Source organism: Octodon degus, unplaced genomic scaffold (genome assembly GCF_000260255.1).
Source record: "Octodon degus isolate 3935 unplaced genomic scaffold, OctDeg1.0 scaffold00035, whole genome shotgun sequence".
NCBI lineage: Eukaryota > Metazoa > Chordata > Mammalia > Rodentia > Octodontidae > Octodon > Octodon degus.
The window spans coordinates 9,538,240-9,610,328 of NW_004524611.1; positions in this window are offsets into that span (position 1 = coordinate 9,538,240).

The following is a 72,089-nucleotide window of genomic DNA, read 5'->3' on the forward strand; positions in this document are numbered from 1 at the left end:
TTGTTTCCTGAGTTTCTGCAGCAGCAGAATTGATGTCACTGGAAAATGCCTTGGGTCCCTGCTGGCTGCAGCTAACTCCCAGTGACTGATTTCCAATTGATCCAGATGAGGCCTGAGAGGCAGCTCACACAGATACACCCACGTGAGCCCAGCAGCCCAGTAATGGCTAACAGAGATGATGGGGAAACTGAACATTGCTTTCCAACAACTCATCAAGTACACTGCTCTCCTCAACAGATGTAACCGGCAGGGCCCAACATAGATGCTGGCAGAAGCAGATGGTGCCGCGGGGCAGCTCTCTGTTCCCTACTCCCTGGGTTGGACTCTGCAAGATGGGGGAGAGGGCTTGTGTGTGTGCAGGCGAGTTGGGACAGGGCTGTGTTTTCCAGCAGCAGGTAAAATCCATTTGTCACACCAGCTCCAACTGGGTTTTCAGCACAGAAGTTAATATCTGAAACCAATGAGGCATTCCATCCCACCATTGCAGGCAAGCAGGGGGAAGCCTCTCACTTGCTGCGTCTTCTGAGAGGAGGGACCGAAGGAAGGACGGAGGTGGTGGGTCAGACAGGCCGAGGGAGGCCTGCATGGGATGAAGACAGATGGAAACAGAGGCTGGGCTTGCAATGGCTTGAAAGGCTTTGCTTTTTGTATTTCTCTTTCAAAACAAGATGGCAGGATGGGGCAAGGGAAGAATATTTTCCCTTAAATGGCTTCAGGCAGGGAAATGTCCCCAGGCAACCACCACCACTACCACCACCACCACCACCACCACTAACCTCCCCTTGATCAAAAAAAAAGCTTCTGTAGAAAAACAGGTGTGTTATTTTTTCCCTCTGTTCTTAACAGAGTCTCAGCAACCTCATAAAAGCAGCTTCTACATATTCACTCAGTCTGAAATATGAATACGCACAACAGCAATAAATTTCCATTGCCTCTAACTTTGAACATTGCCAAGGTATGTGGCACAGAGAGGATTTTTATGAGCAGGCCTTCAGCTGCCAGGATCCCACCTTCATAAAGAAGAGATTCTAGTCCATTCTGTCTATTTATTTTGTGTAGAGAAATCAAGGGCAATAAACCATGAAAAAATTCACTCTACCTTATTCCATTTCACACTTTTGTCAACCACGCTTTATCGAGTATCTGAATGAATTTTTAATATCATGCCACAAAATGCTTTGGTCTTCTATCATATGCTGGGACTCTATCAATCTGATAACACTTGGGAGTTCTGAGAAATACTCAGCACCGAAGAAAACAGCTTTAAAGTTTAGTCATTCTGATGGAATGTAAAAGCTTATATCAGTGACAGGTTGACAGAAAAAGCTGTTTTCCTTTCCATTTCACAGACTTCCACGTATGAACGCCATGAAACATGTCAGGACTTTCTTCGAGTCTATGAAGACAGAGATGGCATCTGCTCCCAGTGGGAAGCCCTTCTAACCAGTAATACTATAAAATTTCATGATTCTGCATTCTGATTGACATTCAAAAGGGCAGGGAGGAGGTGTTTACTATATTTTATAGGACAACATCAATTGCTTGTCTTAGCACATAAATATAGTTTTATGGTATACAATGCCACCTCAAGCATCTTTCCTTTCTCCCTTTCTTTCTTGAAAAAAGTCACAATCCGTTTGTGTTAACCAGACAGGTCTCTAATTTCCTGTTACAGATAGAAGGGTGCTTATATTTGCATTTTCTCTTAATTATGCTTTTCCTGATTCCTTTAGAAAGCTGTGGGCATAAAGGGCAAGATATTCCACTGATGCCAAGTTTAAGCTGTAGACTTTGTTATAGCAGAAACTACGGCCCAGCTTCTAATGATGCTGCTGCCCTCTAATAACTTCTGTTGGATTTGGGTAGAGATGACAATTAGAGAAAAAGTTCATAAAACCTATGAGACTAGTTTGAGTTGTGATGGTTTCTTTTCCCTATGTATCTTTTTAGATAAAGACGATGAACTAGATTGTGTTAGCAATAAACAACAATGACAAGTAAGCATACACAGTTATTAGCAAGCAAGCCAAATGCCAGTAGGATGACCTTCTTTCTTTGGACATGGTCAAAGTCCTAGAATGACATGCTTTTGGATTAAAAATAAGTGGGTGGATACAGCTGGGCTCATACACAGCCCAGTGCTACAGCACGCACTTAGCATGTTTAGGGCTCAGGGTTTAATCCCTAGCACAACAATTGTACAACACACACATACACACACACACACACACACACACACACACACACACACACACCAGATAGCACAGTCAAGTAATTCCAAATGTTCATATAAACCCTGCCCTCTATACCTGAACACAATTTTAAAAAATCTTAAAAAGCTGGAAGTAGGTCCTGATTTGAAAGCACAACACCATACTCCTCTGAATTGGCTACTTATCTTTGAAAATATGCCCTAAATAGAGAAAGTGGCATAGACAAAGTAATCTGCACAACAAACAAAACAAAAGTGAATATTTCCCAAGAAAACATGAACATATTTTTCTGCTAGAAGCCAAAATGGTATGGACAGTAAAAGCCAGATAAAAGAGAAGTCATGAAATTTAGAAAACTAAAATACAAACCAATAGCCTCTATTGACTGTTTTATAAAGAAGAAAAAAAGAGATACAAAAGAAAGGACAGTCTCTGAGGGATCTTTTCAGTCATCCACTCTCACCGGGGCAAGACTGCTACTGGGGTAAAAATTATTTTCTTTAAGTGAAAAAAATCATAGCTTACAATGGTCATGCCCTTTAATGTTTAAGTATAGTCTACAAAGTATTATTCCTTAGTATTTACTTTCTTAGAAGAAGGGAGGATATGAGGTGTTTTTCTTTTTGAGGGTATGAGTTTTTGGAAAAAAGCATCTAAAATGGTTCCTTAGTGGATGGGCATAATGAAAAAAACCTGATAAATACTGTTTTAAGTACATTAAAAATTCAGTTCATGTGCCCACAAACCACACTTGAAAAGAACGTTTTGTGAAATGGTCATTGCTAAAGAAGAAAGGAATGGGTTATTTGTAAGCTTATACTGTGGGCTTTCACTGTGCTAGGTTATGATGTGACTGGCTTTGCCTGCACATGGAGACATACAAAGATATGTTTGTAATTTATCTCTTTTTCCTAAAAGTTTATTGAGCTAGGTTTCTTTATCTACTGCAGTTTACACATGAGAACACTAGGACTGGGAGAGCAACAGCGTTCTGTCTGAAGGCTGCACAGCTAGTAAGTAGAGAAACCAGAACTTAAACTTCAGTCCTTATTTTTCCACAACCTCAATGGATTCCTCTCTCTATAATATGCTTTATCCACTCAGAGATGAGGGTGGGAGGGCAGATGATGGATGCTGCATTTGAGTCTTAGTTTAGTGTTTTAAAATAACAGAGGCTGAGTTATGGGAGACGTGGCTATGAAGGAAAGATAAACTATGCAGAAGACATTTAAAAAAATTACTACTGCTATTCATGCCACCGAGCTCTTTGCACTTGTTCCTGCTTCTTGTTTTTGAACGTGGGTGTGAATGTTTTCAAGCCTTCTCTCAACTCAGTTCTTTTTAAGAATCAGGCCAGAAATCTGACCTTTGATCTCTTTCCAAAACCTCTCTCAAAACTCAGAAGTTGAAGTGAAAGGACCACAGTATCTACACATGTTCAAGAGGACCCAAAGTGTCCAGCACATAAACAAAGCTGTAATAAATTTTATATCAAAACATTCTGCAAAGCCTTCCTTATATATTCTTTTGTGCCTGTGCTGGTTTTCTCCATGAAAGAAGACCTCATAGGAAGGAGAGAGATGCCTCCTTCCTAGCATCTCTTCAGTAATTTCTTTTGTCAAGACAGTAGGAGAATGGATGGGAGACTCGGGATCCAAACGAGAGCATATCTTTGGATATTTTTACATTTGGGAATGCTCTCTGGAAGCAGATTCTTAGCCACAGAGGGCAGGCAGGGGCCAGGCAGACATCTGAGGAGCTGACAAGAGAAAGGGCCTGCTGTTGCCCAGTTTACATCAGCATGAAGAGCCAGGGGATGGAATCTGAATTAGCAAGCTATACTGAAAGCAGCAGTGGGCCCAAAGGGACAGGACAAGTAGGGACCCTTGACACAATTCCAAGTGCCAGTGTCGCTTGTTGGTTGTGTCCTCACCTCAGAGAGGGATGGTGAGCAATGGCAGAGGGCTGTTCCCAATGGTTCTGAAGTCCTCACATCCCATGTATATTTGTTCTGCGACTGCAGGCCCTGTCAAGGCAATGTTTCCACCAGGCTGCAGCCTCTGAGAGGGGGGCTCAACAAAAATTTACTTGTGAAGGGTTCCAAGGAACTTTCCCTTGGTTCTCAGGCCCATTTCAAAAGTCCTATTCATCTTGTGTTCTGAAGAACTAAGAACAGTACTATTTCAATCATAACGAAGCTCCCTCTAGCCATAGCATTATTTTTATGGAGAAATGTATTTAAAATCCAAACTAGAGATGCCGTAGGGAGGAAAACATTCTTTAAGTGCATTCAGGGGGCTGTCTGATTTTTCTGATGACAGGGGATAAACTCAGTAATTACTATAACAGGCACCAATTTGGGGGACCATCAATACGCCGGAAAGTCACTGTCACGAGGCCTTCACATGTAAGCTCCAAAATGACTAAAATGACTTTCACCCTCCATTTACAATAGGAAACTGAAACTCAAAAAGTTCAAAGGAATTGCCCCATGTCACGCAGCTAAGGAGTGACGGGAGAGAGTATAACACAGGCCCATTGCTGAGTGGTTCTGAAAAGGCTGCTCTTCATGTACCCCAGCCTTTCTCTCAGTACGCCCTGCACAGCAGCACAGAATTCAGTCTCCTTCACCATGACTAGAACCTTGGACGAGTTTCCCCATTACTTGATGCCTCAGTTTCCTTACTTGGCAAATGAGAGAATGTCTGAGGCTATTCTGAGACAAAATATAAAATTTTTACACACGTAAGCGCTTTTTACAGTTGACTGTGCAGCTGCACGAGCTTCCCAGAGCACCTCTGGAGACAGCTGACCCCAGTCCAGCCAAGCGGCCATGGCCACTACGGAGCCTTGCCAGTGTCGGTGGTGGCCTGCGTTCATCTTGGCCCTGTCAAGACTCAGCGCTCCATGGTGTCACACGTAGCATCTCTGTGTTATTCTTCACTTCCTAGGTTGACACAAATGTCCTTCTTGATTGTTGTTCACTCAATTTGTTTTCCTTCCGTTAAGAGGTGCCAATTGCTGGGCACCCTGGAGGTGCGCACAAAATGTAACATACTATTTTCACAGTATGACAGGATAAAATACAGGCAGAATGTCTTGAACTTGGAGAGGGACAAGGATCCCAAAGCACTATAATGATTTTTAATACCTCATATTTGGCTGTGCTGGGCCAAAAATGCGTACAGAAGGGTTATGAGTTGATCAGAAACCTGGGGGAAATGCTGTGAGAAATAAAACCCTGCCAGTCTACTGGGTACATCCAGCTCAAATACAATGGAGTTTGGAAAGGAAAAATTTAAAAGCACGTGTTGCTGAGCAGCACTAATCCCTTTAGATGAATGCGCCACTGATACTGGCTGGACAAAATCAGACATGTGGTGGGATGGCCGGAGCAGCCAAGCTCTGCCTCCCCTCCAATGCACAGGTCTTCTCAGGGGTTTGCTTCCTGCCTTGGTCACGGGGTCCAGGAGCCCCTGCCCAACCTTGCCAGCTGCGCTTCTTCACCCCTTCATCTGCATGTGACTACCACATTGATGCTTTCTGCCTGCTTCCTTCTGGGCCTTTGCCTCTCGGTGCTCCAAAATCTCCTCCATGACCTCCTTTCACATTTTCCTCCCGGCCGTTCTCCTAGCTCAGAACCCACTGGCTCCTGCTCAGTCCTTGCAAACACAGCTCACTCCCTTGCCTACTTCCTTCTGCTTTCCCCAAACCTACCTTGGTGCCGGTGGTGTCACAGCTACATGCACCAAACTGGTGGCTCTCGAACTCAATGCTCATCTCAAGAAGCTTTTCACGCTGAACTGCATGTGCACACCTCCCCAGGAGGTCCCCACTTGTCCGCTCCCTGCCCACACCTTAGGGGCTGCAGGGAAGGCCAGCATAGAAGGGGGAGCAGGTGTGTACAATTTGAATAAGTCCCCAGGGGATTCTGTTACCTCTTCCCTCATACCTTGGAGAACTGATTCTCTAAACTTTGACATTATTTGTTAAGTCCCATCTCTCCCTTGCATTCTTCATCAAATTGGTTACCCACTCCTTGCTGACTGCTTCTCAAAAATACCTCCCATATCTGATTCTTCCTTTCCATTCCCACAGCCCCCAACCTCATTATCTCCTGCTGGGATTGTTGTTGCAATTGCTTGCTAGCAGGTCTCTGAACCTCCAGGCTCTCCCGGCTCCAATCCATCTTGCACACTGCTGCCAGATTAACCTTCTAAAGCAGTGGTTTCTAAACTTTGGTGTGCGTTAGAATCACCTAGGGAGCTTGTTAAAAATACAGATGCCTTGACCCCAACCTATAGATTAGGACTGAGGGGTCTGGGCGGGGCCCACGGGATATGTATTTTTTTAACAAGCTCCCCTGTGATTCTGAAGCAGGCAAGGTTAGAGAATCTCTGGCATAGCTCTCACCAAGCATTCTCATACAGAAAACAAGTTCCTGTGGCTCTCCATGGCCTGGCAACCTCGTGCGTTCAGCCTGAGGAGACAGTGAACAGGAGCTGGCCCATCTTCACGGCTCGGCACAGCCATGCACCCGTCTGCTCTCACTTGGCCCCAACAAGAATCCTGCGCAAATTCCAGATGTTTGTGCCCTCCACGCACGCACTTCACTTCCTGGCCTTCCAAATGTTCTAGCTGTTCCCATGCCTTGGATATTCTTCCTTGACTTTCATCAGACTTTGAGACAGGCCAGAGTAGGGACACTTTGGGCAGGAGGAGTCAGGGCTGGGTGCACGGCTCTATTCAGGATGGTGGAAACAGCCTGATCTAAGAACCTAACCCACAAACAAGGAGCACCTCCAGCTGTGTGTCTGTCATACACATGCCCTATCATTTATTCCCCAAGATGGTCTTCTGTGCCAGGCATGATGACACATATCTATAAGCCCAGTACTTTGGAGGCTGAGGCAGGAATATTTCCGTGAGTTTGAGGCCAGCCTGGGCTATATTGCAAGCTCAAGGCCAGCCTGAACCTTGAACCTTTCCATAGCTAGTTCCTGTTTTAAAACAAAACAAAGCAAAACAAGGCAAAGCAAAATAAAATGAAACAAATGATCCTGAAGTACTAATTTACCCAAGGATGTTCAACAACATAGAGGCATGTATTGATATGCAGCCCAAGTTCATGTGATTCTAAGGCCAGTGTCCTTCCAATTAAAGTTGACCCTTAAACAACTCAAGGGTTAGGGGCACAGATATTTCATGCAGTTGAATATTTGTGTCAAGAAACATTTCGAGTCCATCCAAAATTAGCACTGTTAGTCTGCTGTTACCCAGGAGCCCTGCTTACAACATTGGTACTTCATTAATACATATTTTTGTGTTACATGCATCATTTATGAAAACTAATGGGAATCACAAGGTCACTTTTCTTTTTTCTTGGTGTAGAACTGGTGAGTGAATCTAATGCCTTCCCCCTGAGCTACATCCCAGTCCCATTTTGCTTTTATAAATTTTGAGACAGAGTCTAGTCAAGTTGCTGAATTGTCCAAATAAGGTTCAAATTTGAGATTTCCTGGTGTCCGCCTCCCAGAGCTCTAGGTTACAGCTTGCACTAAGGCATCCACAGCCGGCTCAAGGCATCATGTTTTAGTGCAATATGGAATTTATGAAGAGATCAGCTGCTCATGTGAAGGTGTTTAGCATCACATCTTGCTTTAAGGGGACACTTGCAACATGAGCTCAAAGGCAGCTATAAAATTATTACCAGGGAATAGTATGGGCTTCACTTAATTTTATGCAGCTATCATTTAATGCTGTGTCTTTATGTTTGTTTACATCTCTTTCATCTCTAGATGGTACCATGTACAATCTATTTGAGCAAATTTTGATAAATTTTAACCTTTTATAATAGACTTGCATATTTTTATGGTAGTAAATGATAAAACAGCATATTATCTTCATGTGTTTATGCACTTACGACATACTTAATTTTTTCAGTATTTCTAGGCTGTACATGTTGAAAGTTTTTTCGAATTGTCACAAGTCACCCCCTCAAATCTATATAAGTGGACACACACGAGTAGCAAGGTTATACAAGGATCCATACTTTGTTGTCTTTTTCAAGCTGTGAAAATGAGTCAGCACTGCCAGATTTATGTTCCTCATGCAGTAGGTTTTGTAACTACTGGACTTTTGCCCACTGGATAACAAAGATAAGGAATACTGGTCATAGGAATGAAAAAGCAAATTACAAAAGGTCTTTTAACTTCAATTGCTTTGTTTCCTGGAGTAAGCAGTTGCTTCCATTCTCTGAGAAACTGAGTGAATGATAAAGAGTGAAAAGGTATGACCTTCATTTGATATTCTTTAGTTTGTGTGCACACTTTGGAACACCCTGACTGAGTGGTAGGCTTACCAGATACAACTGCTGCCCTGACTCAAGGTCCTTGTGTCAGTTGTGTAGGGTATTATAGCAATATAATTTAATTAACCATTTGCCTTCACTGATGAACTAGGAGTATGTACAGAGAATTGTTGCTTTTATAAAATAAAACAACAAAAAAGAGTATTTTAAATACTAAATGTGATAGACTTAGAAAGGACTGTTATCTATTCAGACAAAGAAAAAGCAAATGTGAAAGACTGGCAAAACAATAAAATCTTACAATTAAAGATGGGACAAGTACCTCATATCTGTCTGCTTGAACTGAGCAAGCAGAGGATGCACTAGGGATGAGAATCATACAAGACATGTGGTCCACAGGTCTAATAGGCAAAACAAATAGAAGACCTTGGCCATGTACACAAAATGTACATAGAATGGTATACTATGGAGACTCAATGAAAGTAACTACAAAAGAAACTCAAAAGAGAGCAGGGACCTAAATGTAAAAGCTTCAGCTAGGCAACACTGATAGGAAACATGGAGGACAATCTTTGAACCTCGGGCTAAGAAATGATGCCAGAAGTACACTCTAGAAGGGACTGTGAGCTGGGCTCTATTTCAATTAAAACCTTATTTCTGAAAGATGCTAGAAAATGAATAGAAAAAGCTGAAAATTAGAATGAAAACCTTTGAAAAGTATGTGTATCAAGGATTATATATATGTCATATTATTTTCTTTATTAGATTATATATACTTTAAATCTCTGTATGACTAAAACTCAACAAGTAGACACAAAAACTCAATTTAAAAATGAGCTAATTACATATACAGAACCTTTACCAACACAGATGTGCATACAGAAAAAATGAAAATATGTTCAAAATCATTAGTCATTAGGAAAGTTTAAGTTCAGTATCAGTGCATGCCTAGTAGAGTGGCCAAACTGAAAAGACATACAAATGCCAAAGAAGAGGTGGAGGCATTAGGACTCTTGTATGCTGCTGGTGCAAGTGCAAATGGCGTGGCCACACAGGAAAGCAACTTGAAATTATTGGAAAACATTAACCACACACTTGCCACATGATCTAGCCATATTGCTTCTGGATCCTTGCACATGCACGATCACAGCTACTTTATACTAGCCAAGAACATTAAGGAACACAACCATCCTCCGACAGGTAGAAAGGTGAATCAATTACAACATATACAAATGGAAGCAGTGAATTCTCGAAGCACACCACAATCTGGATGAATCTCACACTAATTACACAGAATGATAAGCTTTTATTTTGTCTATTTTGAGACAGAGTTTCACTATGCAGTTCTAAGTAGCCTTGAACTCATTTTGTATCCCACGCTGGCATCAAACTTTCAGGGATCCTCCTGCCTCTGTCTCCTGAGTGCTGGGCTTACAGGTGGGCACCACCACACCCAGCCCTAGAATATTTTTTTTTTTTTTTTTTTTACCGCAGAGATTGAACTCAGGCCCTTGTGCTTGCCAGGCAAGCACTTATTCCACTGAGCCATCTCCCCGGCCCCCTAGAATAATAATTTTTTTTAAAAAGAATAGATATGAAATGATTATACTGATATAATACTCTAAATATATCAAGTCATCTAAGGCTGAGAGCATCGCTCAGTGAGGATGTGCTTAATGGGAGCAAAGCTTTGGGTTCAATCCCCAACATCAAAATGTTAAATAATTTTACAATTTCTCTCTCTCTCTCTCTCTCTCTCTCTCTCTCTCTCTCTCTCTCTCTCTCTCTCTCCCCCGTCCCCCCTTTCTCCTGTGTATGTGTGCCTGCGTGTGCACATGCGTGTGCTAGGGAGCAGAGTGGTGAAACTGCAAAAGCAACACCAAAGAGGTATGAGACAACTTTGGAATGAGATAGATATTGTCCTTAACTTTTTTCTTTTTGGTAGTGCTGGAGATTAAATCCACAGCTTTGATACTGAACTCTATAGCCAGCCCTTTTTTACTTTGTGACAGTATCAGGAAGTTGCCCAGTTTTCCATCCTCTTCGCTGTGGTGAGGTTATTATGGCTGGATGTAAATGTCAAAACTTAAAAAAAAAAACCCAAAAAACAAAAATCTGTACACTTTATTTTTTGGCAGAACTGGGGCTTGAACTCAGGCCTTATGCTTGCCAGGCAAGTGCTTATTCTACTGAGCCATCTCCCTGGCCCCTGTACACTTCAAATATAGCATCTAACTGAATGTCAGTTAAACCTTAATAAAGCTACTTTAAAAAATTAAATGTAGATAAGATAATCTTTTACTTCTTTTAGTCTTCTGAATATGTTCACTGGATAATATCCACTACCTGTCTGTCTATCTGTCTGTCTGTCTGTCTATCTATCTATCTATCTATCTATCTATCTATCTGTCTGTCTAACACAGGAAACCCATCATCACTTCGAGCTAAAACAAACCTTACAATTCCCTACATGTTTCTATGAAAAGGCTGAGATGGACGAGAGCCAAGTGAAGTTCCCAGCACCATACAGCTACAGGGCAGTGCTCAAGGATAAATCCCCAGGACTTCTGGCCCCTCTAAGGTCTCTGAACCTGTAATCTGCATTCACCTACAAAGTTCTTAAGCAGTCATAATTCTGAAAATAGTCCTCACTTAAGTGACAATGTCACTTCATGCTTCACCGACTCTAAAGACAGAGCAACCTAGGTTCATTTTGAAATATAAATCTAGGAGACCAGCGGAGTAAGTCTGCATACTCAGCTCTGTCACGCTGTCACATCCTCTGCTCTACTGATATCTAATCCATCTATAGCCTGCTTTTCTCAGAAGGGAGATGTACTAATGAGGATAATGATCCTGATTGAACTCACAATAGGCACAGAGAAGGTGACAAGTAGGAAAAAACAGTGTGCAAGCTTGGGAGATATATTTTGATTTAAATCTCAGGTTTAATTTTACTTCAGATTGGAGCAAATCTATTTCAAGATAACCTCCATAAACTTACTTTCTCTATACAATGAGAGAATACTTTCTCTATACGGTAACAGCAATGTTTACATGAGAACATACATAACTGTTAGGTCATTGCCAGACACGGTATTCTCTTAGTACTAACTTTCATGATTAGGGAAACAATGCATAGTTTTGGACAGTGGTTATTAATTTAGTGACTGCCACAATCCCTCTGTCACCATGGGCTAGGTCACAGCTTGGGCTCCGGTCCTGTCTCCTATGGGCCTTGCTACACTTTTCCTACCACACAGGTCAATTTTCCCCACACCGCTAGGAATCACCAGTCTAATGGGGCCTATGTGTTGGTGGGAGTATTCTTTTTTCTAGTATATGTATGTACGTACGTATGTATGTATGTATGTATTTGGTACAGGGCCTTGCTAGGCAGCTCAGACTTGTAGTGATCCTCCTCTCTCAGCCCCACAGTGCTGGGATTACAGGCCTGCACCACCATGACCAGTTTTGGTTGTCCACAGGGGACACCTGGAGTTTTGGGGCCAGTGAGTCATGCAGTACCAGGGAATGAGCCCAGGTCCTTGCGCTTGCCAGGCAGATACTTAGACTACAAAGCTATCTCCCCAGTCCGCTGGGAGTATGTCTTACCCTTTAAAACTTTAGAACACATTTCTGTCCCACTCATCTATATTGCTGATATCTAATGCTTCTAAGGACAAAGACAGTGAGCGCATTTAGGACTATGGTTGTGAAGTCTGAAGTGAATGGCTATTGTACACTGGTATTTTGGTCATGAATTTAATTCTTTCCACACTGTGATCCTCAACTAAGTTGGACGAGCACCCCACCAAATTCAGTGGTTAGGTTCACTCTTGACTTTATGAGGATATTTGATTTGGTTCTGGTACTGTCTAGTTTGAGACCAGAATCATAGAGAGAATTGCGTTCATGAACTGAGGTGCCACTGTACATCAGAGTTGGGAAGTAAGCTTATTTTGTTTTCATCTGTATTTTAGGGAAGGGTCTACTGGGTGTTCAGGGTCTCACAACTGGATTGGACTCATAGTCCTGTTTACAGCCTTCCAAGTGCTGGGACTACAGGTGCATGCCACCATGCCCAGTCTCAATTGCTGTCTCAGTGTGCCCCAGGGACGGGGCTGGCAAGGCAGGCCCGGGTATCAAACCCCCAGCCCCTGTGCGTGCTTGCAGGTGCTTTAATGCGCTGAGCTATTTGGCTGGCCCTAGGTAAGCTTATTTGTGAAGAGCCTGGATTCTCACGTTGAGTCCTTGGGTTCGAGGACTCGTTCTCCCACGTTATGTGTCTTCTCATGTATCGGTCTCTCCAGACTTTAAGACACTGTGGTAGGAATAACTTAAAACAGTGGTACACAGACCAGTCAAGCTGTGGTAATTGTCATTAATATTGAGAATTATAAAATAAAAGCAAGTAAGAAACTGGCCTGGTATTTCATTCCTGATAGCATACCAACAAGCCCCCCCCTCCACCTGTGTACACGCCTATGTATGGAGAATTCTCAAGGGGATAGGAAAGAGCCATCCTTTCAAAACAACTAGTAAAACCTCAGGGAAACAGGTAGCAAGCAATAATAACCAACAGGGCTATTTGTGAAGCAGCTTTAAGAGAGGTAGCCACAGAAGACAAAATGAATAGAACAGGTTCCCAACCCTTATTTTTTCATTGCTGAAAACCTGTCAAGGTGAATGAAAAAAAAAATGCTTCAAGCTGCTCCTTGCCATGAGGTGTCACTGGCTCGCCCTGTCTGTTTTTGATAAAAGACAGTCTGAGTACAAGGAACGAGGGGAAAGTAAAGAAGAGAAGAGACAAATTGGATGCTCAACAAGCTGGCTTTCAAAACAGACAGGTATTAAAGGTTGAACGTGGGTGGCCAGCTCCATGTTACAGAAACCAAATCATTTCACAAGCAGAACATATCAGTTGCATGTGCAGGCATGGGAGGCTGCCTGGGAGCCGAGAAGCACACGGTGCACACACAGAGCATCCCTTTTACAATGAACCTGTGTTCTGCTCTCCATGAGGACAGCAACCAAGATGAATGAAGGAGTGCTTGTGTGCCCCAGCCTGCCCAGGGCAATGAGGAGCCACAGGAAATTGTGCACACAGGCTCTCTCTTTGGTTCAGCAAACCCACTCCTAAGCCAGGCTACTTCCTGTGACCCTAGAAAGTTGCAGCAAAATTCTGCGTTTATACATCAGGGTAAACCAGCCTGTGGGACAGATGAACATGAAGGGCATGACTCAAAAGTTGGCACTCTAGTGAGGACTGCTAGTTAACAAAAACACTATTCCTCTCTTCCAAGCCAGCACACATGTGCTGGGAATCTCCTGAAAACAAGTTCCCGAAGAAGACATATGGTGCTTACTTGCTAAGAAAGAGTGCTAACAAGACAAACTGAGAAGGAGCGAGGGAAAAAGCTGACTGAGTTTTTCAGTCCCACGAGGAGGTGAGATTCTGGCTGGAGGACAGCAATGGTTGCTGTGCACACCCATGCTCCTATCAGAGGGGCCCTGAGCACTCCTCTGGGGCCCGTTTCCCTACCGGCAGACCCGCAGAACCAACATGACCCTTCTTGGCAGGAGTGGTGAGCTGCCTTTCCTGGGAAAGAAGAAATGAGCTTGCATCAATGGCTGATGTCCTGGAGGGTGGGGACAGCCCAATGGAAAGCACCTCTTTAAACTTAACTCCTTGAAAAACACATTCTCAATGGCTCTAAGTCAGCTTGGAATGGGGCTCCTTTCTAATTCCACTAGAAAACAGGAGCATGCAAACTCAATGTTGTGGAACATTTTTAGGGGGGCAAAACACTTCTAAAGAGTCAGAAAATGGTCACTAAACAGTGGTATGTCAAAGCAAGAGCTGTACCAATGGTAAACTGAATTTTATCTTAAGAACCTGCTATAGTTAGCAGGCGGAGGCAGGCCGAGTATGCATCAGTTGGTTTTTAAAATATGTTATTTACAATACGCAGCAGATGTTCTTTGAATTCTAATGTGAAAATACAGGCTTTTTATTTTTTACTGACAGACTAAAAAGTACACTTAATATAATAATCTTGCAAAGTCCAAAGATTACCTCACAGTTTGGAAAATACTATGTTGAGTCATTAGTCCCATTACTCAGTATTTTCAAAACTCACCAGATAAATATGGTACGCCGAGACTTCCTGGTAGCGACCTTCTATTTTTTTGCAAGGAGGAGCACAGTAAGGCTTCCCAGAAGCCTCAATTAAATCTGGAAAATGTTTCTAAGATATTCTGAAGCACGATACATGCACACATGCTGAAATGTTGCAGGAGCTCTTTGCCCATGGATGATTTTTGCTTCACATTTACAGAATGGAACATTTCCAACAGGCTAGGGAGTACCCTGGACTGGAGGAAAATATGGAGGGGCAAGAACTAATTCTTGCCCCTCCATGATCCTTTTATTCTGCAGAAGAACAGGCAAGCAAACAAACAATTACACAGCTCAGGGGCATGAACTTTATAACACGGCTAATATAGGGTGCTATGAGGGCACCTGGCCAGTTTTGAAATCACCAGGCAACTAATCGAGCCATGGGCCAGTGAAAACTTCAACAGAAAAGGCTTCACTAGGGGACCTGGAAGCTCCCTGTGCAGCTGCATGGCTGGGAGGGCAGCATCCGTGGGCCATGCTGGGGCAAATGAGGGAGAGAGCTGCATGACTAGGCCAACGCCGAGTGGCAGCAAAATAAATTCTACAACTCAGGCTCTGGAGTAAAACAAGCTCTCTCAGGCTACCCCACTGCAGGCAACCTACTTTCCTCAAGAAAAAACAAAGCCAATAACAGCAATAACACTATCACTAGGAAAAATCCAAGTTTGCTGTGAAAACTTAGAGCATGTGAAGATGCGCGGCACGGAGTGGGTCACACGCTCATCCGCTCCCTTCACTGGCATCCTTGAAGCTCTGGAAGGCAAATGATTCCATTTCTGACCTCACCTGGAAGAGTGAATTACCTGGAGGGGCCTACAGTTCTGCAGATACCCTGTGATTGTGAGTCTGCAAATTATTCATAAGTGTCCTTTCATGAGGGCCTGAACTCCAACAAGGGTGGTGTTCATATGACAAAACACAGTGTATGGATATTGGTGGGTGAATTTTACTATGTTTCCTTTGTCTGTGAGACAGCTGTTCATTCATTCCAACTTCAAGTATTTGGAAACATTCAAATAACCAACAGGTGTCAAATAGTAAAAGCCCAGCACGAGGCACTCAGTGATTCCCTCAACACTCTCACCACACGCTGCAGGAAGGAGAGGAGCTCACGGACACGGCTAGTGCATCTGTAGATGGGACGATCCAGGCTCCGATTCAACTGGACTGGTGGGGGCCTGTGCAGGCAGGCTCTGAACGCTGTGCATGAGACTCTAATGTGCAGAGAAGGCTGAGAGCACCATGTAAGGCACTGTTTTCCTGTAAGCTGTTGTGAGATGGTTTCAAAGTAATAAACACATATACAGGATTCTCAAGGTTGGGTGTGTATCAGAATCAACAAAAGGGCTGGGGTCCTTGAAACACGACAGGGCCTGGCCTCTTTCTACTGACCAAGTGTCCTACGTAATTGTGAATCGCAGGGGAGTTTGAGAAACTGCTCAATAGCCTGGCTACATGATACAGAGCATGAAAAGAGCAGAGGATTTGATCATAGGTCACAGAAGGAGAAATTACCTCAGTTCTCCCATCTCTGCTGGACCCTTCCTAGCACAACAGCAGGATATTGGCCTCTATGTCTGGGTTTGATCAAAGGCCTGTGTTTTGAAATTTCACCATGTGCTTTTCCTTTACTTCTTCTCACTGTAGTCACTGTAACACACAGCCACAAGGGCTGAGTGTTCTCCTCCTCATCCGAGGATCATATACTCCTAGCAGCAAGAGGTCACATAGAGCAGGGGTTTGTGCTTTTGTTCACAAGTTAGGAAACCAGGGCCAGGGAACCTGTCCAGAGACCCATGGTGCATAGAGATTCAGGACTCAAAACAAGGTTTCTTGACTGTCATGTTTCTTTCACATGAAGAGTGGTCTAGGGCCAAGCCTGGGAATTTGTTAAAAAGGCAAGTTCTTGGGCAAAATGCAGTTATGTGTCTCTTCCTAAGGATGCTGGAGATTTCTTAGCAAACTGGAGAAAACTGTGGGCTGGTGTGGACTCTAGGATGAATCCACAAAACAGTGAACAAGCACATGTCCTCTTTCGCCCTGGTCCTAACCTGAGAAAGGTTAGGTGGAAATGAAGCACCATCTAAAATATGCAAGTCTGTATCCTCCTTGATAGGTTTCAGAAAAATTCTCTTCATTCGCAGGCATTGAAGACTTGATGAATAATTCTAGTCTTTCAACATTGCACCCATAATTTTTTTCCACTGAAAACTTACTGTGAAATAGAAAATGAAGTCTTTCACTGGTACCAGCCAAACCTACAAAGTGGCTCCTTTATGATGAATTCATGAAAAATTTAATGTTGTGAGAGAAGAGAAGGGTATTTACAGTATCTGAGCTTAGCAAAGGGGAACAGAGAGCCAAAGTATGATTTCTTTTTGGCTCTCCAGGCTCATGGCACACAAAATGTTTCTATAAAGAAAGAAAAAGGCAGAATTGGTTCTGAGTGCAATGAAATATTGTAATTTCCATTTGGCTGTTTGAAGGCACTTGCCTCTTTAGGCAACTCCCCGTCTCATGGGTAAGTTTGGAGCTCGTCAGAAGGCTGGACTGGCCCACCAGCTCCCCAATACCTGGCCCACCAGCTCCCCAATACCAGGGCAAGAGAAGGCTGGACTGGCCCACCAGCTCCCCAATACCAGGCGGGCTCCTGGACCTGCCAGACTGGGCCGGCTACACATGATAATGGCTTCTGTGAAGCATTCTCAAAACGACATTTTTTTTCTAGGCTGGCAGCTTAAGACACTGAAGGATTCAGTGAAAATATGTTGTTGTTGTTTTTTTTTTTTTTATTCCCACCTGTCAGTGGTCCAGTGATAACTACAAAGAGTAGCTAAGGACAAGGCAGAGTGTCTATTTTGTGAAAAATTTAGAAACTGAACCATACTGTGGCTACATTTGCTTAAGGGTAAGTTTTAAAGAAGGACAGAAATTGTGGGGTAAGTAGCACAGTAGTGACATGAAAAGGATCACAAAATTGCAAAATTAGAAGGGGCCTTGATCAGCCTACATTTTTGGAGGGGCTCTTTTCACTCCAATGTTCTTGGCATGCTGCTCTACCTGGGCTCCACTTGAAGTGAGGCAGTCAGCCCCCATGTAGGAATGGGTCTGATATTTTAAAGTTTTATTTCCTAAGTTTGCATTTGCTTGTATATGTTCTGCCCTCTGAAGAAATACAAATAAAATTTAATCTTCTTTTCTATGACAGTTCTTTATATACCTAAAGACAGCCAACCTGTCTCTTTGTCCAGGTTCTGCCACCACCCAGTAACTTAACAGTTGTTAAGCCATTATATTCTTCAGAATATATTTTCCTCATTATGAATGTGATATTCAAAATACTATTACTTTCCAAATTTACATTACCATAGAGAAGATTAGATGATGTACTTGGTAATGATGTCAAACTTCATGCGAATACAAGGTACTGCAGTGAGATGGGGGCTCACTGTAACTCGTTCATGCTTCATTCATCCAACCCTCAGACCTCGACTTACTGCAAATGAGAACTGTCTAGAAACTACTGAGAAGCATCTTGACACTAACTTAAAGCCTGTCATCCACAAGTTTAGATTTTTTTTACATCTTCCGTATTTTATAGGTTAAAAAATTCATTCACTCAAGAAATATTTATTCAGAATCTATTACATTTAAGATACACTATCAGCTGTTATAGGTGTGAAAGTGCAAGACTCATATCTTTGGGTGACTGTGTAAGACAAGCACATAAATAACTGTAATACAGGACGAAGTCCTTTCCTACATCTTGCGCAAACATGAAATTCTGGAAATCCAAAGGAGAGAGACATAGATGCTACTTAAGATTTTCTAGAAGTGAAGAAATTTGAAGGATGAGAAGAATTCAATACATTTGATCATGTTTGCAGAAATAAAAGACATCATTTTAGATAAAAGATACAGGATGAGCTACAGCTTGAAACTTAGGAAATTATGGAGGTAAAAGAAAGATTGGTCAGTATTTTGCTTAGGCCCAGAAAATAAAAAAGAATGGAAAATGAAGTTGAAAAGATTCAAGTTATAGAGGATCTTCTATTTCAAGTTAAAGAGTTTACAGTGGCTTAAGGAATGTGAATGATTGTTGCCTAGAGAAAGGATATAACCAGATGTGTTGAAGGAGGATTGCTACCTGGCAGTAATATCTAAGATGGAATAGAATAGAGAAAGAATTGTGTCTGGTGATAGTCCAGATAAAAGCTAATAAAGATTTGGACCTGGAAAGGGCACTGAGGAGTAGAGACAATGGATAGAGAAATACAGCTTCCAAAGGATAAAAGAGCTGTCACATACATAATAGCTGTCATCTTTGGCAACTGTGGAGGTGATAGAAAAAGAAAGCCGTCAAATTTTCAACCTTGGGTCACACTATGGCAAAAACTTGGGATGACAGAAAGCCTTCCAGGGTATAAATTCTGTTTTAAGCAATGGATAAAAGGAACTGGCAGGACATCCAAGTGGTGAAGACGGTATTGGAAGTGATCCACAGCGTTCTCAGCCATATGGTGTCATGAGACGAGAAAGGGAGAAAACGAGATGAGAACCGGGCACCCATATAGGAAGGCACTGAACACTAGAGTCAAAGATACAGGGAGAATGTGAGTGGCTCTGAAGCCAAAGGAGAAGAGGACAGAATTAGGGAAGGTGACTGGGCCTCGCAAATAAAATGATGCCATAAACAAAGAATAGAGAAATTTCAGTAACAGTAGTGAAGGCAGAATCACAAGCCCAAGAACTGGGCGAGTGGGCACAAAGGAACAGCAGTGAGAGCAAACTGCTTTCTACAGGCCTGAGGGTGAGGAGCGTGAGAAACAGAGCGGAGTTCGAGGGGCAGCAGGATGGAAGGTGCTTTCAGAACTGTGAATATGGAGTCTCAACTGTAGGCTGAGGAAAGAAAATGGATATACAGCCAACAGCTAGCTCTGAAAGAGCAGAGAGGGACTGGAATGGAGGGCCCAAAAGAAAGTGTTCACCTTAGAGAAAAGGGTACATATATACTGTTTTGAATTATTTGTGGGAGAAATGAGAAAATAATGGGAAATCTGAGTAAAGAAACAGTATGTTGAGAACACTCATCTTGTGGGCAAGTTGGGTGTGACTTACCATAATGATGTTTGAGTCTGAAAAATTTGAAGATTGATAAAAGTAAAAAAAAAAAAAAGACAAAAAAGGGAATATGAGTTAATGCTGTAGAAGAACAAATGATATTTATTTTTCTGACCATAAAACCCAACAAATTCAGGAATGCTCATTAAAAAAAAAAAGTCTTTAGAGTTACAGATATATCTAGCCTCAGGTTCAGTCAGCTCAGAATATTTCAGAGGAGAAATGTCCATAAATAGGTAAATCCACAGCGACAGATAGTACAAAAGTAGTTACCAGGGGCTGAATGTGGTTAATAGCCTAAGTTAATTCATCTGAAAAAAGAAACAAAAACATGAGCTCGTTTGCTTGAATTAAATAACAGTGATAGTAGTCCAATTTACTAAATGTTATGAATATACAAAAAAATCACTGAGCAGTATTTTTGAAGAGGATTAAGGTTATGGTATACCTTAGAGCTATTTTTTAAACAAATATATTAAGAGGTAAAAATCTATGGACATGGAATTGAACTTAATAATGCTTCTCTTCCATATACAAAGGCTATTGGTTCTGTATTTTGCAAGGAGCTTTGAGTTTCTCTGGAGCAACCAGCTAAGACAAGATTTTGCAGAACAACAGGCCAGGAAGGACAAAGAGATCAGCATTTCCCCACACAGCAGGAAAATGGGTAATGCTGAGCTTCTCAGTACTGTGCTCTAGTATTCTTCTAATCAGGACTTCCCAAACCAGAGTCTACAGACAGGCAATATGCAAGCCACCCCGAGAACATTTGAGAAGAAAAAATCCCCAGACTGTAATGTGGGCCTCACAACCTATAATATCCAAGAAAGGAAAACTAACGCTTATGCTGCTGTGAAAACTTCCAGGATGGCAAAGCACCGTTTTCTATTCAGCGACACCAGTGCACAGAAACACAAGAAAGTGGTGGCTGGGAGACCGGCTGCTGGCTGTCGCTAGGCCATGGTGAGGCCCACGTCTCACACGAGTCTTGCTCTCTGACAGGCTGTCACAAAGAGAAGCTTTCTAAGTACTGACTGCTTTGGTTTACATTCCTTTACATTCCCAACAGCCTTCTCCTCGGCCCTTGAAATCAAGAAAATCCTTGGTCTCATGACATTTTCTGTTTTGCTTTTTAAAAACTTCTTTTGCAGTAAGACAGGATGCAGATGTTGTGGCACACAGAATGAGCCATGTTGACATTGGTTTACTTTTTGGTAGAATGAGAATGCAATAATGTACCACTGCCAATCACCTGCAATTTAAATGCCAAGATACACTAAAATGTCAGTGTTAGGATTTCTGAGGTATATTTCTTTATTTAAAGACAATAGCAGAAGATACACCCTGACCTCAGGAGAAAACTAATCTCCTGGTGACTTGTCTGAAATGCTCTCTCATCTGCCTACTCTAGTAACTCAGAGACAAAGCTTTCTCTGTAATCTTTGCCATGCCAGTCTTTACCTCCTGTATGTCCAAGGTGCCACAGGTCACATATCTTCCTTTCTTACAGGGATCTAGTCAGGCTGGTGGCACCAACCTCTTCAGACTTGTTCAGGGAGTTCACTAGTATCACATTCTACTACAGAATCCAAGGGAAAATGAAAAACACTTTCTCTTCATGATGAAGAGCTGAGTCTCTTTTCTGAGGTCAGCCTGCCCATTACCCAACATCCAAATAAGCTCTAGAGTTTTTCAAGATCATATTATAGTAGCTGAAAAGAGGAGGTCTGAAAGTCTCCACTGACAGTCCCAGGTGTTCCTTCCTAGTAGTCCAGAGTACCAATGCATAAAGAAAAGACTTCCAAGCCGAGGGCTGCTTTCCATGTGCAGACAAGCTCTTGGCACCAGCAACAACGAACACAGCTGCCTGGAGCTGAGCTGGAATGACAATCATCTTTGTGCTGCATGACAGGAGTGGTATTTTGCTGTAGGCCCAGCTTCTGTTAAGATGGCAGAAGGAGTGGCCTGTCATCCAGAATTACTTCTCAGATCCCAATTATATGTTTCAAAAATATCACCTATTAAGACCCAAACACTTTGTTTGCTGGTTGCAGCCCTTTGAACAGGTTACCATGGATTTATGCTGGCATAATGGGCCTGCATGATGTATGTTCCCTGTCACTGCTGAAACAACAGTCAGTGCGTCTGAGTAGGCCCACCTGCCAAGCAATATGTTCTCAATCCCTCAGGCAGAGCGGTGTACTGCTCGGCTAAGAAAATGTTCCCCCACTGAGCAAATGGCAGAGCCATGGAACGTGGGCAACCACAAGCACATGCGCACAGAAGATCACAGGCACAACAGGAGGGGCGGGAGCACGGGCAGTGAGGATGTACTCGTCAAGCTTCACTTCATTCTGACAAGCAAACAATCTCATGGTTTTTCTTCTTATTTTTTCTTTCTTTTTCTTGACTAACTAGCATAGGCTGCTAATCATATTCATCATTAATTCAAGCGGCTTAAAGTTGGCTAGGAGTTACTGGTAGATTGGCTTCGGCACCCAACCATGGAGAACAGGGGATAACATTCGAAAAGTGCAGAAATGGCTTGCCTTGAGGTGGCTAGGTACTCTGTTAGGGTACAAAGGCACAGTCCAATGGAAGTCTCACCTCCCAGGGGCAAGGAGGTGGCAAACAGGAAGTCATTTAAGAGGCCATAGCAAGATTCCGTGCACTGGCTGACCTGAGAGTTCACTATCACCCTGCTTTTGCTTGTTTAATGGAGATATCCTTAGATGGAGAGGCACGCTTTGCCTCTACCTTGGAAAAAACAGAATTTTGTCAAGCACAGGCCCTGTGATTTTTGGCAGGGAGTGCTCTGGCTAATTAGTGATAGCATGAGGTCTAGGCTGTGAAGAATGCCTCAGAGATGCAGAACAGATTCTGCTTTTAGCTACTCATAAGAGAGAAACGATGATGAATGTATTGCTTTCTAAGTGAACAGGTCTCTGCAGAGTGTAAAAGGAACAATGAACAGCTTTCTTACAGGCAATGGAGGAAAGAGCTGTTCAAAACATTTTTTAAAAAACTACTACTTTACTGTAAGATCTTAGGTCAACACACTTCAACCTCTTCTCAAAAATATTCTCCAAATATTTTTCAATGTTCCAAACCCACATGGAGTGGTGGATCACAAACTGTTCCTGTCAAGCACCATGACAGACGGTTACTTGTACTTTATAGGGTTTTGCTAAGCACAGGGGAACAGAGCATATTAGAAAAAGCTCCTCCCTACATTTTCTATTGGAAGGAGGAAAGGCTTTATGAAAAAACAAAATAGAAAGGAACAGCAATAACAAAAACAAAGTATTAATTACCTTACAGCCACTGCTAATTGTGGTTTAGTTATTAACTGATTAACAATGAAAGAGCACCAGAACATTTCAATAAAACTCAGGTTGGAATTTGATCTTATTCGTAGAACAAAGGGTGGACTTCCTGTTTTTAGACACACAAGATAATATACTGGGATGTTTAAGAATAGAGGTTTCTGGGTGATGTGGCTTCTTGGGGCTTTCTTTCATTTTTCTTCTATAGACTTTAATTTTTCAGTAATGATGTGTCAGTTTTGAAAAATCTATCTAGCTTTTTTATTAAAAAAAGTAAAAGGATAATCATAACACAATGCAGCATGAGGTAAGTGCACTCAAATGTAGAAGAAGCAGGGTGATCAGAATTAGAGAGGCCTCTGAGGCATGTGCTTCTGGGGATCCACACAAAGGGTCTAGGAAGAAAACTCAGAAACAGCAAAGGCAGACAGGCAGAGAACTGGAGTAGCTTACGAAGCAGCCAAGAAGCCATGTTAGCTGAAATAAGTGCAGATACTTGAGAGTAAAATTTGAAAGGGGTGTGGGAACCACGCTGTTGATAGTCTCTATTGGCAGACACATAAATTTTACCTTGAAGACAAATGATCTGTGTGCCCATGTGCAGTGCTTGGGAAGGAGTTAGTACTGGACAGTGGTGGCAAACCTGTGGCATGTGTGCTGTAGCAGGCTGTTTGTTATTGAAAACTGCAAAAGGTTTGTCATCAGTGATAGCAGAAGTGCCTTTTAGGAACTGCATCAGGTAGCACTGGCCAGTGTACATCACAGTTGGAGTTACAAAGCATGATGCAGTTAGCAAGGAAGTAGTGAGAAAACAAGGAGATTCTAAACAGATGTAAGAATTCAATTTGAGAGAGCTTAGAGATTTTGGAATTGGGGGACCTCAAACTTCTGCAAAAGCTGATCTCTGGGCATAGGAATGGGAGGAGAAGGAGAGTTAGATGATGAGATTCCAGATGTGAGTCTCAACTACTGCTGCTAGGGTACACAAGAGAAGCCGGAGGGCAGCAGAGCCTGCATGGGGCCAAGCTCTTGTCCCAGAAAACACTGGTTTCATAGGCACTGGCCCCAGCTGAAAGTAGGTGCCAGGAAAGAAGACTTCAGTTTGTATAGTATAGCTCCCAATCACCGACCCCCGAAATAGTGGTTGGTATAGATAGTAATAAAAAATGATTTCTTGATAGAAGAAATACTGATGTTGAATTTAATGAATCAGTGAGAGTGTAGCATGCAGTTAAAGCCAAAGAGAGCAGAAAACAGACCATTGGGGATTCTCAGCAGGTGGATGAGGAGGATTCCAATGACAAAGAAGAGAAGCTTTAACTTTATATAATCCTGCCAGGGGCTCAAGTTCTCATGGGCAATTTCTTAAAATGGTTTTGTTTTTTTTTCAGTATGTAAAACATGACTGCTGATAGATTTAAAGTCTCCATCTATGTCCTCAACACTGTGAGTCCCCCATCATTGATTCATACTTGTCTATTTTTATTATGGAGAATTCCTTACATTTGTGTCTAGGGTCCAGTGATTGGCAAGTTTCTCAAAGACTTGGAAATTTCTCTAATATCACAATTTTCATATAAATTATAGCTCAATATATTTATTTTGTTTTTTCCTTGTTTATAATGAGGTACATTTTGTACACAATGAAATATACATACAGTTTGTTTTGATAAATGTGTGCATTGTTATCTGCTGCAATATCAAATTACATTTCTGTGTTGATTTGATTTTATCGCTATTGTATAATTGGTAACCCCCTGGGACCGTCTTTACTTTTCATCTCTATCTTCTACATAGCTAGCAATTTTCAAATATATAATTACAACTTTTCTGTTAGCATTTTTCTCTGATGTCAGGGATTTTTCCCATGTAATAATAAATTCAACTAAGAGTCATGGACTAGTATCACTGCCAGGTTTTTTACTTAAAAAAGAAATCATGAATCTGACTATCTCTAAAAGAGACATTTATCATTTCTTCTTCTGCTCCTTCTCCTTCTCCTTCTTCTTCCTTCTTTGAGCAGAATATATTTTGGCGGAGGGGAAGCTTCTGTCTGAGAGAGGGGCAGGAGGGGATGAGTGGGTTAAACCAATATATTCTTCTTATAAATGAATATTTGGTTATTTTAAGAGAAAATACTTAAATCATTTCAAGCCAAAGATAAATGTACTTGATAGTGTATTTTGAAAAACATGCTGTTATAGTTCAGGCTGGTTTTGAATACTTCTCTGATTAGGTCATGAGACTGTGGCTTTTGAATTGTCTGGCCCCAAACCCTTTCAGCTGACTTTGGCTCCTCTGTGTAGGTAAGGAGAGCTCTACTTCTTCCTGTTTTTAATCAGAGGCCATTTGATATTTACCCATTTCTGACACCTGGCTCTGAAAAAGTACACAGGTGCCAGTCCAGGCTGTGCTGTGTGCTGTGTCCCCAACCTCAATGGGTCCTTTGGCTTTCCCAGTTCTCTCAAGGTCAAATCTCATGTAGTCACTTTGGCTCTATTCTCACCACCTTGCAAGAGGCAGTCTTCCCAGTCAAAAGCCCAAAGCTGTGGATTGGAGCCCTCCCCTGAGATCACAGCCAGGGATGCCAACCTGGCCCTGCCAGTGGAAAGGGGGACTGCATTTGCGGTTTCTGTCAGACGTCAATGCTGGAGGCTTCCTTCCAGGCCAAGTCTCCAATCCTCAATTTCTACCCAAATGAAATAAGAAAGAACCAACACATGCAACTGAAATTACCAAAGTCTGTCCTCCCGATACTTAAATAAACAACTCTACCTGCACTGAATTTTAAGTACTTTTGGTGTCTGTATCAGCAAATATTCCAGTATTTGAATTAACTTTGGTTGATTCTGGAGCCACATTAATAAAAAAAGAAAAAGAATATCACTAGTGCCAAATACCTAAGTCCTTGCAAAAGTCAAATCTTTTACTGAGACAGTGTACATTTTCTAGTGTTGGATGTTTGAAAACCTCCAAGAAGATGACAGAAAAGTAAGTCAAAAAAATCAATGTGTAATTATTTAACCTCTTCAGTCAAGGCATTTTCCCTAGTGTCAGTTCAGTTTCATGCATTATTTGTCCATACTTGGGAGAATCTGATCTACAATGTTGACCCCACTGTCTCCTCCACCATGATCTGGACTAAATGTTTTTTTCATCTAAGCCACTTCTACTCAGCATGATTATTTGCTCCAGCACAACAAATGAACCAGGAAAAAACTTCTTAGCCCTTGCCCCGTGTTGAACACCTCACTACCCAAAGCTGTAGAAAATGAAGCACTTAGAATACGGAAAGTGAACACCATGATACACAAACACTTCAGGTGAAGACATCCCGTCTCCTCGCACGGGAGTTCTTTCTACCTCATCGCTGAGGACAGATTTCCCGGGCTGTGTCTGAGTACTCCCAAATGTCAGAGAGCTTTCAAGGGAGCCATTCTGCCTTGTGTGACATGCAGCTACGTATTTTATTCTGACCTAAAATCTTATCTCTCTGAACCTAGGCACAGAGTTGGCTCAGTCTGTCCTCTGAAATAACAGTTCGGCAGTTCTTTAGCTACCTAGCCTAAGGGTTAGAAGACTTCTAATAAGGTTTTAAGGTAGTAAAGAATACTAAGTAAAAATCTGGCTTATTCCTAGAAACTTAACTCAAACAGTCATAAAATTTACAACAGCAATTTAAAAGACAGTGTCAATCTTAAGCAGTATTGGAAGTGACAGGAATAAAATGGTATATGAAATCCTGTCCTACCAAAATGACAAAGGCAGGTTCTAGTGACTTTACCTAGTACACAGACCCCAGCTTAAAACCCCAGATACATTGTGTTCCAAATACTTATAGCTTTAACATTTGTGCATCAGTAGATTTAAACTTAGTGCTTTACATCTGTATAGAACTTTCAAGTTTTGAAGAATTTTAAGTTATTAAAACATATAATTTAAAAATTATTTATTTAGGTTTCTTTTGAACAGGGCTTTTCTATTATTTTACGATGGCCTTGAATTCACCATGTAGCTCAGGGTGGCCTTGGACTTGTGGAAATCCTCCTGCCTCAGCCTCCTGAGTGCTGGGATTATAGGCAGGCACCACCAAACCTGACTCCATGTGCCACCTGACCCAGCTCTGATTGTGAAATTTAAATGTGATTTTGTGCTATAGACAATGACATGTAATCTACTCTGTTGAATGGCTTCACGATTTTTCTACAAATATGATCTATGAAGCAGAACCCTATCTGCTACGTTCTAGCTGTGTGACCTCAGGTTAATTTCTCAGCCTCTTTGAACCTATTTCTTTTTCTGTAACACATGGATAGCATATTGTATGCCTTAAGTCAATAAATTCATATAAATTACTAAGCCCAGTGCATTTGTTTGATGGATCTGGAGTTTCAGAAAATGCAAAAAGTTTCGGAGATGGATAATGATGGTGACTGCTCAACAGTGGGAGTGGATTTAATGCCTCTAAATTGTGTGTGTACTTAAAAATGTTCAGAAGTGCAAATCTTAGGGTACATGTCTGTGCATGTATGACTATAGCAAAAAATTCAATGAAAACTGTGATAGTTATGATGAAGGCTTTATGCTTCAAGACATATGATGTACACTTTCAGTATTAGAGATATTTAACATCTAACTGGAAAGATGGAAAGCATACTAAAAACACAAATATCAGTCCAAAGTACTATAATTAAGGTGACAAGCAAATAGATACACAAGCACCAGTGATGCCTCACTTGCCCACGACATTATCCAGTTGGTGGACATCAGCCATAAATTACACAGGCCAGATGTCTTGGGTCAGATGGTAAACAAGGACTGTGACCCAGGGTTTCACTCAACAACACTCAACAACAGAGCTTGATTATTAAATGCTAAAAATCAAGAGGCTCCCAAAGATGCATAGTGACTGACAGCTTCATCTCCTGGGCTTTTTGTACTTCATCATGCAAACACAGACAATGTGAAACAGTTACTATAATTAAGCACTTTCCTTATCCTCTCTGAGCAGAACTGCCTCCAAGATAAAGGATAATGGCACTAAATGAACAGGTTAATTAGAGATGCATTTACCCCTGCAGCCTCCACTGGAAACACCATTTCACACCATTACATCACACTGGAGAGCTCGGCTCCAGGGACCAGCTTCTGTCTGTGACCAGGAAAGAACAAAGCAAGTGCTGGCAAGAGAGAAATAGCGAGACCTCTCAGACATGTGTGCCCACCCTGGACTGCCCCCTGCTTCTCTTCTCTAGGGAATGGCTAGCAAGCTATAGCCTGAAGTTAGCTCTTCTATAGTCTATAAGGTTAGTTTTTATTTTTTTAATACATACTTTTAAAATAGAATAGAAAACAAAACAAAGAAGGCTATATGATGGAGACCTATCTGGCTGCAAAGGCAAAAATATTTACCATTTGGCCAGTCACAGAAAAAGTTTGTCAATCCATGCTCCAAAAGAAAGGAATAATTAACTAGTACATTTATTTAAAAATAAAAAGGGAGAGAAGGAGAATTGCAAAAGCTTCAAATGTAAACATTTAAAAACTCCATCTCTATAACCAATTATCATGTAAGAAAGATGGTATCTTAATTTGATGCACGGGTATCTTTAATTCATCCCTTTCATGAGCAACAATGATCTCTCCCTTTGGTCATCTAGGAAAAGAAAACTGGAGGAATCTGAGCATCTTATTCATTCCATCTTTTTTTTCTAACAAGAAAACACAAACTTATCTGTTCTCACTTCCCCTTTCTCAAACATGATCATTAGTTCAAGATTGAACATGTTCTTAGGAAAATATTATGATTTAAGATGGTACTCGCTGCAATTCTGTTGGTTTGGGGTGTTTAGAGCTAAGGTTTAAAATGGGTTACCCGTTGAAACTTGGCAGGAAGAGAGAAATCAGGGTAGGCACACCAATTATTGCATGTCATTTGAAAATAGCTGGTTTAGAATTTGCTAACTCATAAAAACTCAGGAAAAAAAGCGAGCCCCAACAACCTCACCTAATTTAGCATGCTGTATTCTGAATACAACCTAGTGCCCAGCAGAGGCTGCCACAAATTCAGTTGATGTTTTCCTTCCCAGAATAATAAATACTTTCTCTACCTGTAATGTGGGATCATTACAACAAAAATATTGTTATTGACTGGCTGTAAGTGGATTACATATTTACTTTGCTTTACTACAAAGCCCAAGAGGGGAATAGCTACAATTTATGCCTTCTCTTGCTTTCCGTCTTGCCTATATGGGCACAAAATTGACATTAAAAAATAAATTTTTGTTGGTGAGATAATGAATAGCAAGTACAAAAAATGAAAACCAGTAACTGAAATTAGTTCACCCTTGTCAGGTAAACACATTTTAATGTGGTTACTGGCAAAAGCTGTAGTTTCTTGGCTCCAGAATAAGGCTTCCAAGTTCAGTGACATTCAAAGGAATCTCAAAGTAAAATCAATTATGCTTTTATAATAGCTCTAGGCTTTCAAATTCATGTGATTTTGCAAAAGAAAAAAATCTGCACTGTACCATACACATGCTTTGTTTCACAAATACTTCAAAACTTAAAATATTGAACCAGTATGGTGGATTTGGATAGGTTCTACCACTGATATTCCTGGGCACATCAGGGACCTCTGCCTACAGGCTCACTTGTCCAGAAGGTGTCTATGTCCACCCGAGATTATCTAGAATTGAACACAGCAGCGGAGTGCATGGGGCCTTCTCAGAGAGGGGCAGTTTACAGGCCTGGGGACCAAATGGTAGAGCTGTCCCACTAGATCTATGCAGGGCAACTGTCATGGGCAGAGCACATCCCTGGGCTGTCAGGGGTTCCTGCTTATCGACGTACATCCCCTTTGCAAATGTATGTACATACATGCAGCCAGGCGTCATGACCTAGGAGCCAGGCCTCATTTGGGGAAAACGGCATCTTTTAAGTTTGTATGAAAGTAAGGAGTTAAGATTCCACATGGACTGGAGATGAATGGCTTTATATCTTTCATATCTATCTATATAAATGCAACTTCTAATATATGATTTTTTTTTTAAAAAAGGAAAACCTCATACCAATTGACAGGTCACTCATCTCAACATGAATAAAATTACTCTATCTTTGTTTTAAAAAGCCGGTCTTGCCTGAACACTGATTTTCTTGCCCTTTGACTACACATCAAACTAAATGTTACTTACAAGCAATTGACTACAAGTTTGTTTAACAGCAAGACATCCCTTTAATTAACTGCCCTCTTTTTTATTGGAGTTGACAGGCAATACATTTATAGCATCTCAACTGATTACATGAAGTCTTGGGTAGTTATATACCAACTGGTGAAGAAAACACAGCCCACATTAATTCTAACAGATAGGTTTTGTAATTATGAAGTCCCTTGAGAAAAAAAAAATTCAAAGAATCTCAGATTGAAGGTCATCATCATTATTAATAGGAAGAAATGCTTTGCATCACTAATTTTTAAAAAATTGTTTTACCCTACACTTCAAGACAAAATTATTCTTTTCCTCAGACTTATTTTGTGTCATGCAAAAATTCTACTTCTCAGGGATTCCCTAAAGAAATAATAAAAAAAGTACAACAAGATTTAAATTCAAATATATTTATTATTTACCTTTCCAAAATGGATAAAAATTATGAACAATACTTAATTTAACCAGCAAGAGACATGTTAGTGTATATATAATTCATAGAAAACACATTCTTAAATACTTCAGTCATTAAAAATGACACTATGTATACAGACTATATGAGAAAATGTTCATTATGTAACATTTAAGTGAAAAAAGGTTTCTACACAGTGTACAGAATTCTAATTATTTTCACTATACGTGAACAGAAAAAAAATATAAGTATATAAACAAAAATCCTAGCAATCTTATCCACAAAGGGAGGAGTTATGGGTGATTCTTATTTTATTCTTTGTACTCTAGTCATTTGATATAATTTAATCATTTTGTAACAAGACAAAGCAAGTTTTAGAGGAGGAAGAACACTCTCCCACAGGTCTTAATTAGATGCTATTCTAGACTTTGAGCTGTCCAGCAATCCACTCCCAGCGCAGTCACACTCCTTGTGAGGAAGACTGCCCGCTGGCACCAGTTCCATCTTCACTAGATCACTCCATGAGCAGAAAATAGAAAGATAGTTGTGTAAAGTGCCTACTCCTACGTTTATAAACAAGCAAATTCTCAGCAGCAGTAGCAATCATTAAAACCAAGAAAAAAAAAAAGCACCCTTGTTATCCAATACTCACATAGAAGAGATTTTATATCCACACATTTTAAGAAACCAAGAGGGAGTCATAAACTCAATTCAATTTAATTGGGTGCTCTCTTGACAGAATCATTATTAATAAGATTGTATTGTACAAACCTCCCTGAAATCCCAAATGCTACTAACTACACCAGCAGAAACCCTCAACATTTAGCACAACACTCACTACATGCAGTGGTGTCTGCTCCTCTGTCCTTGCTTCTCCTGTACACCCTTTTTTTATGCCTGCTTCTCCCCCTTTCCCTTAGATTCTCAAATCAAAGAAAAACTTGTCTTGAGCAACCTCCATAAATTATTCACATGATATTACAGTGTATGTCAGCAATCTCGCAGTGTTTAAAAAACTTAACTACAAGCCAATTAAAATGTAAACTGAGAAAGACGGATGGAGCTGGGTGCTCTGGTGTGAACTTGAACAGCTCATAACAATATGCACTACAACTTCCAGACCTGCTAATTTGACAGCTTCTTTCATCAGCAGAGCCTTGCCCTCCCCCATGACTTTTCCTCTTCTTTTTAATGTAGTGCTTCTCCCAGGACAATTGGTTCCATATCCTTCCACATTCAGCAGATTAGTCCCCTGGGCCTTACAAGCAGCCCAAGCTCTACAAGAGGAAGCTATTAACAGAGTTAGTTTGCTTCCTCTTTGTTTTTAAGGATGTGTAATATACCCCTCATTTTCATTCCAGATTGCAGGTTATAAATAACATCATTTTATTTTTCTTTAAGAAAAGAAAAAGTAAAAGGAAGCAAAGATGAAACACACAATGAAAAAAGGCCAATACATCTGCAAGCTAGCAAAATGGAGATGATTTAAAACACATCTTCCCTCACTGCTTCCATTTAAATTTCTTCCTTGATACATTTCATAGCAATGATCTATATGTTATGATTCCACCTAATCTAGTGTAATGCAATGTGGCACTAATACAAAGGGAGCTACTGTCTTTTGTTTTGGTTTTGGTGCTATTTTGAGGAGCTAGGGGCCAAACCCAAGGTTTCCCATATATTAGACACAAATTGAACACTGACCTAAGCTCCCAGCTCCCTAGTTTGCTTCTGAGAGGAAGAGAAGTCTTGAATTGCACAGTTTTGAGAAGTCATACTCAGAGAAAAAAATATAAATCCTTAAAGCAAAACATTTTTCCTTCTTATTTTGACCTCTTTTCTTTTTACACTTACCTAAGACATCTCAATCAGCAATGAAATCAAAACTCTTTTAGGCCAGCGCAGCATTAGAACATCAGTCAAAAATTTGCTAATCTCTTCTTTCAGGAATATAAGTTTCTATTTTTCTCAAATCATTTAGCTCATATTTAAGTTAGGGATATTTGATCCTTCTGAAAAAAGAGGGGTCTGGAGAATGAAAATGCATACTTTCACCACTGCAAACTTGATGTCCTCTAACAGGATAATATTCCATTTTCAGTTCTCATCTTTCTAGTTTTGTGGCTGACCCTACAATTTAAACACAAGTTGCAATTCCTATAGAAAATAAGACCTAACTTAGTCCTCAGGAACTCACTAATCTTACAGCATCATAAGATCATATCATAATTTCACCTGGATTGATTTACTTTCTGTCGTCTATCAGCATATATATCTTGTCAGTCACAAAGGTTAAAGTTCACAAAGAAATGGCCCCTGTCCAGATCAACAGCACTGCCAGAAATGCTTGCATCTATGAGTTAACTACAAGGCACCCATCAGTGAGTCATTATATACAATAGCTATACTAATCAATAAAATATTTCATAACCTTGAAAATTTTCATTGTATGTTAAACTCAGAGGTAGAAATAAATTCCCCATAGATAGTCAAAATAAATGAAAAATAAATTCTTCAATTTTTGAACAAACTTTTAAATTGAGGGCTTCTTGGGGGAGAAAAAGCTGACCTTTTTAAATCCGACACTATGGCTTTCTCTACATTAGCCAGGCAAGAATATGTACACTCCAATTACGCTGCACATTGGTAGGGTCAAATTCAGTTAGCAAGTGTCTGAGAAGAGTCTATGGATCAAAATAAAGGCAGGTGGTTTTCGGAGTAGTATGATACGATCAATACATTCATTCTACTATTTAATCCTACTAAGTTGTTTACAACAGTAGCTTTCAATTCTTACTGTGCATAAGAATCATGGAGAGACTTTTTAAAGGACAGACACCTTGGCTATATCCCAACATACTCTAGTTCAACTTGCCTGAGGTAGGTCCTGAGAACTAGTATACTTAAACATTTTTGTCAAATGATACTGATTTAGGGTTGCTAAGGATTGAAAAGTCAGCTGAGTAATTAGTTACTTGGTTACTCAGAGTAGTGGTTATGAAGATGACAACACTGAGCTCCAGGATGTCTTCTAACCCCTCTGAGCTCTGTTAGCCTGCAACTGCCTGAAGTCCTATTTGTTCCAGTCTCCTAACATTTCTTTCTCATTCATCTGTCAAAGTACTCTAACAGATTTTTTATTTTATGCCTTAGTTTTGAAAATTGAGTTCCTGCTCAGAATAATGCAGATTGAAATTACAGTAAGGGCTGGAGTGGTAGGATGCTTGTTTAACAAGTAATGCAAACCAAGAACAAATAGAAAAAAAAAAATCAAAGAAAGACAACAGGATACTACCTTACACCCATACGAATGGCTATAATCAAAAAGACAAACAACAACAGGACTTCATATTATTCACAGTAGTCAAAAAGTACAAACAATATAAATGTCAGTCAACTGACAAATGGATAAATTAGGGGTTGTGTATCCACTAATGGAATATTATATATACAGTGGTATAACTGAAATGTTGATTGATACATACTATAACATGAATGATCCTTAAAAATAAGTCAAAAAATTGAAAGGAGTAAGCTATAAAGGGTCCCATTCCATATGAATCTATTTAAACAAAATGACTTGAATAGGCAGATCTGTAGGCAGTACAGTAGTGGATGCCTAGGTGGGGAGTTGGGCAGTGGGAGGTAATGAGGAAGGAAATGAGGAAAGAGTCAATGATTGTTAATGAAAATGCTGTAAAATTGAGAGTGGTGATGAACGTACAGCTCTGACAGTATACTAAAAGACACTGAAGTGTACACCCTAAAGGAGTGAACTATGTGACACGTGCATGGTAACTCAATAAAGCTGTAAAGAAAGGAAGACTTCTTTTTTAGTATCTGTCTTGGAAGCCCACCTAGCCTCCAGTTTCCTATAAGCGCTGGGGTCATGTTGGGCTTGGCAACAACCTTCTAGGTGCAAAGCTGTAGTCCTAAACCTATCCTGTTGATAAGACCTTTTGATTCTAGCTGTACCAGGTGGGTCTGGCTCTTGTTTCCAATACATTCTAGTCTTCTAATATCCTGTGAGTAATCAGCTTTCCTTTCAAACTGCTATGTACAAGCAAGACTAAAGATACACATTATTTTGAATAAAGCAATTAAAGTTGTGTAGGGAGTGGAAGAAAGGAAGGTAGTTAGATTATTATAAAGCTTTTAAATTGATTTCTCTCATTATAGGTTCTCCCCAACAGACCATTGTCTCATGCAGCAACTTTAAATAATTCTTTCTTTCTTCCCACACTGTACCAACTCCTTATAATTATAGAACCCATCCTGTCAGTTCAACCTGCTATCCCACAATTCCCTTACAAAATCCTCTGCTTTTCTTTCTGGCCATTCTCCTTCCTGTTTCCCATGGAAACCATGTTCACGCTCACCATCAGACCTTCAATTATATCGTCACTCTTGTACTTCTCCTCCCTCCTACCATCTACACCCTGAAGATTAACCTATTGTTCAAGGTCTTGGTTTCTTCCTATCTGTTCCATAAAATGATTTATATAAAACTAACCTCAGACTTACAGCATGAATTTTGTCCCTCTTACTCAACTATACATTCTTTGAGAACAAAGATAAAGTCTTGAACTTATCAAATGCCAAAGTGCTAGGCTACAAGCAGGTGTACCTATAAGCTGGCTGATAAAAGGGGACTCACGTTTATTTTCAGGGAGAGATGTACAATCAATTTCTCTCACATACTGTCTCTCCACAGTGGTTTCTCTTCTCATTCCAACGAGGCCTGCTCTTTGTGCATTTCTGTTTTTCTCTGCTATGTGCTGTTATAGTAGAAATCACTCCCTTGGGAAAATTATTGATGGGCAGCTTCTAATTTTAATCTGCAGCTGAACTAAGAAACTAGATCGCAGCTGCATTACCATTTCATTCTGCATGGAGCCCTAATGATAAATATTTAACCAGAACAACTTCCTTTTCCTTTGCTTCTATGTTCCCGTTTAATTATTTTAACAAACGGCTGTTTCAAGCATTTACCACTTGTGTCAACTCTCTAACTCTCCTCCTGTTGGATTGTATTTTCACTGAATCCTTTGTAAGGAAAATAAATGCCACACATAGCCCTTCCATACTTAACTGTACTTATGGCTTGAGCCACGGCTCTGGTCATTAGTACCTTTACCTGATATTTCTCATTCTCCTCTAGTGCTGGGCACTTTTTTGGTCTCTTGAGATTAGATGCAGCCATATGGCTTCCTCTGTGACAACTATGGAAGAAACACTAAGATGTAGATTCTGAAATGGTGTCTTTATAAGCCTGGCTCCTCGGGAGACAGAGATAAGAGAGTCTTTCTCAGGCTTCATGTTGGACATAAAGAATGAGCAAGGAAAAAAAAGAAAGAAAGAAAGAAAGAAAGAAAGAAAGAAAGAAAGAAAGAAAGAAAGAAAGAAAGAAAGAAAGAAATGGGATAGGGAGATAGCTCCATAGACTAGGCCTGAGTTCAGTCCCTGGTTCCACCAAAAAAAAAAAAAAAAAAAAAAAAAGAATGAGCAAGGAGCTCCTGCTGCATTACCAGACTTCGATCTGAGGCCTCCTTGTTGCCTATGCCTTGTGTCTCCTCTTACCATTGTCTTTCCTTCTCTTACCAAAGGAAACTTCCCTCCTTACTCCTCTCTTCAGATCCTGTTTCTACCTGTTCATTTTCTCTGAAGTCACATTTCACCCCTTCTATCCTTTCAAGATACCTCTTCCTTATAGGATCAAACATGAAACAAAAATCCATTGTCACTCACTGAGTACCTTCTGAATTGTAGGTGTTTTGCATGTCATAAGTTCATTAAAACCTTAGAAAATTCTAAGAGGTGGATAGAGTTAATTTCATTTTATAATGAGAAAGCTCAGGTTCACAGGGTTTGATCAAAGTCAGAGACTGGTAAAAACAGACCTGAGATTCAATCCTCAGTCAGATCCAAATCCCTAACAAGTCCAGGGCACAGAGGTGTCCTAGCCCACAAGCACATTCCATGTGCTGTCCTATATACATCTACTTCCCCACTCTGCTTTCTATTCAACTGCAGCTCTTCTCCATTTCCCATCACCCTAAGCACCCAGCACACATTCATCATTCCCATTTCTTTACCAGATGTTTTATTCTCTTTTTGAATAATTCTAACCTGACTGCCACCTACATCTTTCTTCTGAAACAGTTTTTGGGGCCGGGGAGATGGCTCAGTGGAATAAACACTTCCCTAGCAAGTGCAAGGGTCTGAATTCAATCCCTGGTTCCACCAAAAAAAAAGGAGTTGAAACAGTTTTTGCCAAAGGCTAGAAGAATTACCTCTTCCTATCTCATCTAGGATATCACATACTATTGCGTTCACTTACTGAAAACTCTCTTTGTGCAAAGCCAGTCTTTCCTAGATAGCAAATAGTACCTCTGATGGTTTCCTTTGCTGAACATTCATCTTTCTGACATAATTAGCAGGCGACTCCAAACCTTCATAAGTTCCCAAGTTTCCATAAGAGATTGCCTTCTTTCTCCAAAGATGGAGTAATGAGGATTGATGTCCATCTCTCTTCCTAAGTGATTTTGTTTGTTTTGAGACAAGGTCTTGCTCTGTAGCCTGCGATGTTCTTGGTATCACTCTGTAGCTCAGGTTGACTTCAACCTTGTGGTGACCCCTCCTGCCTTAGCAGCTCGTATAAACTTTAGTTTTAGAGCTATGACATATAAGACAAGGTTGGAAATATTTCATCAGAACAGAAGTTCCTGCAGGTCAGCATCTTACTAAACTTAGAAGCCCTATACTATATAATGATGGCTGGTACATGATTAATGCCCAAAAGATGTCTCCCAAATGAATGGATGACTCCTTGGGTAGTGTGCTTGAAACTAATTCTTTCCACTTGAGCTTTCATTCTAAGTGAGGGGAGTTCAACAGCTCTCAGAAATAAATCTGGTCATTAACACTATGATAGTTATCCTCAAAACAGCAGTGCTTTAAAGCACCTGGAATAGAAAGTTTCTTAGAAACTTTGGTTCATTACCAAAGTAGACATTATCTTAAACCTTATCTTATCTGAAGGTTAAACACACTTAGTTGCTTGTCGGAACACTTAACTCTCCAATATGGTCGATTACCAGCTAATAGTGTCCACTTTCTCATGTCTTACTTCTTAAATGGTCTGATCAATAAATAAGCACACACTGCACTATTTAGAGCATGACGATGTGAGACACAAATGAAAGGAGTCTATGAAGTTCTAGGTTTAAAAAAACACCATCTAGGTTGTCTGTCAATTGTAGGCTCTTTGTAAGTCTCCACTTTGTTGCACTGAAATATAACTTTCACACCTCTAATCTCTAGTACACATGTTTCATGCAAAGCTACAGATGATTTTCTTTTCAGTTTGCTCTGCACTCTGGCTCTATTTCTCTTGCTAGAAAGCACCCAGACATGCACAACCAAGAACCCAATCATCTAATGGAATGAAAGAGGCTGGGGAGACAGCTCAGTGACTTAAGTGCCTGCCTGGTAAGTGCAAGGTCCTGAGTTCAATCCCAGGACAAAAAATAAAAATAAAATAATGGAATGAGGGAATATCTGCATACTGCTGCCTGGCAATGAAACTGACCCTTCATTCTGAAGAGTAAAGTGTCAGAACCCATCAGGGAGACCCTGGAGAAAAATCTGAGCCAGTTATTCCTCAGGGATGGTATTTTAGAAAGAAAAAAAAAAAACAGTAATAGTTAATTTTTAAAATTTCTACTAATTGTTTTAGTAGGTTTCCCCAGCACTTTTCTATATTTATATAGGATATCTAAACTTAGTGATAGCAACTGAGGAAAAACAAGTAAAAATTCAACTTTATCAATGATAGCAGCAGTGCTAGAGATAAACCACATCATACTGAGCTGACTAAAACTTTTAGCAGCAAGACATCTCCACACCCATCTGAGGGCACTTTATTCACTTATAGCTATGCTAAATTCTTTAGCTATACAACCAGTTCTGCTTCTGTCTCTCATGCTTATGACCAAACAGATTTAACTTGTCTCAATTCACAGAGTCTACTGTGAATAAATCTTACTGACTTTTCACAGACAAAGAAAGGGAGAAAAACAGAATTTAATACCTGGTGTCACTTACTAAGAAACAGCTATCAGGTTTGAATCTTTTTTTTTTTTTTAAGGGACTCCATTTACTGAATATCTACTAGGTGCCTCACAGTTTAAAAACTAAATACATTTCTTTCCTAATATAGATACCTGTAATGTTTCCTTAATGAAAGCAAAATCCCTTCCCTTCCACATAAAGTGAGAAAGATACAGTCAAGTTTACATTTGATAGCACATGACTATCATAACCTTGGCCATAACTTCCATGGACCCTGCTGAGATAATCAAACAGATTGATTACTCATTAAATAATTATTCAAATATATGGCATTCGTATGGTGTGTACAGTGCTTTGCTAGTTGCATATAGAAAATAACCCAACTCATGGTCTCGGCATCTGAGTACTTCATAACCTTCTAAAAGAAACAGGATCCCACTCAAAAACAAAGAAACGGCCTGATACTTGGCAAGTGAAATGAACAGGCTAACGTGGGACTATCAGTACAAACAGTCTAGACTTGGAAAGTTTTCAGAAAACATTGTGATTTGAACTGAGTTGTCTGGGTTTCTGTTGTTTTGATTTTTAAAAAGCAGCACAGAATTCAGAGAAGCGGAGAAGACTATTATCAATAGATCTCAATTGTCCCCAGAGGTTCCAGTGCAAAGGCACAGTCCCCAGTGAGGGTGCTAGCAGGAGGTAGCAGGGCATTCAGGAGGGGGGGCTGCTGGAGGAAGGTGGGTCCTTGGGCTAGTGCCTTTGAAAGGGACCCTGGGACAGGTGTCCTCCCCTCTCTCCTTGCTTCCTGGTGGCTGTGCGTGGCTGCTCTACCGCGTTGCATGAGGAATTGCATTGCTTCAGCCCCAAAGCAGCAGGGCCCAGCGACCATGGACTGAACGCAGGGGCCAAGGCACTCTCCCTCCTTCTAAGTTGACTTTCTCAGGTATTTTATCACAGCAATAGGAAAAGGACTAACATGAGTATGAAGTATACGTGTACTTCAATATACATGGAACATTGGTGAAAAGGTCTGCAGAGCACAATTAAGTATATAAATATCTGCTGAGGCATACTGGAGAACAAGAGTCAATTATAACACAGGACTATTTTATCTGCATATATACAATATTATATATATATATATATATATATATATATATATATATCCCAGTATCAAACTCACAACCTTGTGCTTGCCAGGCAGGTGCTTATATGCCATTGAGCTATCTCCCCAGCCCTATATAAAAATTTTCATTAAAATAATTTTAAGAAAAATATGAATCTTATTTTGGAACAGGCACAAAGACACACAATAGCTGAAGAATTCTTAATGTTTTTGATACAAGCAATTACATTTCTAAAAATATTTTCTAAGTAAGTCTAAAAATCATTTAATGAACACTTAGATGATAAACTGACTGGTTATCTACATTTCTGGGAGTGGGGAGAATAGATAAAAACAGATGTAGAACAACAAGTTAATAGTATGAAAAGATACACTGTTCATGAAAACCTCAGAGGGGGAACATTATGTCATATTAGATTACTATCTGTGTATTCATAAAATATTGTACATACAGAGAGAAAAAGATTAAGAGGGCATATTTCAAAAAGATTCTGTTACTTTAATCTTAAATGGGGCCAATGTCACCTCAGTGTTCCTGAGATCATTTATCTTTCTTTCAGCACCTTTGCTGCTAACAGTGAGTACCTGCGTCTCTCCCACCTAATGGCGGATACTTTCCTGTTCACTAAGACAGCACACGATCTCTGTGTTTAAGCCCTTTATACAGCACCTGGAAAACATTTTATAGGTGTCTGCTAAAAAAAAAAAAAAAAGTTTAAATGAATAAAACCAGGAACTAAATAAAAGATTTAGGATATTTTGGGATGTATTTTCTTCTCCTTTAATTTTTTTTTTTTCTGAATAAAAATGAAGAATAAAGAAAAGAAGTTCAAATGAACTACTAACCGTTCACATGTAAAAATAAATACTCCAACTTCTTTATATTTCTTCTGGCTTGGAATATCAGTGAACATACTTATTTGTAGTAAGATTGCAATGAATGTTCCCTTTTCTTCAGGAAGAAACGTTTAAAAATTAGACCACACTACAGTGTTTCAGGACTTAAATGCCTTTTCCTGCAAGATTCTCACTATATTGTGTTCAATGTCTGCCCGCCTTCCCTGCTATGGGAGTGAAGGGAGAGACCCAGTAGGAGAAGGAAGGGAAGAGAAGGAAGGTGAGGCTAGAAAGGCAGGTATCTGGAGCCTGATGTGCTTTGTTCCCCATGCTGATCTGGTTCCTATTTTACTGGAACTATTTCACCATACTTAATTGTCATCAGGCTAAACACCCAATCTGACTTTAAAAGGAACCATGCCTGAGATGGAAATAATAAATGACAATGCCCTAGCAATGGAATCCTGAGGTCTGAATAAATGAGCATTCATCATCTTTTCAAATTCTAAGAAATGTTTGTGGTTTCGGTATTTCCAGGAAAGGATCAGCTAGGTTTCCATAATAATCACTTCATAGACTCTAACTTTTCCCTTTGAAATGTCAAAAAGTGAAGTCTACCCAAAAGTAGAATCTTTCAGTGTGCATGTGTGTGTAGATTAGGGTGTGTATGCATGTACAAACACACATGTATATATATATATATATATATATATATATACAAATTTATATTATATTTGTGTGTGTGTGTACAAATTTCTTGAAATTTTCTGAGTTTTGAAATAATTTTTCTATTTTGTAGCTTGGAGAACTGAAACAGTCTCAGGCAGAAGCCAGTGAATCCAGCCACGTTCCAGCAGGAAGCGTACAGACTCTGCCCAGCTGGTTTTCTCGTGCATCTTTCCCCTGCTCTACTTTTCCTGTCCTTGGTTCTTTGGTGGGTGACTGATCACCTTGGACTCTATGATTTAGCAGTTGTGAGTGGCTGCTACAGATTCAAAGGGTGCCAGCTTCCTTTAAGGGAGGAACACATCTTAAGAACGTAGTCATTACTCAGATTGGAGTTTCAAAATGTAAACAGTCTGGCAATGTTCTGGAAAATGGTCATGAGCAAAGAGCTGAAGGCTACAGATCACAAGGGTTGTAAAAGAGGCTGAGACATAAAGAAAATACTGGGTCAAAAACACAAGCAAAATACTTTCCTCTATTACGACTGCTTGTTTCAATTTCAAAGAACCTGTCCTTGCATGAGAGCATGGGTGTAGCTAAGGATCCTTTTCAACCAAGCTGCCACACACTTTTTTTACCCAACTGGAGATGAGAAGAAACAAACAGATTGGCACTGGTCAATGTAGGTAAGGCCAAGACTAGTTTTATAGGGAAATGATGACTTTTTTGTGTGAAATCATTTTGGAGAACAAATTCACGGCACATCTGAAAATGAGGCTGCACTATCAGAAAAGAGCATTGCACGGGCCTCTTGGTAGAATACTAACCATGTACCCGTCACAAACATAGCTCAAGGCCAGCCTTTGGGAGAAGTAATGCACACGGCAACTCACATGTCCAGGGTCAAGTCTTTCTTTCCTTTCACTGGCAAGGGTTCTAGGGAAAGAAGTCCAGGGTACAGGGAGAAGAAAGTGGAAATCCACTTCTAAGATTCAAAATTTGTCAAAATCAGTTCCTGTGTCCAATTTTCTTTAAGTCATCTGTGTGAAGAAATCAATCGATGTTGGCCCGACATGGGATGTGGGCCTGGTGCTGCTTGGATATCTACTCGCTACTTCTTAACAACCAGATACAGGTTTTGTTGTCATTTTGTAAGTGGGAAAAATAAGTTTAAAGTATATTCTAACACTCTTATTTGTTGAGCTAATAAGAATGGCAGATTAATAAGAACCAATTTCAAGACACTTGTTTAATTTTCCTGTTTTCCCCTTTGAATGCCAACGTTGGCATGCTTCTGAATAACTTTGCTCCTGGTGGGCAGCATGTCTTATTTACACAATAGCAACATCAGTCACTGCTTATCAGATGAAGATGACAGAATCATTCAACTTTTGCTTTCTTACATTAAGATCTGTAAAAGTATAAGTTCCTTCACTCTTAGGCTAAACAACTGACAAGGAATTTCATATACTTTAGGGACTATCACTTCCACACTGAAGTCAGAATTCTCACAGTTAAAAATCTGGGTAACATTAACACTAGAGAAAAACCTACTACATTGACTTCTTGGTGGAATTCAGGTCAGGTTATGCTCATTTTTGAAGCTCATAAACCATATGTGGAGTAGAGAGAATTTTAGAACTTTTTGGACACTAAAACACTATTGACAAAAATGCAATTATTTTCAGTGTTTAAAAAGGCAGAACAAAGGTGTGTTTAAAAATGTTAGTGAGCTTCAAACTACATTCTTGTATTTGAACTTAGTCAATATAATGCTTTGTTTCTTCTCTAGACTCCTGAAATTGAAAACATTCCTAGTTCGGTCCCTCAGCCACAATTTTCCTTACATGGTCCTTGTATGGTAAGTTATTCCTTGTGCCTGGATAGCAGTATGCTATACTTTTAATGCTAATGGAAAAAGCAGACTTTTATATAAAATGTGTCATAAAACATTCTTTGCACAAAACTCCAGCTGATGTTCTAGTTCTAAATATGAATATTAAGCCTTCACATCTTGTGTCCATAGACATTAATACATTAATAGTAATTCATTTGTTTTACTTTTTTGGTATAACAGTTGGATCCATATTTCTTTTTATTTTGTTTTTGCAAGGCATGAAGAAGAAAGTCAAAATGCAAAGGTGGAGGCCATGTTGACTTGATCCCCATGCATAAGAAGGTGCTTCTCATAGGCCTACCTCCTGCTGCAGGGCAAGCATCCATGGAGTCACAGAGACTGACCCAAAAACTTTGCACACCCCATCTTTGAGCAGAGTGCTGCATGTTAGGACCTTAGGACTCTACTTTCTGGGCATGATCTAAATTTCCTACAGGGCCCAATTAAGTAGGCTTTCATCTGAGACAACATTTCCTTGAATACAGACCCCACTCTTGGGGCATACACCTGTAGGCCTGAGGGTGACTAGGTGACAGATGTTTGCCGGAGTGGGAAGGACACAAGGTATACATGGAGCTCCTGTTTTTGTGAGATCAAAGCTCCTTACTGTACAGAAAAGAGCTAAAGTAAACAAGAGAGAAGTATGGTGTGTCTCCATGTGTACTCTTGCTGTTATTGCAAAGTATGCCTAGCATGAGATTCTGAGATGTGTTTTTAATGGTACTTCTTTTAATAGAGAATGTCAGAATGTCAAAAATACCTTCCTGCCACTTGACTTTTCCTCTATATCAACAAGTGGAAAGTTATGAGGATGAGAACTGATCAGAGAATCTAAATGATGGAACCTGTGATTTATAAACTCTACAAGAGTCAACTCTAGGAGAGAAAAGTCAATAGAGGTAACTTTGTCCAAAACTGAAACAGAGCCCACATACCCATAGCAAGTTGGCCTTATGATAATCAATGTTAGAGATACTCCAGTTCATTGCCAGCTGCCATGCTAGCCTTGTCCTAAAGGATCTACTCTTTCCAAATCAACTCTAAAACCAGTGTGTGGCTCCATGTTCCAATTTCAATACACAACTTTTAAATTCACTTCTGCTCGCCAGTACCTTTTGCTCTAGAAAATTTGATGATAACGAATAACACACACCATCCATATAACACACCAAAGCTCAAAACTGGCTTTGGTCCCTCCTTTAACACATTTATTACAGGTTTCAAACTATATTAATTCCCAAGGCGAACACATAAGAAACACAACTATGTACAACAAGCTTACTTCATACTGGTTTTCTAAATAATCAAGCCTAGACATTACCTTTCGAAATGGAAAAGACCCCAGATTTACTGGTAGACCTGTCCTCACTGTGGTTCTGGAAGCTTTAAAGGAGGGGTCAAGAGAGTCTACCTCAGCAGGAGGAAAAGGAATGCAGCTGTCAAGGAAAACACCAGCCAGAAAGAAGACCTGGCACTCTATACAATTAGATCTCAAAATTCTACTGAAAGACAAAATAGTAATTACAAAGTAAGGGAAGTAGACAGAATCCAGAAAACTTGTAAAGATGGACCATCACTATCAGTTTTAAATGACCCTCTTATGTCTGAACATAAGATAGACTGTCGGATGTGAAACAGAGCCAAGACTGAGTAAACTGGGAGAGCTGAACACTTGGAGAGGGCAGAGGGGCTCTGCATGACATCACTAGGCTCTAGCACACAAAGCCAGGGAGAAGCTTCCTTCCCTGGTGCAGTCTGTTCCCACCTACTTCAGCACTACCAAAATGTTTCTTCTCAAAGCACTTGCAAAATCTGCCTCTTGTTGCCAAAGCTGGCTAACACATCCCACTTAGAGCCGATATACTTGAACTCCCCTCTGTTCTATACAGTGAACTAATCCTGCCATCAAATTATCCCACACACAATGTGTCTCCTTCATTTTTTAATTTGCCCCAGAAATCACTAGGGGCAATTTTCTGGAATTTATGCAACATTCCTTAAGGGGTCATTTTGAAGCAAAAGGAAAGCCTTGGTGAAATTCTACTAAGGAACTGGGACTGGTCCAATTTTCCTACACAAATTTTTACTAGATGGAAATCCAGAAGGTTTGGCCACTTCTATCCATCATAAAAACGCCCTTTGTTTAAACAAAATCTCCACTGATGCATTTTCCAGCACATAAGGTAATTTTCAGTGTGGTACAAAACTCACTAGGGTCTTTTAAAACCAGGGGTGGGGGTGAGGGTAAGGAGAAGGAAAAAAGTACCTACACAGCAGAAGCCTTTATGATCTATAACTGAGCACATACTGAATTTGCAATAATGCCACATTTAACTGCCTAGGCTGTAATACAGTAACTCCCTCCCCTCTCAACAGTGACCAGCCCACAAACAGAACCAAGAAACCTGGCAAGGAAATCTAGCAGCAATAACAAATTCGACTTGCAATAAAAGCCATCTGTACAAGTGCCAATTATCCTTTTCCTCAAATGATTAGGTTCCATCTAGTTTTGCTGACAAGCAAGTTATGCCACATTTTAATAGGCAATAGAATGTATTATTAAATAATTAGTAGCTAAGAAACAGAAATTAGAGGCTACTTCCTTCCACATGCATCCAGTACTTCAGTCTATTGATGTAAAGCAACTTGATCCTCCAAAGAGAACAGACTGAAACCTGATACAGCAGTTTACTGTGAGACAATTATGAGGCTAATGAGTGCTCACAGAGACTGAAGCAGGAAAGAAATCTAGAAAATTCCACCCAACCCCTGTTATGTCTGATCCATAGCAGGGTCCCGGAGGAGCAGAAATTTCTTCAAACTGCTCCTTGTTCTGAGCACATTAATTAAACTGTTAAAGGTAAAGGAGTATTGATGTCTTTCCCATCCCTTCACTTCTCCCTGCAGGTAGTGTCTGGTACTTGTTCAGCCCTAAAGGTACAGTTGCACTAACTGAAAAAAGCCCCACTAAGACCAATTAAGGTCTTTACTAAGAGGCTGAAAAGAAGACAAATGAAGGCAGAAAGCCCGATTACAAGGAACCTTTGTACAGATGTAAAGCAATTAGAGTGGTCCCGGGGGGAAGGCAGCATGGTTCCAGAAGCACATGATTTTACAGCCTGTCTAAACTTGGAACAATCTATCTTTTTTTAGGTTGAGAATAAAAGTGAACCCTATATTAGTGTCATATATCAGCTGCTAGTGCCTGCGATTGGCTCCCCTATGCCTGCTAGAGTCATAAAGCTTCTCAAAGATCCTCGGTGGAGGGCAACACCATTATATGTTCTGCTCTCACTGGCAGGGAAAAAGAACTGCCCAGTGTCAGAACTGCTTAGCTGAAGCGCCACCCCAGCTGTAGGGACACCCAGAGAGAGAGGGCACACCCAGGAGACAGGGGTGAACAGAAAGAGGCAGACAGTGACTGGAAGGAAAGGCAAAGGTGAACCTCAGGAGACACAACAGAGAGCCACTCTGGAAGATATTTGAGGGGGCTACAGCCTTCAGAAGAACAAAGTCTGCCCGGATTATCCTCTGGAGGACAATTTAACAGCAGCCACATTTCTGTCATTAGCTCTCCTTTTGATCTCTTTAATGTATAACACGCTAGTGTTTTATTTCTCCACATTTGGTAGGGCAGCAGATGGACTCTTGGTAGAAACTCAGATGTAAAGGTGAGTACTTTGTCCTCGATTTTTGGAAGAGGATGGGGGGAAGTCATTAATTTTTGCTTATCCCTTCAGTGACTTAAGATCAGAGGCTCATAAGGACAGAAACCACACAGTGTGCACTTTGTAAAAGCCCTTTCTTATAGAAGTATAAGGCAAGCAGCACAGGAAATTTAAAATTTTCGGGCCAGGTGTATGAGTCATAATTGCAGCACTCGGGGAGGCTGAGGCTGGAGGATGGGAAGTTCAAGCCTAGCCTGGGCAACTTGGCAACTGACTGAGACCACACCTCAGAATAAAAAAGTGGGGGCTCGGGATGCAGGTCACTATAAAGACTCTGGTTTTGACCCCAGATGTTTGGAAATAAAATATTCTATTGGCCATATTAAAGAAGTTACATATGCAGCTGAAATTGATTTTAACCTATGTTCTGTAACCTAGTATTTCTCAAATATTATTATTCCCATATGATATGAGTACATTATAAATGAGATACTTCATAAAAATACTGTTTACACTACAGTTTAGGAATTAGGTGCATCTTTCATACTCTGAGGGCATCTGTGTTAGATTCACCCCATTTCGAGTTCATGCACTTGGTAGCCACGTGTGTGTCGGTCACTGACTTAGCATATCCCTGTTTAGACTGCCAGCTTGGCGTCCTGGCCCACTACGAATCAGCTACATGATGACCAGCTGACACTTCAGAGCTCAGCCCCTCAACCTGGTCATCAGTAAATCCAGAGCAAGTCGTTATTTAGAGGGCTGTGGAGAGGATTAGGTAAGAACATTCATGAGGAAGGCAAGCCACAAAGCTTAGCACACAGGAAGCACTCAATACATGTTAGTTTGAAATTTTATTATTTTGTTAAGCAATCTCAAGAGCTGCGATTGCCCACCAAGACATATGTTTCATGCAGCTAGTAGGGAATCATTCTATTTCAGGTCTCACTACCACCTACCTACCTACTACGGTTGCCCAATAGGTTTGAACGGTGATTTGAGATTCAAACAAAATAAATTTGGAAGACTTGGGCTTGTCAGCAATTGCTTCTATTAGATGATGCACCAGAATTTGGTATCTATTCCATACATAGGAAGTGAGGCAAGGACAGGAATGGAGGGAGACAGAAATCAACATCTGCTGGAAAGACCATGTTGCCAGACATCAGCAAAATGCTATCACACTTCAGAAGAATGATTAGCAAGAACATGACTTTAGGTAAAGACCTGATAACTGCTTGGATCATTTTGATTTTTGATAACTAATAATTCACACTGAGTAACAGCATTAAAAGTGGTGGCATTTAACATTCAACAGAGAAATAATTAACTTTTAAAGTTAGCCAGTAAAAGAAAATGCCAAGGCAGGATGGTGAGGCAGAGCTGACACCAAGAGAGGATACAAAGGGACATTAATTAGGTACAAGCAAACATCTTCCCTAATAGCTCATGTTCTCTTTCCCAAAATGTCAACAATAGATATTAACACCAGATGCTGGCATTACATCTCCCCTGACAATGAGTCTGGGCCATGTGTATGTGCTCAGAGAAAACACTCATGTGACTGAGGGGAAAAATCCGATGGGATAAAGGCTGTTTTTTGTCTCTTAAATAATTTACAGGCCCTTTATGAAGGGTGGGAAGAGGGAGCTTCCAAGGGACTTGTCTGAAACAGATCAAGGTAGGCACTGTTCATGTGGAAGCGGTGTGGCACCTTTCCATCAGCCTGGATGGGCCCTGGATCCCAAAATGCTCCCCACTCTTCTGCAGACTATAAATGCATCCCTCTGATGTGATATTTATAAGCAGTCTTGAGTACAGCATAGTGCAATCATAATTCTTGGGAATAGAAACACATAACCAGAGGATTTAGAAAATTTTAGGAAAAATAATTTCTGATAACCTAAAAATATCCTTTTTTAAATTTTTTTTTTAGAATATCTTTTTGAATAAATTCAATTGCTGGTGATTTACCATAGTGACACAAGCACCTGCCTAGCAAGTGCAAGGTCCTGAGTTCAATTCCCAGTTCCAAAAATAAATAAATTAAAAAAAAATTGTTTTTATGCTTTGTGTCAGTGAATACAGAGATCTGACAAATGCAAAGTATTTGACACACTGCTTTGCCAACCCCTATACATATAAGGATTAAGACACAAATGGGGATATAAATGAACAATTACCACAGGGTAGAAGTGCTTCTTCCTCTTGATCTGTTCTATTTCTACAGTAAGTAGTCAACACCTCTAAAATTTTCAATTTTCTTTGAAAATCTGGTATTTTATGAAATGAATTTCTGTTTTAGTTAATTTTCTGATTGCTGAGACAAAATACCTGATACCTAAATTTAAAGGGGGAAAGGTTTATTGTAGCTCACAATTTCCAGAGGTTTTAGTTCACAATCAGCTGGCTCCAGCGCTGGCTGGCATGGCAGAGGGACACTGCGGGCAGAAACAGTCCACAGCAAAGTAGGCAGGCAGAAGGCAGTGTCCCCATTCTGTCCCTCATATTCTGTTCAGGACTGTAAGGCAGGTGGCACTCACACCCAAGGTGGTGCACCTTACTGCTAGGATCACATATTCTAGATCCAACCACCACTAAAAGGCCCCAACTCTGATTGTCTGAGGTCTTAGTGAGACATCGAAAACACAAGCCACAACAATTTGGAACCACCAATGGGAGATATGTTGGGAAACAAAGCTTTGTCAGAATGTGTAAGAGAGAATTTTCTCATCATAATGAGTTTTACTGAATTCCACTAATAAAGCCCTGTCAACCTCAGGATCTTTGCATATACTCTTTTCTTTTGTCTGCAAGCTGCTTCCTTTGCAGTCTTCTCATTTTCACCTTAATTATTCTTATTCAGATTCCAAACATCACTTCCTTAAGAAGGAGTTTTCCATATCTATACATCTAAAGTAACTTCTGTTCATCCCACCTTTAGGCCCTATCTCAAACGCTGAGTTGCTTTTTTTTTTTTTTTTTGCAGCAATTACCACACTTGTGCTCATCTAAATGTTTCTCGGCTATTCCTAAGCCCCAGATAGCATAATGATATCCACTTTGTACACTTTTGTTGAATGTGGTTGAGATCTTTGCCACTCCTTGTTACTGCTGACTCAAGGATCAGGGATACCAGTGATGAGCCAGAGGATGATGGAATACCCAATGTCTAGAAGTATCTCCTTAAAGCTCCGAGAGGCTTCCTGTGAACATGGCTTGTAATGACCACAAACTCTTTACCTTTGGGAAGTTTTGTAATCTAGGAAGGTAAACTGACAGATAGTCTGACAGTCAGATTCTGGCAAAGAAAATTACTGTACTAGCAGAGGTTGATAAAGTATGCGGTCAGTGTGGGTCTAGAGCTGACTGTCAGAGTAAGCTTCTCAGCAATAGAAAAAACTTGATGACCAAGCCAAATACCTCCAAAGACTGGTTAATGTATTGGAGGACTTAAGTGCATGAGTAGCTCATGAATTACTAAGTATGATAATTTGGGCAAACTCCTTAAACTCCCCATGCCTGTTTTATAATCTATAACATGGGAATAACAGTAATGTTTTAGGTATGTATTGTTATAAGCAGGTAATATTTATAAGGTGTTTGGAATCATGCCTTACACATAGCAAACATGCAATGAATGTTGGTTATTAATACTAATGGTCAACATTCGTTATATGGTGAGGGTGTGGAGAAGAGGGAATCCTTGTGCTTACTGGTGAGAATATAACTTAATACAATTATTATGAATGGTATGAAGATGCCACAAAAATTTTTTTAAAAAAATGGAAGTACCATGTAAGTTCAGCAAACCCATAATATATAACCATCCAAAGGAAATGAATTCAGTATCTTTTTAAAAATCTTATTTATTTATTTATTTATTGGACACAGGGTCTTGCTACGCAGCTCAGACTCATAGTGATCTTCCTGTCTCAGTCTCCCCAGAGCTGGGATTAAAAGTGTGCACCACCACTCCTGGTTTCAGTGCCTGGGCAGGCACGGCATGCGGCACAGGGTACTGAGCCCAGGTCCTGTGCTTGCAAGGCAGGCGCTTAGACTACAGGGCTTTCTCTCCAGCCCCAAATTCGGCATCTTAAAGAACTGTCTGTACCACTGTGTTCACTGTAACATCATTCACAGTAACTACACTCTGAAACCCACCGCATTGATCATTGGTAGATAAAAGGATGAAGGAAATGTTGAGATATGGCCTTAAAAAAGAAAGAAATTCTGTCATTTGTGAGAACGTGGATGAATCTGAAGGATATTATGCTAAATGAAATCAGAAAAAAAAATACTGCATAATCTCTCTTATCTACAGACTCTGAAGAGTCTGATGACAAATTAAGAGTAGAATGCTTGTTGAAATGTAGGTTAAAGGGTACAAATTGTAATAATGTGAGATAAATAAATTAAAAAATCTAATGTACAGCAAAATGACTATGGTTAATATTTTCCACTAACAGCTTGCTAAGAGTCTGAGTTTTAGGTTCCCTTACCACGGAAAAAGAAAAGTAACCATGGAAGATGATGAGTAAGTTAAACTGCTGCCTTGTAGAAATCATCTTACTACATAAAATATCAATCAAATTACTTTTAATATCTATAAGTATATCAAAACATTACATGCAGTTTAAATCTGTATAATTTTAAATATCAGTCTCTTAAAGGACCCTAAAATTGCTTATTAGTTAACACCATTTGCCCCATCTATCTGGCCCTGAATTCTAGGTTTGGGGCACAGCCCATCCATACTGTTAAATCTCAGTTCCTGCTGCTGTACTGTCCACCATAGCCCTGGCTATGAGCTGACCTCTGCAGCTTGCCTCAAATACCTACTTCCAAACACAAACCCTGCCCCAGTACTTCCTGAGGTCTAATCTGTAGTAGTGGCCAGCACAGGACACTCACTCCAGTCTGGCTCCGTGTTCTGCTGCCTGCTATTTCATACTGGGTTTCCCTTCCCCAAAAGCATTAATTTACAGAGGCATAGTGTGCCACTGGACTGGGACCTGGGTATCGACATCTAACAGTAAAGAAAAAAAAAAAAAAGGAGAGAGAAATTTTCCTGCATAACTAATCCATGGTAATATACTTTTAACCCCAAAAATCAACCCTTTCTTGAATTCAGAGCCCCTAACCAATATAAAGTGGCTTCTGTCTTCCCATCCATCTCAAAGTATCTATTATGTACAAAGGCACTGCAGAGAAGGGGAAAACATAAAACAAGATCTCAGTCTTCAAAGGATGATTATGTTACAGTGTAGCCAGGCTCAGAAAGAGCTTGCCAAAGAAGGCACTAACCTCTGATTTTCCAAGGATCAATTACATTCTGGTTTTGAGCACAGAGATTTGAAGCTTGGAGTGCCAATGACTTAAGCCACAAAAAAGTCCTTAAAGTACCACTGCTAAATAATCATCTTTGTGATGGTTTTTGAATTTCACTTTAATCAAATCCAGTAAGACGTTCCAAATATCACTTATCCCTTAACAATCAACCCTCAATCTCTAAATCCTGGCTTTTACTTTAATCACTCATGAAAATTCTATTATTCATGTGCTGGTTATGGTCTGTCTTGCTGTGTACCAGGCAGCAGAATCACTAAGCCCACAGGCTGCTCGAAGTCCCCCACGTCACAACCCTGGAAGTGAAGCCAGTGAAAAGAGCATCTGCAGAGCAGAGGTCTCTGAGCCCAACTGCCTGGGGATGAGTCTGAGATCTGCTCTGGCAACTCCGCTGCTCTGAGCCTCAGTTGGTTCATTTGCAAAACCGAGGAGGACAGTGGCTGCATCTGCATCAAAGGGCGCTGGAAGGATCACAGGAGAGGAGTACAAAATGCCTCCATAGTTCCTGACCTTGTAACAGCCATGCTTGAGATGAACCAAGTTTTTAACTAAGAACTGATTTTGTTCTTGAAATGCCTAATTTCTTCGGCCTTGTTTAATAGGGATAAGGGTCTTTCTAAGACCCTAGGAAAGGGATCGAATCACCAAGCCCTCAGCTAGCTGGAGAGTCTTAGTAGCAACTTCCTGAGGACAGCTGTGAGAAGTTGCTAGTGCTGGGGGACAGAGTTGCTAGAAAAAACATCCTCAAGAGTTTATCTCAAGCAGTTTAGAAGGCACTTTGAAAAGATGCGTATCAGATCACCTTTTTAGTGGTTTTAGTGAATTTATTTTATTTTTAATTGACAAGTAATACTTATATTCAGTGTTTTTGTTTAACTGAGGAAAAACTGAAATGACTGAATCTGTAATCCTGTTTTGACATTTACTGGCTGTGCATGGTAATACAAAGTTATTTTCGATGCTGGGCTTCAGTTCCCTTATGTGCAAACATGCAGTCACACCTACTTTCATCCTGTGATGGTGACTCAGTGAGGAGAACACAGAATTCTTTAGTCTCTGCAGCAGACTGTAAGGTAAGGAAGTGGGAGCAAAACTCTCCCTCCGAGGCTTTCATTTTCATTCTCCTGAAGAGGAGTTAATGAGTGATTATTCCGGGAAGCCTAGGACTGGGGGTAACTTGTGGACAGGAAGCTAACTTTTACCTGGTGGGGCAGCAAGGGGACAAGGAGCCAGCACAGAAGAGTGTGGTTACTGGGTATGGGTCCCTGGGCTGACTCAGCTCCAGGATAAAAGGAAGTATCACAGATAAAAGATAGTATCACAAAGGGCGGCAAGAGCTGTGCCCTAGGAGCCTCTGTCAAGTACAGAGAGAAGGAATCTGATGAGACAGAGGAGAACCTGTAGAAGACACCCCATGCATGTTTTTCTGAAAGGCTAGCACAAGTCTGGGTAGATATCAGCACACACCAAAGGGGAAAGTCATCCAAGCTTCTGAGAACCCATCTTTGTTGTTGGGCATTCAACACAGGGAAGCAGTGCTAGGGACCAGGATTCTCTTCTGCTTCTTGGCTCTTATTATTTCATCTATTCTTGTTCCAGGTGAGGAGATAAGAAGAAAGCCCGAGAAGAATAACCCAGACACATAGTAGGAATACTCATTCATACATGCCCATATTTATTAAATACCATTATTATGTGGCTTGTCATTGTGGCCACCAAAGATGGGTAAAAAACAGGACAAAACCTCAAAAAATTACAGTTCAATGGAAGAAAGAGACATACACAGAGGTCATTTCAGCACAGTGTATGGAGGGTCCCAAGGGTATGCTTTGGCATTATGCACAGACCTAGAATCAAGAAGGGGAAAGCAAAAAGGTGTCCGGGAAGTGAAGCTGTCAATGAGCAGCAACATTCTGAAAGGCTCATCGAATTGCCAAGGGCAAGAGAAACCAAGTAAGGAAGAGCAGCGGGTGAAACTTCGTACAGGAAGAAATGGAGAGAGAAGCCAACCTGAAAATGACCTTCACACAAGGACTTAGTATCCTGCATTTGGGGACAATGGGACTGGGGTAGATTTGGATGCTTAGCTTATGCTCTAATGCTTCATTCTAAAAAACAAAAGTCAAGGATTTTAAAAATAAACTGAACGATTAGGCGTAGAGATGGTACCAATTTATGTGAATCACACTTTTAGGCTGTGTTTACAATACCAAAGTAATGCAGACTTTTTCTGTGATAGCGCATGAAGACATGAAGAGATGTCTTGCTTCCCTGGAGAGGTGAGCTGACCCAATTAAGAGGATTTTACACTGAATTTAGAGAGAAATAAAGTAAAGAAAAAAAAATTGTAACATCCATCTTTGATCCTCTCCCAGTGAAAAATTAGACACAACATAGATAATAGGCATAGTATATGAAGCCACTAGCCTATACTTGTAATTCTTTAAGATAGTGTCAGAATTCAGACCTGTAACCTCAGATCAAAGCAGCATGAAAGCTACTCTTGTGGCCAACCCCATGCATGGTGCCATAATCTCTTCAGCTGTCTACAAATTATCAATAAGTAGAAATTTTTAAAAGAAATGATAAAAATAATCTCCTGGTTATCACCCAGGCTTATACCACTGTGATCTAAGGACATGGAGGAAGAACAGGAAGCATCACATCAAAAACCACAAACTTCCATTGTTTACCACTGTTACTCTACTACCTACCACAGTACTAAACATATAAAAATGCTTACTAAACAATTCTTGGAAAGGCAAATCAATTTGCATAGAGATCCATGAAAAAAGAGATTACACACACTAAGGACAACGTGGAAGACAAGAAAAGTGATATTCTTATGATTACATACCAGATGCCAACCAGGTGAAGAAAATGGATGATGGATTTCCCAGCATAGTAGATCACGAACTACCCTAAAGCAGGACACAGGGACCTTCACTATCCTGATATTTACTGAGGGTGTCATGTCCTAACATCATGGCATCTGACCAATGGATTATCACTGTGCTTAAAGGAGATGTCAACTCTAAAACAGTAGAATATGTGTGTCAGTTAGGCTTAATTATCAAATTGGTTAATTAATGCATTTATTGAGTCAACTCGATTAGTCCACTACTGCCCAGCTGGGCGGTGGCTCACTGGGGCCATGCCTTTGGAGGGTGGATCTCCCTTTGCCTCTCTTCAGTTGTGCCCACCATGCTGCTCCTGCATTGGAGCCAGCCCACTATGGACTGTACCTCTGGGGAACAGGAACCAGACTAAATCTTTTCCCCTTTCAGTAGTGGGTGTTGGTAATTCTGTTTCAGCAACAGGAAAGCTAATCAAAATTGTGTGTAATTAGGCCTTCTTTATCTTGGATGACAGAATGGTTTCTTGGAAAACTGGATACTAGCGAAAAGTCATAAAATCTTAGGAAGTAATGAAAGTCATGGTAACTACTGAGGGAAATATAAAGGATCTCAAAATGTGTGGAGCAAATTTTATTGAAAGACAGATTTAACAATTCTTAGAAAAAATGTAGTCTTCCTTTTATGGCATAAAGTTCTCTCCCACCCCAGGGATATGTTCTAAGAACCCAGTGAATGCCTAAAATTACCAACAGTATTGACCCAGATATATGCTATGTTTTTTCAGGTTAATATAATATATAATATATTTATTTACCTACTACAAAATTTAACTTATACATTAGGTACATTAACAGATTAACAATAAAGTAATAAAACAGAAGAATCATAATATACTGTAATAAAAGTTATATGAGTGTGATCTCTCTCAAAGTATTCACTGTGGGCCAGGGGTATAGCTCAGGGACATAGCATCTGCCTGCCTGGCAGGAATGAGGCCCTGAATTTGGTTCCTGATACCAAAAATATATATATTGACCTTTCTTATTGTGATGATGCAAGATGACACCACGATTATTATACAATGAAGTGAGGTAAAGATCATATGCATTTGACATGGCTTTAGGTTACTGATGTACCAAAGTAACTAAAATGGTTACTGGGTGGGCAGCCTATACAGCTTGGATACGCTGGAAAAAGAAATGATTAACATTTGGGTCAGAAAGAAATACGTAAAATTTCACCACATTACTGAAAACAAGGTGCACTTTAAAAATAAACTGTTTCTCTTTAGACTTTTCCACCTAGTATTTCTGGAGCACAGCTGATTGCAGATGACTAGAACTATGGAGAGTGAAACCATAGAGAAGAGGAGGCTACTAGGAAAGGTTTTAGCAAAGACATGGCTCATGGGGGTTCAGGAGCTTCAAAATGGTGAAAATGCAACTTACCCCCATGGGGAAAAACGAAGGGCATTGTGGGGAGGAGCTACGTAAATCAGGAAATAAACAGAAATTCTTCTTGATAAGCTGATTCTAAGAGGCCACATATAAAAGTGAGAAGGAGGACAAATCATCAAAGAAATTCATACTAAGGAGAAGAATGCCGAGGAGATGTGTTAACTCTAGAACACCACTGAGGTCTGAGGCATACATGGACAGAAGAGGCAGGGAGCACTTTGTCAGAGGAGGTTATGCCAAAGGGTCATTTTGGGAAGACACCATAGGAGATTTTCTTGATGGAAGCTGGACTAGATGACTGTCAGAAAGTCACCCAACCCTGAAGTCTTGTGATTCGAGGCCCAGAAAATGCTGGGTGAGTTGAGGTTATCATACAGCGACTTTCTGCAGAATCCACATACACCCCACACATTCCTTCAGACTGCAGGTAATGAGAAATAGGCAAGCTTAGAAGACATCAGAGAAAAACTGAGAGGCTTATTGTGCAGAGAGCTTTGTTTCCAAACTTTTCTGAGTCAAAGGCACAATAGACCTTGCTTTGCAAACAGCCACCTGTCTACTTATCTGAGACAAGTAATACCATATGTGAAAGAGCGCAACGAGGCGCCTGAAGAGCCAAGATGTCTTTTCTTGCATGTTTTTGCAATTAACTATATTCTTGGATGCCTTTTTTAGAAAAAGAGTCCCTCCTGAAAACATCCCAGAGTTTATAGAAAGGAAAGAGTTTCAGGCAGTATTGGTAATTCTAAACTTGTCAAACGGCAAAGTTTCATTCCAAAACAAATGGTTTTGGAGAGAGAAACATACTGCTAGCCAAATGTCATCTTTGCTTATTCTTGATAAACTTGCTAAAATGTCTCCTAATCCTCAAAAGGTTCTAAGTCATGTTGATTATCTTTTAAAAGAAGGTCACTGAATTTAGAGTGCCAAGAAGACTGCAAAGCTCTGAGTATGTAAGACCATCCAGTAAGGCAGATCTATCTGGAGTCTTGACTGTTTTCCACAACTTCAGCTTTCACTGTCTTCTCTCAAAATAAGGTCAAGTACATGGGGACTTACTAGGTAAGTAAGATTTGAATCTGAATTGGGCATGACCCTAAGGAGATAGCATGATCCAAGAAATACAAGAAAGTAGGGGAAACCCAGTGTCAAGTGATAGGAAAGTTTCCCAGAATTCAGGAGCATGGCAACTAGGCTCCTTTCTCTTATATCTCATTATTTTTTTCTGCCCCAGGTTTTTTTGACTGTAGCTTATAAATATATCTTCTTCATTTCTAATCTGCCATGTCTACCATACTGACCTGGTTCAGATTCTCATATACTTCCCGTTTAAGCCCATTATCTTCATGAAAACCAGTCATGTGTCAGAGGTGGGATGAAGATAAGGTAACACAATTCTAAGGGGCTGTATTCTCAAGGTCATGTCACTACTGACCCTGAACCTTCACCACCCATGGAGTGAGTTCTTCCCTGAATTTTGTGCTTTAGGCTCCTTTCTTACTGCACCTTAACTTTGGTCCTGTTACATCTCTCAAACTTAGCATGCAACTCCAATGCTATATAGCAACCACAGCGTACCTGCTCCTCTAGGACACAGGAGACAGCATGGGGGCTACCTTCCCATATTCACCTCTGCACGCTGATAATTTTATACATAATAAAAACATTCCTTCCCTAAAAGCAGTTCTTGAAATGCACACTGCAGCTGTACATATCTGAACTATGCCACAATCACAGACCTTTACACATGGCATTTTAGAGAAGCTGCCACTTAATACTTCTTCTACATTCCACCAAACACTTTGTAGACCATAATATTGATCACAAAGTATCATCTTTAAGTATGAATGTATCCATTCCTTGAGGTTACAGGCAAGCATAGAATGTCTTTCCATGTATACATTCCCAGAGACTACCGTGGTCCTATAACATAACAGATGTTCAACAAATGTTTGTTTAATAAAAGAATGTATCTCGTGTGAAATATACAGTCTTAGTGCTGCTCCTATTCTCCTTAAACAGAACTAATTTTAGGATCCAAAAGAACAAAATGAGCCTCCTCGCTATAGGAGAACTGGCCATAATATAGCTAATTTTACCCTTCAGCATGTACAGTACACAAGCATTCTAAAACAGTATAACTGACTACCATGAGCAAAGTTAAAACACATGTTAAACTATCATTGATAAAGATAATTAAATATCCCATTTTTTGTCTAACTATAAATAAAACATCACAGGGAGTTTGTAGAATCATATGCATAAACTTCACCTAGCTATTTGGAGAGTTATTCAATGCCATTCTATGTTTGAGACTTAGAAGGATCCATACAGGAGTTGATTCTCCAACTTCTCTTTTTAGAAGCAAGTCAGCATTTCCGTTCCTTGTAAAAGTGCAAAATCTTCAACCTTAGAGCAAAACATATAGATGATGGAATATGGAATGATCCACAGATAGCACAAGCCTTGTGTGGAACTCACAGTACTAGAAAAGTCTGCAGGACAAGGCTGTAGACCATGGATGGCAGGATGGAACAGATGGAAATGGACTCAGTGAGCCTTCAGCTGTAAGCACAGACAGAGTGGTCAGGAGGCAGAAGAGAGCTGTGCCTGCCCTGTTCAGTATAGTAGTCACTAGCCTACTATATTGGATCTAATTAAGTTTAAGCTAGATAAAGTTAAATATAATTTAGAAATTTAGTTTGTTAGTCTCACTAGTCACATTTCAAGTGCTGGAAAGCCAAGTGTACCAATGCTCATTACTCTGGACGCTGCAGAAGTTTCCTCATTAGAGGGAGTTCTACCAGGCAGAGCTGGTATGGACAACAGACACCTAACTTTCTGAGCCTGACAGTCTAGTCTAGTGTTTTTCTCCTTGTTGATAATCAGTGCACTTGGCATGCTCGGATCTGTCTTCTTGCAAGCAAGTCACTTCCTCCCAAAGAGGAAACATTTTATGTGCTAAAGGAATAGACTCTGTCATCACAGTGTCCTTTTTAGTTAAGAATGAACATTAACAACTAAGAAAGCCAGAGTTGGCACAGTTAAGAAGTGAGAAGTGATGGAAGGACACTAAGAATCTGAGGACAGTTCAAGCGTAAATGTGGTGCCCACAGTGACTCCGAGGCAGAGGAAGGGGAAACAAAGCACTGGATGAACAGATAAGTGAAGGATGGACAATCTGGGCATTGCAGGGGGCTGAAAAATCAAGCCCCTGAGCTCCAGTCCCAAACCCATTTTGCATCTCATGTTCAGTATGTTCCTGTCCTCAGGAGGGGCAACCATGCTAAAAATGCAGCCTTCCATGCTGAAGTCTCCTAATAAAAGGGAAAGAAATCAAGGAAAACAGGCTCTTTACTTCAAGTAATACACTAGTTACTGCCAATTAGCTGAATATTTCTAAGCACTTTGTTCAGCTATACTTGAACGGCAACTTAAGAAACTGTCCATTTCTTGCCCTTTCTATAGGTCTGTGCTCATGTTTTAAATAAACACTAGCTAACAGATTTTACAAAGAGTCACACAAAAATCCTACAATCCAATCTGAAAGAGAAGCCAAGGGCATTCTTTTCCAAGCATTAGATTGGTTTCACATGAGGTGATTAGAATCTTTCGTGCTAATTGCACTAGAAAGAACTAATTAGAAAAATCTACCATTCAGCTAATGAGAGCTGGGCCCTAACTATCTCAGCGCTTAACTTCTCAGGTTGTAAAATGTCTCATTTTTTTTCATGCCCCCTCTGAGAAAGTTGTCACTATGTTAAATTCCAGCAGTCAGACTGGGCATTAACTAAGTAAGGCAGCATTCACAAAATGCATATGCGAGCTACAGTTCACAGCAGCCCCACCCATGCTTTCTCACGATTTTTGAAAGGTAGATATCATAGATTAAAGGCTGCTAACTAGCAGTACATTGAACTGGTAATGAATTCTGCCCCATTTTCAGTGCAACCTTCTTGGTGTCTTTCATTTGATGGCCCATTAATAATGCAGAATAAGGGATTTCACATGCAATGCTGTTACTTGGGGAGGAAGAGTTCATTAACAAGCAATGCTCTCACCTGATTGAGACCATGTCCCTGCCAAGGGTGGTAGCATTTATTGGAATGCTGATAAAACAAGAACAGTGAAGAGCTAATAAATCAGAGCCCCCTTATTATACAATAAACTCATTATCCAGTCAGCATCATATGGAACAAGTAAACACAGGAAAAGAAGAAACTGTTCTTATTATTAGGAAGAAATTTATAAGGCTTTCTTAGGAGGTTAAGTTCAGAGTTCTAAGTTTAATATAACACACATAATAAGGCCACATTTAAAGGATATTTTTAAAACGCTATCAAAGAATGTGTCTATAAGTAAAAACCTCTTCCTACGGAACAAGAAAAAAGAATTTTTTTTTTTTTTTTTTTTTTTTTTGCAGAACCAGGGATTGAACTCAGATACTTGCGATTGCCAGGCAAGCGCTTATTCTACTGAGCCATCTCCCCGGCCCCTGAAAAAAGCATTTTAAAAAAAAAAAATTTACATCCCTTTTGGCAGGCACCAAGAGCCTATCCTTCTGCAGTGAAGTCTGCAGAAATCTAAATGTCAAAACTTCTGGCTTTTGGATCAAACACTAGAGATTCCCTTTGCAGATTCTTTGTTCCTTATCCCAAGGTATAATGTTGTCAAGAAGATAAGGATTCACATGTTCAGTACACGGAGGACGAAAGGCTGAACTCCTGATCAAGACTGAGACCCGAATGCTCCTTCCCAGGCAACTCTGGGAGGAGGGGATACAGCCACCGACAGGAAGGCTTCACAAGGCCTGTGTTTCCACAACCTGACCCTTTGGCTTCCAGACTGAGGACCACTTAGGGAGTTCTTTTGCTTCTCATTATTACTTCGAAGCAGAAAGGGTGAAATAAGCATAATATACAAATTCTTCAATTATGTCCTTTGTTAACAGTTTCAGAAAAATATTGTTATGGCAGAAGAGTAAAACATGGTTATAATAATGTTTTCGAAAAATTTGGAACTCACACTAAGTATACCTCACTCCTTCCACATATTTCTCTTGACAACTACAACGAATTGTTTAACAGTATTTTGTACTGGCATCTGTGTTCAAATCATTTATCACTTCAAGGACTCTAAGATACTGTAGAGTTTATGTGATACCTCCTACATACATGGATACCGATTTTAGGTAACAAGAGAGAAAACTCAATAGCATGGTGACTAATGTGCTTGTTATTATTCCCATTTTGTAGAAAGTCATCTGAGGCTCAGGGTGTGGGGAAAAGCTACATGACAGAACTACAATTTCAGTCCTGCCTAGCTTTGTCCTCCACTTCAAATTACATCTGTTTTTCCTTTCAAAATGTCTCTAGCACTCTCAAACTTCTTTAGTGTAGTAAATCAGTAGCATTTTTGCTTTGAACAGCTCCATATCAGGTTTGTATTTTCTCAGTATGACTGCATATTTTAAATCCAGCCATCATAAATCAACCAGAATTCCACCAACTAAGTGGCAGTACCAAGAATTTTCCCCCCCAGAAGTTAAATTCTCACTACTGTACCACAGAATTGAGTCTGGCTTTGAACTCACACTGATCCTCCTCTTGCCACAGTATGAAGCCCAGTAATTATTTTATGCCAAGATTTGTCATCTTGACTTTTTCATAAACACAAAGCCAAGCCAGGCCCATTCCTTGTCCTCCCTCTAACAATGTGACCCTGAAGGAAGTGAAACATTTTACTTCCTATGCCACAAACTACTAACTGAAACATTAAAAAAAAAACAAACCAAAAACAATTTATAGTTCATAACCCCATATATCATTTTTAACAATCTAGTAGCTTCACTCTTTTCACAGGAATAAGAAGCAAAATTTAACGTTAGTATTCAACAGTATTATTGCTACAGTAACTCCATTTTCTTTAATGCATAGTTTTTATTTATGTAATAGGCAGCCCAGAGTGAAGAGAGATACAAATTCTAAGGAATACGTGAAAGAAGCTATTGGAAAAGAAAAATCATACTCTAGCTACTCTATAGTAGTAGAGTGAAGTGTAAAGTGATACATTGCTTTGAAAAACAAATTTGATGGCAATCCCTATGTAGTTTAGGCTGGCTTTCAACTTGTCAAGTGCCCAGGACAGACTCAAACTCAGGGCGATCCTCTTGCCTCAGCCTCCCGAGTACTGGGATTATAAGCATGTGTCACCATTCCCAGCAGCTTGCACATCAAATTTTTATAGAGGAAGAATCAAACTTTTATGCTATTACAACTAGTAAGAATAAGTATTTATAAATGTCTTAAAACAAAAAAAGATTTAATTTTCATAACATTATGTCTGTTTTTGAAATGCACAAAATAAATAGATGAGATTCAAGAAATGGGTTAGCTGGAACAACTTGGTAGAGGAAGAGGTAAAACAAAAAAGACAAGGAAGAAAAGGGCTGAACTTACTCGCAACTGATGTGCAAGTTCCTGGAAGCACAGGACATCTCCAGAACCGTGCCAGACACAAGAAGACACAGCAATGAGGAGAGACAATGCAGAAGCGGTAACAGCAGCCACCTTCCCCTCTGTTGATCACTGAATCTCCTCAGGACTTTAATTGAAAAGACTAAAGTAATCATCTTGCTTTGGAGGGTTTTGGGATTTCAAGTGGAAGACACAACAGCAACCATGCATTTCATGAAATCTTCTCGCTAATTTGTCCAACAATCTAATGAACTATAAAAAGATAACTTTATCCCCTTTGTCAAATTTTCCTAAGAGACGGTCTATACTATCTATAGTACAGGTTGTGTCTAAACATCAAGCACGACCATGATACCCTTTAATAGTTAATCCTCCAACATGTAATTAGGCATTCACATGACAATCAAAACCATGACTATATTTCATGTTTGCCTTCCCTTTCAAGCCCTCTACTAGAGGGGCACTTACTCTGTCAAATCTGCTATAGTAATCAAAACATTGAAATTACTTCTTTCCACACTAAATATACTGGAACTGGTTGTTTGATTAAATGTAGAGCAGAGAGTGCAATTTGCTAAATTACAAGTATTCTGAACATGTAAATATAGTTTAATTACTGCAATTAAAGAAGATTACTGGAGATTGGCAGATGGGAATGTAATGCTGTTTTAATTAGAGTTTTTAATGCACTGTAACATAAGCATAATATTAACCCTTTATCTAAAAGAGGTAGCTGGTCTTTTAAAAATTGGTATATAAAAATGTATTAGAGCTAGTGTTTTATAACAAGGCTTAGATTGGGTCACACTATACGGGAAGCCTATTGTGCAGGAGAATCATAGCACCCAAGAATAGTAAACTGAGGTAGACAGCAAGCACTACAATGATAGAAACACTGCTATCCCAACTGCAAATATGTGTGCATACATAAACAGTGCGTGCACACAGAGAATATGTCACTTGGGCTGTCGTCACGAATACCTGGCTAGCAGTGTAGTTCAGCAGGAGACTGCTTGCCTAGCACATCCAACGGTCTGGTTTAATCATTTGTACCTCCATAAAAAAAAAAAAAATTAAAAGCAGTATATTGCTACAGTGTCAAAGGCTGAAGGGACTTCCATGCCAGGGAAGACTTTACAGAGCCCTGTCCAACAAACACAAAAAATAAAGTGCTTCAAAATATATTTTTTACAAAATGCATTTATTCACCTTTGAGAAAATTACAGCATAAATGCAGCACTTTGCAGAAGGAGGCTAGTTTATTATTATTCATCCTCCAGAACAGTATATGCCATATAAAAGCAATATTCCAGAACATGTAAGAAGCAATTTTTGTCATCTTGAAAGCTATCAGTTGCAACATTTTATCCATTTAAGTCAATAGCCTATTAGAAATTCTAATTGAAAGTTCAATAGTCAGCTTGGAGCCTTACAATAGAGGTTGCCTTTTGGAAAGCCATTTAAAGTCTTAATCTCTTTATCATTTGGTATTTTGAAGCCTAACTTTGTTCTTGTTAGGCAGATCAATGGCATTAATTTACAAAATGGGGGAAAATGTCACCCTTCATCCTTTAAGTCTCAGCTCAGGGAAGAGCAGCATAAGCGAATCTGATCACTGCTTTCCCATATTAGCAGCAAATGGTGTCAGGGGAGGCCTGACCTACAAATTTTAATTACTGCATGAAAAATTCAGTTCCTGAAGATGAAGGGAGACTTGAGAAAAAGCAGGAGTCCATCCTGTTCATGTCTGCTGAGTTTTAAATCTTAAGGGATGCTTTCTGAATCAGTAGCAGACACTACAGTCAATGAAAGAGGTTTACTATGTTGGAAGAAAACAAAACAATAAAACAAAACAAAACAGAGCTACAAACTTAAAAACAAACCAAGGCTGATACAAAAGATATAAGGCAGGTAAATAAGTGTAAGAGAAGAATATGTTTTACTGATTGTACAGTCTCTTGGTGGTCATGAATATTTCTACCAATTAACAAAAAGGTAGGAGCCAGGGAGATGGCTCAGTGGAATAAGCGCTTCCCTGGCAAGCGCAAGGGCCTGAGTTCAATCCCTGGTTCTGAAAAAAAAAAAAAGGTATCTTGGAGTCAATACGATTAAGAGATACTGCCTCAGAACCAAGTACTGGTGCAAAATCAGAGGGGCTGGATAGCTTCACAGCTTTGCCTCTGCAAAGAAAATATTGTGAGCAAAATGGGCACTCAGTGGAAGGATGATTTCACCAAGTGAGATTCTGCAAGCAAACACCTGATGGCTAATTATGGTGCTAGAAGAACCAATAACGTCAGTCTACCCTGGAAAGCCAGAGGTGGTAAGCAGTAAATTTCCACTGCTGAGGGAGGCCAAATTGAGGGAGGAGGATTTTATATTTTAAGCTAAAGAAACACACCTAAGCAACTGTTATGTCTAGATGCCCCCCAAAGCCTCATTCGGTCATAGGTGTGGCTTTTCAGAAGTGGCCTATGTGTGATGCTAGGATCAAGGGTGTGCGAATATTAAATCACCTACTGGTTGGCTTGGTATAATTCTGGGGAGAACCCGAGGTGCCCCCATTGTCTGCCTGCCATAGACTGATTCTCCTCTACGAGGCCTGTCTGCTGTGCTGCGCTGCGTTGGAGTCAGCTGACTGTGGACTGAAATCTCTACAAACTGTGATCTGAAACCTTTTCTCTTTAACTTGGGGTATCAGGTGTTTTGTCTTAGCAATGAGAAAAGTACCTAAGATAGCACCCATAAGTGACCTCTCTTGTGGGCAAAGCCAATTATAGAAAATACATGTGGCAATTTATGAGCTTTGGGCCACTCTTTTAACACACACATGCTTACCTGTGTACTTACAAAGGGATGAGGAGGCTATACAGCAAAACGTTAACACTGGCTGTGCTATGAGAATAAACACTTGTCTGGGAGCATGGGGTACTTGGGTGGTATTTACATCGTAGTTTTGATACTTCTTCTTTATTTTCCAATGTTATAATGTTTTATACAACTAACATTTTGGGTGTTCCTAATGGTTAACAAACCAATTTTTCTAAAAAGAAACATGTATATATTTGAAGTTCTAGCATAAAAGACTGCACATCTTTTAGAAAAAAATTATGTATTTATTTATTTTACATTATTTGCTAAGTTTGGACTCCCTATGTAGTTTTGTTTTTTTTTTTTTTTTCCTTTTTTTTTTTTTTTTTTTTTTTTTGGCAGAACCGGGGATTGAGCTCAGGTCCTTGCGCTTGCCAGGGAAGCACTTCTTCCACTGAGCCATCTCCCTGGCCCAAGCCCTATATAGTTTCATTGTGTTTGTATTTATTTATTTCTGACCTGGGGTAGAAACCAGGGGCATTCTACAACTGAGCTACATTCTCAAATTTTTTTAATATTGCATTTTGAGACAGGGCCTTGATAAGTCAGCCCATTGGGTTTCAAACTTGAAATTCCCCTGCCTCAGCCTTCCTCGGTAGGAGGGCAGCATGTGCCACTCTGCCTGGCTGGTCTTTTTTAAAAATTAGTCACTTATTTACTTCAGATGCTTACTGCAATTAAAGTATTGTGTTAACTGTCAGGTCTTGGTTAATCACTTTACATATCCATACTCAATTTAACCGTGGAAGTGTTTATGCATAACGCTGTACAGGGACTGGCACTGCGTCACGCACAATTGGCTTCTTCATTAACACTGTTTGACAATGGTGATAAGGAAAAAGTGGCGTTGCAACAATGAACATGCACACTTTCTGTGCAGCCATACTTGTTGGCTTAAACACAGAAGTCAAATAGCTTTCTTATGACTGAATTATATTCATCTTTTCCCTTCTAATCTCTGTAGATCTTCCAGTTCTTCTTATCCAGGAGATGATGCTTTGTCACCTCCTGACACTGACAGCTGGAATTCTGTGATAAAGTACCCTAATGAAAAAGCCATTAGCATTTGCACCAGGTGCTCCTGGGTTTCTCTGCCTAGGTGCATAGGTTAATAGCACACTGGAAGGTCTCTAGAAAGGACAGAGGCTCTGGTTAAAGAGCTAAGTAGTCACATCCCAGATCTGCCTGGTCAGTGACACAGACAGCCTGGTTCTTAGGTCAAGGCCTGCTACTTGGAAGGAGGAGAACCACTTAAAATGGCTGCCTCATGCAGGTGAGGAGTAACTAAGTCAAGAGGACAGGGGAGAAGGGCCTGACCATAGAATCAGGTGGGACCCAGGATGCAGGAAGGCAGATCCTTCAGAACACCAAATGAAGCCCGGATTCCACCAGAGCCAGGACCCATCCTCTGCTGAGATCACAGGAAAAGGGCCAAGACATGCCTGTCAAAAATTAATGTCTCAAAGATGGCATAGATACATGTTCAATATAACAATGTCTGAGCAGCAGAAACTCAGCTTCCCTGAAGAGTGGCATTTTCAAAGCCCACACATCATAACAGCTTCAAATACTGTGATGCCTAAACAGGAAACCCCTAAGGTGCCATCTGCCTCCTGATAAGGACATCTGAGGTACCAAGCTGCTGTCTAGAAGAGGGCTGGCAGAAATCTCAGGAACCTTGGCCCAGGAGCCAGGATGTGCAGTTCATTCTTCCCTCCAGTCTAATTCACAGCCCTGACACTAGCTGTTGGCAGGCAACCATGTCTGTCTCTTTGCATAACTGGCAATGAATCCAAAAAAAGTTGGCACACTCCTTAATTCTGTGTTCATTACTAAATTTAAAAATCACAGGATTTATCACACGGTATTCAAGAAGTCCATCGTTTTCTTTGTTTTGCATGACATTTTCCTAACAAAACTGAAAAGAAGGATTGTTAGAGGGATATGAAGTAAACACCAAGTAGAGAATGATGCAGAGAAAAACCATCCGTCTTAACTTGAGTGGATTCAGAAACTGCAAGAGCCTTAGAAAGGGGATGAGGCAAAGGCAGTATGGTATGAAGGTCCTCTGCAGCACACAAGAAGCTCCCTTCTCCAGCTGCCTTTTAGTGCTCTGCTCACCTACAGTGACTCATGCTGCACTCTAATCTCTGCAGATATTAGTCATGTTCCTGCCCTGCGTGCATGCTAGCTGTTACTTCTCAAGAATCCACATTTTTCTGTACCTATTGCTGTCATGCTCCTTTCAAATTAGTGTCTTACTACAGAAATACTAGTTACGTTCACACTGGGGAGGTGGCATAACCTTGATCATGTTTAATTTCTTCACCTCTTTTCTTACCTTCCTCTCCTCCTTGTCTCATCTCCTACTTGTTTTTTCAATCATCTCTTTTTTTTTCTCTTTGACTTATTCATATTTTAATTTTCTCATATATGTGAAACCATGTAATAATATTTTATCTGACTTACTTTATTTAACATATTATAATCTCAAATTTCAAACATTTTCCAGAAAATGATATGATTTTATTCTTTTTTATGTCTGAATAATATTCCATCATGCACCACATTTTCTTTGTTCATTCATCTAAGCTGTTTCCAGAGCTCAGCTATTATGAACTATCCTGCTATAAAGTGGGTGTGTATGTTTCACTGTAGCATAATGTTCTTTAAACACTTTGGGGAATGTACACAGGAAAGGTATAGCTCGGTCAAAAAGAATTTCTGCTGTCAGTTTTGGAAGACTAACATGTTGATTTCCATGTTAGTTATATTGTTGTACTAGTTTACATTCCTACTCTTTAAGATTCTGTTCTCCATGTGACCAGTGAAAAGCATCGGACAAAATTCAACACATTTTCATGAGAAAATTACCAAGAAAACTAGGACTAAAAAGGAACCACCTCAACACAATAAAAGTATTTATGAAGAGCCCACAGCTAACATTATATTCAGTGATACAACCTGAAAGCCTTCCTCCTTGAGAACACGAAGAGATGCCTGTTCTCACCACTGATTCAATATTGTATTTCAAGGTCTACCCTGAGCAATTAAGCAAGAAAAAGAAATAAAAGGCATCTGCATTTGTAAATGACATTATTCTATATACAGGAAACCCAAAACTAATAAAATAAATTCAACAAAGTTACAAGGTGATTAATATCCTAAATCAGCTGTATCTCTATATAAGCAATAACAACTGAAAAAGGAAATTAAGAAAACAGTTCTGTTTAAAATGGTATCCAAAACTATAAAAATATTTTGGAAACAGTTTCACCAAAAAAGTGAAAGACTTGTGTGCCAAAAACTATAAAATAAACATTATGGAAAGAAATTAATGAAGATCAAAATAAATAGAAACTGTTTTCATGGATTAGAAGATTTAATATTTTAAAGATGTCAATAATACCTACTGTGGTCTATCCATCCAATGTTATTCCTTTTAAAATTCTAATGGTCTTGAAAAACCCAAACAGTTTTGAAAAAGGACAAAGTTAGAAGACACATTTTCTTTTCTTTTCTTTTCTTTTCTTTTTTTCCCCCTGCGGAACTGGGGATTGAACTCAGGTCCTTGCACTTGCCAGGGAAGTGCTTATTCCACTGAGCCATCTCCCCAGCCCCTGAACACAAATTTTCTGATTTGAAAACCATAAGGCTGCAGAAATCAAAGGGGTATGGTACTGGCATATGCACAAATAAATATAACATAGTAATCAAACTGAGATTTCAGAAATAAGTGTATAGGTCAATGGCCAAATGATTTTTGGTAAGTGTTCATAAGCTAATCAATGAGGAAAGACTAATCTCTTCCTAAGTTGTCCTGCAACAACTGAGTACTTCATCCAAAAGAATGAAGCTGAATCATTACCACTTATCATGTAAAAAACAAATTCAAAATGAATCAAAAGCTTAAATACAAGAGCAAAAATCACAAAAGTCTTAAAATAAAACATAAGGACAAATCCTCATGACCTGGAAACTGGCAGTGGATTCTCAGACATGGAATTACAGTAAGAGCAACAAAGAAAAATTAAACTGGACTTCTCTATGTTTTCAATGTGTCACCTGAAATTCTTGTGGAAACATGATCTCTAACTCAAAGATAAGAAGAGGTTGAGACTCCAGGAGGTCCTTAGATCTAGAGCTTGTGCTCTGTGAACGGGATTAATGACTCTGAGGGAGGTCTCATTAGCTGGGCAAGGCACCATAGACCTGTCATCCCATTAGTGTGAGAGGCTGAGGCAGGATGATCATGTGTTGGAGCCCAGCCTGGGAAACTTCATGAAAAGCTATCTCAAAACAAACAAACAAACAAAAAATTAAAAGGAATGGGGTGAAACCCAGGACAAAGGCCCTGGGTTCAACTCCAAGTACTGAGGTTGGAGTAGGAGATATCGACTGTATTTATTTCTCTACCTGCGAAGTATTCGTTTCCCTAGAGTAGACAGTATATGCTCACTTTTTCAAAGTCCTATATTTTAGTTCTTGCTGTCTAATTTGTGAAAAAAATAAAAAGAATCCTATAGCAGAGCTCATCTCCATCAGCATGGTACTGAGACCCTAAGGAGGCACTGCAGAATTCTGGGGCTAGGACCAGGGATGTAAGGATCTGATGGTGGCGGTGGCGGGGGGTGGGGTGGGGTGTGTGTGTTAGGGAACTCTTCTCAGTGCTTGGAAGGCCTGAAAGGAAGCACATGTGTTTCCACCAATGCTGCAAAAGCCAGGCAAAAGCAGGCTGCTTGCTTCATTTTGGAGAGATGTCAGCATAGCCATCCCATGTTGATGACTATATAATAATACAAAGAAATGAGAATGAGCAATTTTATCTCTACCTGAATGGCAGTTCAGCCAACAAAATATCATTCAAATAGGTAGACTAAAGGGGAAGGGGATAGGAAAGATTCTTGCAGAAAAATAGCTTCGAGCAAACTACACCTTTATTGAACAAAAATTTTTGAAGTGTACAAATCTGTGAATTATAAGGTGGTCTGTACTGGTCATATGTTTTATTCTGAAAGAAAAGCATCAAGTGAAGAATCATTTGAGAGTCTGCAAAAAAATTTTAAACAAATGTCACAAGTTACCTTTTGCTACTCCCTAAACATGCAGACATTGCCTCCATGTTAGAAGTACTATTCCCAGGGCAATTTTCTCTGGAAGAACAAATTTCTACAAAGCCACATATGCAGAATTTTTTCATTTCTTTTTCCACCATGAGCAGCTTCCTGAAAACTCATGCACTGATAGGCACCTGGAAAAGAGTAGCTCCCAAAGTTAATCTAGAGGGAATTTAGATAAACTGAACAAAGCAGGGCAGTATTTTCAGAACGTGGGAGGACACAGGGCTAGAGACACACAGGGCTCCAGTTGGAAGTCCATGAGTGTCTGAGCATCCTAAGACCTGCACAGAGGTGGCACTTCATGGCCACTGCCATTAGTGATTGTCTTTAGTTGCACAGACACTTTGATGATGGGAAGGTTTAAAGTTCGGAGCAAACATGCTAATGTAGACTTCAGGACAGTCTCTTTCTGCCTCCACCCAGTAAAGCACACTCATTTACTTTATGCCAGGGGAGAAAAATTCCAACCCTGCTCACAGAAATGACTTAAAATGTGCATTAACTCTTAGAAGAGACCATGGACCTTGTGTTCAAGTAAGTGAGAGGGAGGCTCCACAAAGCACACAGAACCCAGGCCTCTGGCCTCCTCTAACCAGCTTTGGGTAAACCAAACAAGGGCTGGGCTTCAGGTGTAGGTCACTTCCTATGTATGTCTGTGAATCAGGTTTAGATGAAAAAGGAAATGATATTAAGCAGTGCAGAAGGGTTTTCATGGTGGTGGTGGTGGTGGTGGTGGTGGTGGTGGTGGTGGTGGTGGTGTGTGTGTGTGTGTAAGTGTAAGTGTAAGTGTAATGGGAAGAAGTAGAAACAGACTGGAAAGACCCAGGAGAGAGGAAAGCAGCAATCAGATCTCTCTAGGGGTACATGGAGAAGCAATCACAAAGTTTTGGGAGAACACACTGGCAGCCTTTAGGAATTTC